At 36.0% G+C, this 57,569-nt stretch overlaps 4 protein-coding genes across 4 annotated transcripts; all 4 read right to left on the bottom strand.

The window, feature by feature from the left end:
* Nucleotides 1-411: 411 nt before the first annotated feature.
* LOC118730095 (olfactory receptor 6C2-like) lies at nt 412-1,359 on the bottom strand. Its single transcript, XM_036457804.1, has one exon. The coding sequence runs from the start codon at nt 1,357-1,359 to the stop codon at nt 412-414; it is 948 nt and encodes a 315-aa protein (XP_036313697.1).
* Nucleotides 1,360-15,182: 13,823 nt separating this feature from the next.
* LOC118729340 (olfactory receptor 6C2-like) lies at nt 15,183-16,130 on the bottom strand. The gene has a single exon (XM_036456792.1). The coding sequence runs from the start codon at nt 16,128-16,130 to the stop codon at nt 15,183-15,185; it is 948 nt and encodes a 315-aa protein (XP_036312685.1).
* Nucleotides 16,131-28,552: 12,422 nt separating this feature from the next.
* LOC118729493 (olfactory receptor 6C2-like) lies at nt 28,553-29,536 on the bottom strand. The gene has a single exon (XM_036457026.1). The coding sequence runs from the start codon at nt 29,534-29,536 to the stop codon at nt 28,553-28,555; it is 984 nt and encodes a 327-aa protein (XP_036312919.1).
* Nucleotides 29,537-46,191: 16,655 nt separating this feature from the next.
* Nucleotides 46,192-47,175, bottom strand: LOC118729492 (olfactory receptor 6C2-like). Its single transcript, XM_036457025.1, has one exon. The coding sequence runs from the start codon at nt 47,173-47,175 to the stop codon at nt 46,192-46,194; it is 984 nt and encodes a 327-aa protein (XP_036312918.1).
* Nucleotides 47,176-57,569: the final 10,394 nt, after the last annotated feature.

Genomic DNA, 57,569 nt, shown 5'->3' with positions numbered 1-57,569 from the left:
CACTATAAATCTTTCACATGCATTTTAACTCATGACTTTTCATCTGTTTTATACATTATACAAAAATTACTCTTTTACATGTGTTTAGGTATCACTATTGTGTGCATTTTGAGTAGAGCAACAAAGCATTGTGCCTTATATTTTCCCAAGGAATGACTTTTAAATATATTAAAATAGTATTTGGAAGTTAATTTATTTTTAAAAATTTAAATAACCTGACATAGAAAAATTATAATATATTAGTTTGAAAAAAATGAAGATACAAAAATGGTTTGAACAGGGCTCAATGACAATTTGGTTGAAGAAGCATTGAAAAAATGAATTTAATTCATGTACATATTATTAAAAAACATAGGAGTTTATAAACTTCAAAAATACAATGTATCCTTGTTTGTGAGATGTCTGAAAATATTATTTCCTTTTATTAGAAAAGAGCAAAACAATTCTTTTGATGAAATCCTTGAAGGCTTTCTTAACTTGATTGTTTCTCAGTGTGTAAATAAATGGGTTTAACACAGGTGAAATAGAAGAAATGAGCAGTGAAACTACTTTATTAATGGTCACTTGCTCCTTTGCTGCAGGATTCATATAGATGAAAATGCATGTACCATAGGTGATGGAAACCACAATCATGTGGGAAGAACAGGTGGAGAAGGCCTTTTTGCTTTGCTGAGCAGAAGGGAATCTCAGAATTGTCTTGATAATAGAAGCATATGACAGAACAACACAAGTAAGAGTCATATTCAGGGTCAGGACAGCGAGGATTATGACTGTCTGTTCGATGAGCCATGTGTCTGAGCATGAGATTTTCATTAAAGGAACTACATCACAAGTAAAATGATCAATTATGTTAGAGTCACAAAATTTTAGAGTTAAAGCCAGATTAAATGGTAGCATTATGACACATAAACCAGACATCCAACAGCCAAGGATGAGAGTCTGGCAGACCTTGCTGCTCATGATGGTGGTATAATGCAGGGGCTTGCAGATGGCCACATAGCGGTCATAGGACATGGCGGCCAGAAGGAAAAATTCTGTCACTCCACAGAGGTCAGTGAAAAACACTTGGGTGAAACAATCATTGTAGGTAATGACCTTGTCACCTGAGGCAATACTATACATGAACCTGGGAATACAGGCAGATGTGAATGAGATCTCCAAAAAGGATAAATTCTTTAAGAAAAAGTACATAGGTGTTTTTAGGTGAGAATCCACAAACGTTAGTGTGATGATGGCCAGGTTTCCAGTTACACTCAGGGTGAAGGTGAGAAATAGAAAGATAAAAATCAGAACCTTCAGCTGAGGGTCCTCTGTCAGTCCCAGCAGAATGAATGTTGTCACTGTACCGTTTCTCATCATGGACTTGTGACTTCTTCCAATCTGTATGTGATATTCAGAGAAATGTCCCGATGGATTACAGCTTATTTTAACTGTTCTAAACTGAATTCTTATGACCAACCTTAAGCACTGTGGCTGGTCCCTACTCCCCATTACATTTCCCCCTTGAATATGTGCGTTACCTGATATGTGTGTTACCTTTGCTGCTGACATAAATGATGACTGTCTTCTCTTCCCTCCCTCATCTTCTAGTTGATGAATTATCTTCAGTGATACTACACCAAGAAGGAACTCAAATGTTCCTACTATTCAATCAATATGTCAAATGTTGATATTTTTCTGAATCCATTAATAAAAATCAGGTTCTCCTTGTGTATCTAGTTTATGAGAGTATCCCCTTGTTTATCTTGTCATATGAGAGTATCCACTTTATTGTTTAACTTATTGTCTTCTGTTCCTATTGATGTTGGGGCCGAATTATAGTGACCACCGAGTTCACAAAGTTTCTGATATAGAGAAAGATCACTTACTGAGGGTCATGGTTTACTTAAAAGTCAGAATTCTTTTAGGAAGTTTAGTTACTAAATTTCATATCAAATTGAAATTTTCAGGTTTTGACCATTATTCAATGCTGAAAATATATGTTTCCTCCATGATATTGCAATTTATTTTATAATAGGAGTCAATAAACAGAGTGACCAGAACATATAACTAACTGATTTCTATTTATTTTATCTTCCAAACAAATGTCCAAAATGAACACAGGAATCTATAATGAGATGCTGTGACTTCAGTGATTTTGTTATTCTTTTTGGGGTGGAAAGAGAAATGCAAAGGGCATGCTTGTATATTTCTATATAAAGATACTTCATTATTTTTAATTTATGGTTGAATAGTCTATACAAAGTTACCCTGATTGTTTCTCTCATTAAGCAAGATACAGTTTTGTTTATGCATTTTATGAATAAAAACCTCCCAGTCATTGACATTTATTCACACGAGGGAAATTCATTCTCAAAATGAATGTCATAAACATAACTTAAACACATTAAGAGTATATAAACTATCACAGAAATCCATTTTCTTGTCAGAAGAAATTATTATCTAGATCCTAAAAGGGAATTCTAATCAAAGAGACAAACTATCATACTTACTCTTCTGTTTGAAAGTCAGACTTCTCTTGGCTATTTAAATATAGCTATATTAAGACTACAGTAATATTTTCATAAAAATATTTGTGTCTTCACATTCACTGGGATGTCTGGGAATACAGAGTTCCTTTTGTTCTCCATTTCCGACAAACTGGACAGACTTGCTTATGATGGACTCAGTGCTACTATAATCCTCCAAAGATTTTCCTATTATCTCCATCATTAGGAAAAAAATTACTCTAAATGCTGAGAGCTCTCTCCACAGGTGGAAGAGATAATAATTTAAATAATCAGGACAGAGAAAAATGCTTTTATGATGTCAAATGTGATTTTTCTGTTTAATTTGCAGAAAATGCCAGGAGGTGAAAACAACAAATGGTCCTTGGTGATCTACAATCAAGAACTGTTAATTCATTTCTGAGTAATGAGTTTGGTAAACACATAAGGAAAACAGGTTTCAGTGGGACTGACTCCTTGGAGAAATTAGGATGTTTCAGTAGCATTTGAGATAGGTTATTTATTTTATTTTATTTTAATTTTTAAAAATTTATCTTGTTGAAATTATTGCAGATGTCTTCCCTTTCCCTCATTGTCCCCCTCCACCTTGCTCTGTCTTCTCCCCAGTCCTTCACTGCTCTATTTTCTGTGTCTATGGATTATGTACATATGCATATGTTTTTTAATTACTCACTTCCTGTAACCCTTCACCCTTCACCCTCCACTTCCCTCTGAGTTTCCTCAATCTGTTGCATGTCTATGGATCTATTTTGTTCATCAGTTTACTTTAGTCATAGATTCCACATATGAGTGAGAACATGTGATACTTGTTTTCCTCTGACTGGCTTATTTCACGTAGCATAATTCTCTCCAGTCTCTCCATGCTGTCTTAAAGGGCAAAAGTTGCTTCATTTTTACAGCTACATAGTATTTCGTGGTGTAAATTTACCAGTTTTTTTCCAATCCACTCATCTATAGATGGGCACTTGAGCTGTTTCCAGATCTTGTAAATAATGCTGCTATGAAATAGAGGTGAATACATTCTTTCTGATTGGTACTTCGGGATTCTTAGAATATATTCCCTAGAGATGGGATCACTGAGTCAAATAGCAGGACAATTATGTCATATAAATCACTTAGTTCATTTCCTAATTGATTTTTTTGTTTTCTTCCCCTCCCCTTCTCTCTCCTTCTTTGTTTCTTTCTCCCTCCCTCCCTCTTCTTTCTACCTCCCTTCCTCCCTTCCTCCCTTCTCTGTCTCTGTCTCTCTGTCTCTGTCTCTCTGTCTCTCTCTCTCTCTCTCTCTCTCTCTCTCTCTCTCTCTCTCTCTCTCTCGGAAAGGAGAGGGATAAAGAGATAGAAACATCAATGAGAGATACATGGGTGGACTGCTTCCTGCACTCCTCTTTACTGGGGATTGATCCCAAACCCTGGGCATGTGCTTAACTGGGAATGGAATAATGAACTCCTGGTTCATAGATTGACGCTCAATCACTGAGTCACACCAGCCAGGCATATTTTCCATATACAACTATAAACTTTTGCCCCTCCCTGTATAAGGCTAATGCTTACTTATAGATCTTATCCTTCCAGATTTTTCTTTCTCCAAATATACTGACTGCATTATTCATAAATGCATAAAAATTTACAACCATATATTATAATTGTAGACAAAACATACTTTTATAGTTTTCAAAATATAAATGTACTAAGTGCCACTGAGTTTTACTTAAAAATGGTCAAAATAGTAAATTCTGTGTTATGCATATTTTACTACAGTAAGAGACATACACATTTATGTATTTAAACATCTTATTTATCACATAATATAAATTTTACCTAAGTTGTCAGCTTATTATATGCACCTTATAATCCTTTATGTCTTTTTTAATATGTATAAAACCTGTAATTACATCTGTAGTCATGTCTTCATTCCTTATACACTTTACGGTTGAATAATGTTAGGATTAGGGAGTCTGAACCCCCCACACCTCACAGTCAAAATTCCACCTATAGCTGAAACCGGTTTGGCTCAGTGGTAGAGCATTGGTCTGCGGACTGAAAGGTCCCAGGATCGATTCCAGTCAAGGGCATGTATAATACCTTGGTTGCGGGCTCCTCCCCAGTAGGGGGGTGTGCAAGAGGCAGCTTGTCGATGTTTCTCTCTCATCGACGCTTCTAGCTCTCTATCTCTCTTCCTTCCTCTCTGCAAAAAATCAATAAAAATATATTAAAAAAAATTCCACCTATAATTTTAGACTCTCCCAAAATTTAACTACAGTTATCCTCAGTATTCACAGGGGATTGGTTTCAGAATTCCCAGGGATACCTAAATTTGTGGATGTTCAAATCCCTCAGAGAAAGTAAGGGACGCATACAGTTGATCCTTCTGTATTCAAGGACTCCCAGCCACAGACTTAAAATGACACAGGCATTGTTTTGAGAAACAGCAACAAACAAAAACCCAAAATCATATATAAATGTACTCATGCTGTTCAAGGGTCAATTCCACTTGCATTTTGTGGCTTCTTTCTTTTCTGATTTTCTTTTTTTTCTTTTTCTTTTTTTAAAATTTAATAAATCTTTATTGTTCAGATTATTACAATTATTTCTCCTCCCCCCCCCCCCCCCATAGCTCCCTTCCGCTTGGTTCCCACCCTTCCCTGTCCTTACCTCCCCCCCCTCACCCATTGTCCTCATCCATAGGTGTATGATTTTAATCCAGTCTCTTTCTGCACCCCCACACCCCTTTCCCCCTGATAATTACCAGTCCACTCCCTTTCTTTGCCCCTGATTCTATTATATTCACCAGTTTATTCTGTTCCTCAGATTTTTAGTTCACTTGATTTTTAGATTCACTTGTTGATATATATGTATTTGTTGATCATAATTTTTATCTTTTTTCTTCTTCTTCCTCTTCTTTTTAAAAAAATATATATATTTCATTGATTTTGTACAGAGAAGAAGGGAGAGAGATAGAGAGTTAGAAACATCTATGAGAGAGTCATCGACAGCTGCCTCTTGCAACCCCCTACTGGGAATATGCCCGCAACCAAGGTACATGCCCTTGACTGGAATCGAACCTGGGACCTTTCAGTCCCCAAGCCAAAGCTCTATCCATTGAGCCAAACCGGTTTCAGCTTCTTCCTCTTCTTAAGAATACCTTTCAGCATTTCATATAATACTGGTTTGGTGGTTAACTCCTTTAGCTTTTTCTTATCTATGAAGCTATCGGGTCTAGTACTAATAAATGTCGTTTTTTAACATTCGTTTAAAATCTTGCTTGGTGTTGACTTGTATTGACATAACCTTCAAACACGTGGTATCTACAGAATGTGTGAAGTGCAATTAACAAGTTTTGCTTGAAAAAGTTTGTGTTTGGTTTGGTTTTTGTTGCAAAACTAGGGCTAAGAAGATGGCGGATGAAGAGCATATTCGGCACTGCATGCTTTACGAGTTCCAATTAGGAAGAAAAGCAAGTGAGGCTGCAAAAAACATCTGTAGTGCTCTTGGTCAAGATGCAGTTAGCTCCAGAAAATGCCAGCGTTGGTTGAGAAATTTCGCGAGGGAAATTTTTCGTTAGATGACAAGAGTGGTCGAGGCCGTGTGTCCAATTTTGATCAAGAAGCTCTTCAAGCTCTTTTGGTGCAAAATCCTCAAATTACCCAACAAGAGCTTGCGACAACTTTAAATTGTTCACAGAAAACAATTTCCAATCAATTGCGTGCACTTGGCAAAGTCTAAAAGTTTGGAAAATGGGTTCCTCATGAGTTGACGGACAACAACCGTAATCAAAGAGTCACAATTTGCAGTTTGCTCCTCTCTCGTCAAAACCGTTTGCCGTTTTTAGAGCAAATTGTTACCGGAGATGAAAAATGGGTACTGTATGTTAATTTGAAAAGGCAGCCTCAATGGTTGGACAAAAATGAGGCTCCGCAGCCCACGCCAAAACCTGACTTGCATGCGAAAAAAGTAATGTTGTGTGTTTGGTGGAATTTTAAAGGAATTCTTCATTATGAACTTTTACCATCTAACCAAACCATTACAAGTGCAGTGTATAGTGCCCAATTGGAAAGGTTAGCCCAAGCTTTAAGAGAAAAAGAACCCGCGCTGATTAATCGGAAGGGCGTAATTCTTCACCATGATAACGCACGACCGCATATTGCAAGAATCACTGCTGAAAAATTGTGCCAGTTGGAATGGGAAGTTCTCCCTCAACCTGCATATTCTCCTGATATTGCCCCTTCCGATCTTTGCAAAACTTTCTTCTTGGAAAAAAATTTAATAATGAAGAATGCCTCAAAAATGCATTGACCGAATTTTTTGCATCAAAATCACAAGAATTTTACAACAGAGGGATTAAAATGCTTCCTGAGCGTTGGGCACAAGTAGTAGAAAACAACGGCAACTATATTGTTGATTAAATTTTGTTGTATTGTTTAAATAAATTCGATTTAAAAAAAGTATTAAAAAACGACATTAATTATTACTATTCCTAATATTTATCTGCCCTTTAATTCTGAATGATAAAACTATGCTGGGTGAAGTGATCTTGGCTGTAAGTTCTCGCTATTCATCACTTTGAATATTTCTTGGCACTCCCGTCTGGCATAGCTTCTGTTGAGAAATCAGCTGATAATCATATGGGTGCTCCCTTATAGGTAACTAACTGTTTTTCTCTTGCTGCTTGTAAGATTCTCTCTTTGTCTTTTGCCTTTGGCATTTTAATTATGATGTGTCTTGTTGTAGTCCTCTTTGGATTCCTTTTGTTTGGGGTTCTGTGCTCTTTCTGTACTTGTAAGCTTATTTCTTTCACCAGGTGGGGCAAGTTTTCTGACATTATTTCTTCAAATAGATTTTCAGTCTCTCTTCTTCTGGCACCCCATAATTCTGATGTTGGTACGCTTGAAGTTGTCCCAGAGGCTTCTTACAATATCTTCAACTTTCCGGATTCTCTTCTTTTCTTTCTTCCCCAGAGGAGTGTCCTTTGCCTCTTTGTATTCCAAACCTTTGACTTGATTCTTGCATTCCTCTAGTCTGCTGTTGGGTCTCCGTATAATATTTTTTTTTATTTCAGTCAGTGTATGTTTAATTTCTAATTGGTCCTTTTTCATATCCTTGAGGGTCTTGTTAAATTTATCGGCCTTTTCTAGGAAATTCTTGAAAAACCTTATAACTGTGGTTTTGAACTCTATATCCAGTCTTTTGTTCTCCTCCATTTCTTTTGTTGGAGATCTCTTTCCTTGTCTTGGCGTTTTCACTGCTTCCCTAAGTTGGTAGGGTGGCTTTGTGTGTTTGGTGTCCTATATGGGCTGGTGGGTCAGCCTCCCCAGTTACCTGAGGTAGACACTCTTGGTGCTCCCCTTTGAGGAATGCATATACAGCCTTGTTATAGTTAAGTCTTGATTGTTTTTGCTATCACTGGGAGAAATTGACCCCCAGGCCAATTGGGTGTGAGTATCAGCTGTGTCTACACTGGGATACCTTCTGTATTGGAGACAGTCTTATAGGATCAAACTTGCAAAAGCCTCTGTGCTCAGCTTGGATGGGGCAGGGTCTCACGGCTGAGCTTACAGTCTTGGTTTCCCGTCATCCCTGCCCTTGTGCACGTGTCTCAGACCTCTGCCTTTCGAGACTCCCCTGAGTTTCTGCATGACTGTTCAGATTCCCCCTGCAATAGTGTGGGTGCCCCAGGGGCTCGCCCGGAATTGTGTTGTGTCTCTGTATAATATTTTTAATACCAGTGCAGTCAGGGGCTTCCTACTCCTTCTGGTGTGGAGAGGCTGTGGCAACCTCCGAGGTCACACCTCTCTGTGCGCACTCAGTGCCTGCTGCAGCTCCCGGTCTCTGAGTCTCCGGGTGCCTTTCTCTACAGTCCAGACTCCACCTGCATGAACCTAGGTCCTTAAGGTTTCGGCCGGGGTTGGGGTTCAGTGCAGTCGAAACTGAGGTTCAGTGCGGTCGGGGGCTTCCTTTCCCCTCCCGTCAGCCAGGCACTCGGCTACCCTTCCTCTCTGTGCACATGTCTCCCTACCTCAGTGCTTTGCAGCTCCCCTGATCCTTTAGCTTCTCTCCTTCTTTCTACTTGTAGATTTTTCCACTCAGCCAGCTTTCCTGTGGTTTTGGATGATGTCCATTCTGTCTTTTAGTTGTTCTGACTTCTATGATGATTTTATTTTTTTTCTGTTTACTTAGATTTGGTTGATTTTTCCTTTTTTTTTTTTTTTTGCTAATTTTGTGGAAAGGTTAAAAATTTTTTTAGTCTTTTTTTTTAAAATAATTATTTTAGTGCTATAAATTTTGCTCTAAATAATGTTTAGCTTTATTCAACATATTTTGACATTTTGTGCTTTAATTATTACTTATTCAGCAACAGATAAAAGTTCTTTTCAAAATCGACAGTATAATTCTTCCAGTGACAATGTATGACTTTATGAGCAAAGTATGGCCAAGCAGGAAGCTCACCTGAGCCTTTACAACTAGGGGTTTCATTGGGGTCAGTCATGTAGGCATGCAGGACCCACGGGACTAGCCTTAACTACTCAACTACTTAGTCTCCAGTCCCCATAGGTCAACCTGATGTGGTATGGCCAGGACTTCAGGCATAAAACCCTGCTGTTGTCTGTGCCCATTGGTTAGACTTATATGCATGCATATAAGTACTTTGGTTGATTTCTCCCCCTTACTCCCACCCGCCCCTACCTTCTCTCTGAGGTTTGACTATCTGATTAGGCTTCTCTGTCTCTGGATCAGCATTATGCCAAGTGAAATAAGCCAGTCAGAGAAAGATAAATAGCACACGATCTCACTCCTTTATGGAATGACAACATACACTAATGAACAAAGGCCTCACTCTTATCTGGCAAGGTATTCCAAGAGTTCAGAGGTTATCTCCTAGCAGCTAAGCAAGGACCAGTCCTAAGAGGGGCCTTTGTGTAGAAAGTGCAGGGCTTGCACAGCATTAGCCCGCTGGATTAACCGTTTTTCTAGTACAATAAGATATCCCAGGCTCATCCTGTGCTTTCCTTGTTTCAACCCTTCCCGTAATGATTTTTCTAGAAACGTATATTTTTGTTTGTTTTGTTTTGCTTTTGTTTTTAGTATTTTTAAAATTTAGTTTCTCAAGCAAATATCATTCATTCTAAGAATGCTTTAAAACTTGATATGACTACATATATAAAACTTATTAAATATGTTTATAGGTACAATACATATATTTTACACACACATCTCTCTCTCTCTCTCTCTCTCTCTATATATATATATATATATATATATATACACACACACACACACACACACACACACACACACACACACATATATATATATATATATATATATATATATATATATATATATATATATGAATGTTTACTCATAATGAAGGATTTTGGCAAGGTTTCCAATACAAAAAAATCAATTATATTAGACATATTTTGTCACTATGTCTCTCTTTCCCCTAAAAAAAAAATCACAGGAATTACTCTAGAACAAATGTGTGACTCTAATGGATTTGTTTAATAACTTGATGACAATCAATCTATTGAGAATTTTTCATTTTGCATTGAATTTTTGGTCATCAGAAATGCTGTATTTCATATTGTGCCTTTTTATGCTATATATCCTTTTAAATGGTACTTACATTTTTGTGAGGTAAAGTTGCAGGTATGGAATTGCCATGTCAAAATATACGTATTTTTAAATTGTAGGTTTTCTGATTGCTCGTCAAAAGGCTTTAGCAACTTAAATTTTTACATGGGCTTTAGGAAAGTACCCTTTTGCCTGAGATCTAATTCAGCAACAGATAAAAGTTCTTTTCAAAATCGACAGTATAATTGGTATAAAGTTCTTCCACCATATAAATTTTTTGATATTAGACTGATTACTACAACAGTTGACAATCCTGTTTTTTTACTAAGTGGGAATTGATGTTCTCCAAATTGACCATGTCTATTTTTTGCTTATTTAGCTTTTTCATTTGTATTGTTCACGTATAAGAGCTATTTGTATACTTTAGAAATAATTATGTCTGTCAGCACTATATATTTAATTTCCACTTTTTTATTTGGCATGAAATTTTCAGTGGTATCTTTTGCCGGTCAAAGTGGTTAACACATATGTAATCCAATATGTGCCTTTTCTTTTGTCACTTTCTGCCTTTAAATTCTTAAGTAAAAACTTTTGACTCCTCTATATTATTGTGGCCTTATATATTTTTTAATAAGGTTTTTCTTGTTTATTTTTCTACTTAAAACTAAAAACATTTAGAATGTAACCTGTTAGTGTGAACTGAATTAAAAGTAAAATTTTTGCATTTGAGATTTTTGTGTGTGACTGAAACACTTATTAAATAAAACATGTTTTTCTTACTGAACTGAAAATTTCCCATTTTTGTATAAAAGTAACATAAATATTTATATAAAAATAAAGGCAACTTGTATACTTTCATAATCTTATCTGTTTACTGCATCATTTTATCTTCTCTCTTGAAGTTCCTATTCATTAATATTTATTTTCATTTATGTATTGTTGTACATTTATGAGATTTAATTATTAACTACCTATGAGATACCACATTAGAGATTAAGTTAATTTCATACTAACTTAGAGATTATTTGTGCAATGAGAAAAATTTAAAAGCTGATTCTAACTGAAGTTGTGCTAAATTTATATATTGAGTGCACAAATTGAAATTCATGGTATAATATGTTAACTCCGTAATAGAATTTATTCCTGGGTTTTGATTTGTAGAGGCTTATTGCTAGTGCAAATATTGTCAACTGACTTGTTTATATGTATCCTTTATTCATCCAAATTTCTAAATATTCTTATTAAGTACTTTAATTTCCTACTACTTTTAATGTTTACTAGGTCCATAATAGTGCTATTAGGAAGAAAATGCCTTATTTAATTGAGTTTGTTTGAGTGCATGTTATTATTTTGTGAAAAGTGTAATTAAAATATGCACAATATTAAGATGCCAGTCATTGTAAGACATACCTATCTTTCATAAATGTAAGAATTTGAAAAAAAATTGTAGGCATTTACAATTGCTAAATAGAGTATTTTTATAACTTCATTGTGATAATAATCTGAACTATTTTGTTATTTAACTTGTGGAATTTCTAAGATGGTAATGGAATGTTGAATATCAATGATAAAAGCGAGCACTTTTACTTAGTTCTTTATTTCAAGGTTGGCTAGCTCTTCCCCTCTAAGATGAGTACAGTTAAGATGAGTACAGGTGCTTTACTGTTTGATGTACTAATGTCAATTGTTTTTCTCCAGATATTTTAATAGTTTATCACATTTTAATTTTACTTTAAAAATTTTAAATGCAAATACTGTTTTTTATCCAGTGATAGTTTGATTTATTAATTAAAACCTATATAGAATCTTTTAAAAAAATGTTGTTATATACATATGTAAATATACATATGTAAAATATAGCCTGATTTTTTAAATATATATACATATATATATATATATATATATATATATATAATTCTATTTGGTCTACTTATTATCTATCTATCTACTATCTATCTATTTATCATCTATCATCATCATCATCTTTCTATCTTATCTATCTTGTATCTTCACCCTTCTGTAATTAAAATAAATATTGATAAATCATAGTATAATTTCATGTATTTTGTTGAATTCCATTTGAAATAGTCTACCTGTATTCATCAGTGAATTTAATTAATAGTTTGGTGTATGATGTCTTACTTAGATTTTGTCAAATTTCAAAAAATTCATTAGGGAGAGTTTTTTTGTTTAGATAATTGAAACTATAATGAGATTTTCTATTGCTTTACCATGTAAATTGTAACAAATCTGGGCCTTTGCCTCTTTCCTGGTAATTCTTATTTGTCTTCCCAAAATGTTATTTTATATTTTCTATACCTTGAATTAATTTTTAAAATCTTGTTTTGCTAAAACCTTGTTAATTAGCTCTGGTATTCACATTTTTGTTTTTGTTGTGGTATTCCAAAAGAACAAGTGACCAATAATAAAGTAGTTTCCTGTTCATTTCTTCTATTTCACCTATGTTAAACCCATTTATTTATACACTGAAAAATAAGCAAGTGAAGAAAGCCCTCAACATTTCCATAAAAATAATTGCATCATTCCTATGGAAGCAAGCTAACCTAGCACTCATAAATTTAAAATAAAAAATAAACCTGTCTGTTGAAGTTCATAATTTGCTTACCTTTTAATCTTCTAGATTTGGAAACTGCATAAGACCCATCAGTAGATGAATAGTTAAAAAAGCTGTGGGACATTTACACAATGGAATACTATGCAGCTGTAAAAAAAAGTGATTTCTTATCCATTGGGATAGCATGGATGGACCTGTAGACTGTTATGCTAAGTGAAATAAGCCAGAAAGAGAAATATCACATGTGGAATATAATGAACAAAATGAATTGGATCAACACAATAAAACCTGAAGCATGGAGGTATGGAATAGACTGACATACATCAATGTGGGGATGAGAAGAGATAAACCAAAGAACTTATATACTTAGATGCGTAACTCATGGCCACAGGCAAAGGGGCGGTGAAGACCTGGGGCGGGGTTGGGTAGGGCTGGGAGGAGAGGGTAAGGATAAGGGGTATGGAGGACATCTGTAATGCTATCAGCAATAAGAAATATATATACATTAAAAAATAAAACACCAAATAAAAACCGAAAGTCTGGCTTTATGTAGGTAATCCAAACAATGAAAAAAGAATGACAATGTTGCCAATTGAACTATACGAATAGTAGATGCCAAGTATGACAAATCTCCATTTCAGAAAAGCAAAATATGAATAAAATAAGACTTTAAAATCAATAAAATATGATAGTTTTATTCATCCTCTCCTATATGTATCTAATAATTTTCTTTTTATTACATGTATAAGATTTTCCAATAAAATATTCAGGATTTTTATTTATTTTTTATTTTTTATTTAAAAATATATTTTATTGATATTTTACAGAGAGGAAGGGAGAGAGCTAGAGAGCTAGAAACGTCGATGAGAGAGAAACATTGACCAGCTGCCTCTTGCACACCCCCTACCGGGGATGTGCCCGCAACCAAGGTACATGCCCTTGACTGGAATCGAACCCAGGACCTTTCAGTCCGCAGACCGACACTACCACTGAGCCAAAATGATTTCGGCAGGATTTTTATTTTTTATTTCTCATATTTATTGGGCTTTATCTGTGCTATTGGACTTCTCAAATAACTGGCTTTTGAATTTCTTTAACTTATATAATAAATTTCATTTTTTACCCATAATAAGTTACTTTTTCCATTTATATATTCATTTTTCATCTTTTCAAATTTATAAGGATAAGTTCCTCTCTTTTATCAAGTTTACTTTTTTATAATTAGTGAATAGATTTAGAATAACAGAATTCCTTTTGACTATGGCTTTTCAGTGCTCCAAATATGTGATGACATCTGCATTTCATTGTTTTCCAGATAGCAATTAGTTAATTTTAGGTAAACACCTTAATTTTTAAGAAACTATATTTGTGTAAAATTTTCAGTTATTTAAATATCATATTTTAAATTATTACAATAGATTTTGGACTATAAAAGCTTAATTTGTGTTAGAGGTAGGAACAATTATTAAATACACTGGAGAATATTTTTGCCTTGGCTCACAGCTTTATCAGTAGCAAAAAATACTTTTCACAAAAAAATGTGATCTTCTGTGAAAATGAGCATAGTTTTCTAGTTCAAACTTTCATTGTATATTCAACTATTGGGCCATTTCAAGTGCTGAACTAATACTGAGACTATTTATTTATTTATTTATTTATTTATATATTTATATTTTATTATAATAAAAGGAAGGGAGAGGAAGGGAGAGGGATAGAGTTAGAAACATTGATGGGAGAGAAGCATTGATCAGCTGCCTCCTGCATACCTCCCACTGGGAATGTGCCTGCAACCAAAGTACATGCCCTTGACCGGAATTGAATCTGGGATCCTTCAGTCCACAGGTCAACGCTCTGTCCACTGAGCCAAACCGATTAGGGCTAATCCTGAGACTTTAAACCTAAACCTTGTGATCCGTAATGCCATCTCCTATTCCCATCCCCAGTCTATAATCTTCTGAGCACCCACAAGTCATTTTACACATTATTGCTCTACCAATTCTGACATCTCCTATTTACAACTTTGCAATGAATCCAGCTATAAATTCAAATGAATATTTACTACATTTTAACCAGTATTTCTGTGTTCAAGGTAGTAATATTTTCTGGTGTTTTCCCAATATTAGAAGTGCTATAATTCTTTCACATGCACTTTAACTTGTGATTATTCATCATTTTTAGACATTATACATAAAATTACTCTTTTACATGTGTTTAGTTATCACTATTGTATGCATTTTGAGTAGAGCAACAAAGCATTTTACCTTACATTTTCCTGAGGAATTACTTTAATATATATTGAAATAGTATTCTGAAGTTAATCAGTTTTCAAAAATGTTTTAAAAATAAATTAACATGATATTGTTTTGAAAAAATAAGGATATAAAATGGCTTGAGTCAGGCTCACTGAAAGTTTGGTTGAAGAAATGTTGAGAAAATTAATTCAACTCATGTATATATTATTAAAAAACAAACAAGATTATAAACTTCAAAAATACAATGTATCCTTGTTTGTGAGATGTCTGAAAATATTATTTCCTTTTATTAGAAAAGAGCAAAACAATTCTTTTGATGAAATCCTTGAAGGCTTTCTTAACTTGATTGTTTCTCAGTGTGTAAATAAATGGGTTTAACACAGGTGAAATAGAAGAAATGAGCAGTGAAACTACTTTATTAATGGTCACTTGCTTCTTTGCTGCAGGATTCATATAGATGAAAATGTATGTACCATAGGTGATGGAGACCACAATCATGTGGGAAGAACAGGTGGAGAAGGCCTTTTTGCTTTGCTGAACTGAAGGAAATTTCAGAATTGTCTTGATAATAGAAGCATATGACAGAACAACACAAGTAAGAGTCATATTCAGGGTCAGGACAGCGAGGATTATGACTGTCTGTTCGATGAGCCATGTGTCTGAGCATGAGATTTTCATTAAAGGAACTACATCACAAGTAAAATGATCAATTATGTTAGAGTCACAAAACTTTAGAGTTAAAGCCAGATTAAATGGTGGCATTATGACACATAAACCAGACATCCAACAGCCAAGGATGAGAGTCTGGCAGACCTTGCTGCTCATGATGGCGGTGTAATGCAGGGGCTTGCAGATGGCCACATAGCGGTCATAGGACATGGCGGCCAGAAGGAAAAATTCTGTCACTCCACAGAGGTCAGTGAAAAGCACTTGGGTGAAACAATCATTGTAGGTAATGACCTTGTCACCTGAGGCAATACTATACATGAACCTGGGAATACAGGCAGATGTGAATGAGATCTCCAAAAAGGAGAAATTCTTTAAGAAAAAGTACATAGGTGTTTTTAGGTGAGAATCCACAAACGTTAGTGTGATGATGGCCAGGTTTCCAGTTACACTCAGGGTGAAGGTGAGAAATAGAAAGATAAAAATCAGAACCTTCAGCTGAGGGTCCCCTGTCAGTCCCAGCAGAATGAATGTTGTCACTGTACCGTTTCTCATCATGGACTTGCGACTTCTTCCAATCTGTATGTGATATTCAGAGAAATGTCCCGATGGATTATAGCTTATTTTAACTGTTCTAAAACTTAATTCTTTTTTCCCCCTCTATTTATTTATTTATTTATTTATTTATTTATTTATTTTTATTAAATTATTATCTGTGTACATATTTTAACATTGCCCCCCACCCATACATACCCTCCCTCCCCAGAGTTTTATGTCCATTGGTTGTACTTATATGCATGTATACAAGTCCTTTGGTTGATCTCTTATCTCCCCCAGATCTCCCTACTCTCCCCGCTGTAATTTTACAGTCTACTTGTTGCTTTACTGTCTCTATATCTATCTTTTGGTTTGTCAGTTTATAATGTTTTTTAATATCCATAGATGAGTGAGGCCATGTGGTATTTCTCTTTCAATGACAGGCTTATTTCACTCAGCATGATGTTCTCTAGTTTTATCCAGGTTGCTGCAAATGATGAGAATTCCTTCTTTTTTATGGCAGCATAGTATTCCATTGTGTAGATGTACCAAAGTTTTTTGATCCAATCATCTGCTGACCTGCACCTAGGCTGTTTCCAGATTCTAGCTATTGTAGATTGTGCTGCTATGAACATAGGGGTGCATATATCCTTTCTGATTGGTGTTTCTAGTTTCTTGGGATATATTCCTAGGAGTGGGATTACTGGGTCAAATGGAAGTTCCATTTTCAGTTTTTTGAGGAAACTCCACACTGTTCTCCACAGTGGTTGCTAAAACTTAATTCTTATGACCAACCTTAAGCACTGTGGCTGGTCCCTACTCCCTATTACATTTCCCCCTTGAATATGTGCGTTACCTGATATGTGTGTTACCTTTGCTGCTGACACAAATGATGACTGTCTTCTCTTCTCTCCCTCATCGTCCAGTTAATGAATTATTTTCAGTGATACTACACCAAGAAGGAACACAAATGTTCCTACTATTCAATCAATATGTCAAGTATTGACATTTTTCTGACATCCATTAATAAAAAATTGGTTCTCCTTGTGTATCTTGTTTTATGAAAATGCCCACTCTATTGTTTACCTTATTGCGTTCTGTTCTTGTAGATATTGGGGCAGAATTATAGTGATCATCCAGTTCACAAATCTTCCAGAATAAAAAAAAAATCTGTAACTGAGGACCATGGGTTACACAATAGTTACAATCCTTTTAGAAAATTTAGTCACTCATTCAACAACTATCAAGTACTTGTATCAAATTGAGATGTAGAAATTATATACATTTTTAATTTTTGCAGCTCTACCTTCCCTCTTTTCTCCTACACTCTCACATATGTGTGCCACTGTGAAATCTGATTTGTCCTTCAAACTTTGACCATTATTTAATGCTGAAAATGTATGTTCTCTTCATTATATTGCAATTTACTTTATAATAATAGTAAATAAACAGACTGACCAGAACATGTAACTAACTGATTTCTGTTTATTCTATCTTCCAAACAAATGTCCAAAATGTACACAGGAATCTGTAATGAGATGCTGTGACTTCAGTGATTTTGTTATTCTTTTTGGGGTGGAAAGAGGAATGCAAAGGGCATGCTTGTATATTTCTATATAAAGATGCTTTATTATTTTTAATTTGAGGTTGAATAGTCTATACCAAGTTATCCTGAATATTTCTCACATTAAGCAAGACACAGATTTGTTTATGTGTCTTATGCATAAACCCCCCAGATAATGATATTTTTTTCACATGAGGGAAATTCATTCTCAAAAAAAGAATTTAATAAAATATCTTAAACACATTAGGAGTATATAAACTACAACTATCACAGAAATCCATTTACTTGTCAGAGGAAATTATCATCTAGATCCTAAAATCAAAGTGACAAACTATCATACTTACTCATCTGTTAGTAAATCAGAACTTCTGCTGGCTATTTAAACATAGCAATATTCAGACTCTAGCCTCCATCATTGAAAAAAAAAATTACTCTAAATGCTGAGAGCTCTTTCCACTGGTGGAAGTGATGATAATTTAAATACTAAAGATAGAGAGAAATGCTTTTATGATGTCACATGTGACTTTTCTTTTTAATTTGCAGAAAAAGTCATTAAGTGAAAACAGCAAATGGTCCTTGGTGACCTACAAGTAAGAATTGTTAATTAGTTTTCTGAGAAATGAAGTTTGGTAAATACACAGTGAAACAGGTTTCAGTGGGACTGTCTCCTTGGAGATATGAAGATGTTGCAGGAGCATTTATTTTATTTTTGAGAAATGTATCTTTATTGTTGAAAGTATTACAGATGTTCCCTTTTCCCCCCCATTAACCTCCTCCACCTTGCTCCTGTCCCCTCCCTAGTTCTTCACTGAATATTGTCTGTCAATGGGTTATGCATATATATACATATAAGTTCGTTTGTTACTCACTTCCTGCCACCCTTCACCCCCCACTCTCCACTTTCCTCTGAGCTTTGTCATTCTGTTTTATGTTTCCATGTCTCTGGATCTATTTTGTTCCTCAGTGTATTTTGTTCATTAGATTTCACATATAAGTGAGATCATGTGACACTTGTCTTTCTCTGACTGGCTTATTTTGCTTAGCACGATACTCTCCAGGTCCCTCCATGCTGCCTCAAAGGGTAAGAGATCCTTATTTTTTACTGCTGCATAGTATTTCATGGTATAAAGGTCCCACAGCTTTTTTATCTGCTCACCTACTGATGAGCACTTGGGCTGTTTTCAGATCTTAGCTGCCCACTGGTCTTGATCCGGCATCTAGAAGGGCTCAGGAACCTGGAGAAGGTGCTGTGCATAAATTAATCAAGAGTCCAGAGATGAAACATAATTTTGAAAGGCATCAAATGGGGAGTCAGAGAAGACTTAGCTAAAGGCAACTAAGTTCTTCTCTCAGGACTCCTTGCTTTCTATTAGCACAATTTGCCCTAAGGCAAGGTGGAGATAGACACATCAAAGGGTAGGGTTTCCTACAGAATCCATTGTCAGATTGGGGAAATTTGCCTCTGGCTGTTCAGGTGTTTGGCCAATAGGAGGCAATAACTTGTAGATTAAGATGCCTTTAACTGTCCGGCAGCAAGCAATCATTTAATACACCTTTTTCAGGTTTAGGGAAATGCCCTCAGCAATTCCAGATGATTCAGCCCTGCTGACACGCCGGAATTGGCTTCCGCCACTTAGCTATTGCTATGAAAAATGGCAGGACAAGTGTGTCATTTAAATTACATAGTTCATTTCTTAACTGATTTTTTTTTTTTTTTTTTTTTTTTTTTTTTTTTTTTTTTTTTTTAGAGAGAGAGGAAAGGAGAGGGATAAAGAGATAGTAACATTGATACAAGATAAACATCGATTGACTACTCCTGCACCCCCCATGATGGGGATTGAGCCCAAAACTTGAGCATGTGCTTTGACTGGGAATTGAATTGTGGATTCCTGGTTCATAGGTCCATGATCAATCACTGAGTAACACTGGCCAGGTACATTTTCCATATAATCCCTGTATAAGGCTAATGATTACAGATAGATTCTATCCTTCCAGATTTTTCTTTCTCCAAATACACTGATTGCATTATTCACAAATGTATAAAATCTTCAACCATTATCTTAAAACTAGAGATAAAACATATTTTTATAGTTGCGCAACAATATACATATATTAAGTGCCACTGAATCTTACTTAAAAATGGTCAAAATAGATTCTGTGTTATGCATATTTTACTACAATAAGAAACATACACATTTATGTATTTAAACATCTTATTTATTACATAATATAAATTTTACCTTAGTTTTCAGCTTATGATATACACTTTTAATAACAAACCCTTATGCTTTTAACATGTATAAAATTATAGTTATATAGCCTCTCTCATTCCTTTTACATGCATGCGATTGGCACCAGCAAGAGCTATATATAAACTTGCTTCATTAGACCTGCTTTCTGATTTAGCTAAACTTTTTCGAGCCTAGTGAAGCATCCCAACTTCTCTTTCAGGTAACTGTCAGAAACACAGCAATAAATATCAACACGAAGCAGATTATTATTATAGATCGCAGAGGGAGAACAAAGGGTGAAATATTTAACTGCAGCTGTGTTGGGCTATATTCTAGGCAGTTAGAAAACCTAAAGTCATTTTCAAGGTGCACCAATTCTTCTCTTCAGTCATATCAAGTGTCTAAGCTTTCTGAATCTCCGTTTTCACATTGATGAACAGAAAATAAGATTCTACCGAGTCTGCTATCTACCCACTCCAGGACTTTTTTGAGACATGGGAAAATGCTTCACAGACATCTAGTTAAATTATGAAATGTTTGCACCTGGCTATAAAGCAAGTTGTGTTCCTGGGCTGAAGAAACTGCAAGGAGGCTCCTTGTTATTAGGGAGAGAAATCTGGGCATTGCTACCTAACATCATTACCCAATCCCCATAGCGACTGTTTTCAGGATGGACTGGGCTGTGGGCTGCATTTGTGCAATGGGGTCTCAGCAGCTTTGGCTGCAATTTGGTGGGCTCTCACTTCAGGGTGATGGTAGGGCCTGTACCGCCCTTAGGGGAAGCCCAGTGTTGCTTTGTTGGCACCAGGTCAGTGGTGCTGTTTCTTTGTAAATGGCCAGTGCACATCATCCTGCATTGAGCGTCCGCCCCCTGGTGATCAGTGCTTGTCATAGCGACTGGTCAGATGGTTGGAGGGATACTTATCCTATAAGTTTATTATATATATATATATATAGATAGGAATATAATTATTTTCATCAAATAAAACAAAATTATGTATTCAACTTTTATAATTAAAATATATATATATTATTGACTTCAGAGAGGAAGAATGAGAGATAGAAACATCAGTGATGAGAGATAATCATTGATCAGCTGCCCCTGCACACTCTCTCCTAGGGTTCAAACTCACAACACGGGCATGTACCCTTGACTGGAATCAAACCCAGGGCACTTCAGTCTGCAGGCTGATACTCTATCCACTTAGCCAACCAGTTAGGGTCATTTTTATAAGTTTTAAAGAAGATTCTCTATTATAGTTTTACTAAAAATATTTTTGTACTCTAGTTAACATATTCTAGGAGAGAACTTATTTTTCAGAAATACAATACCCGAAATGAAGAATTTACTGGATAATATTAATAGCCTTATAGATAATGCAAAATAAAAGAACTTTTACATACAGTAACTAAAATCTGATAAACTGACACAGAGAGGTGAAAATACTGAAAATATAAATAGATTTAAAGCCTGTAAGAAATATTAACTAATCTAATGCACATGTAATTGGAGTGAGAATAAAGAAAGACTACAGGGCAGGGGCAGGGATGACAAAAATATTTAAAGAAATAAAAGAAAATAAGTGAAACTGTACAAATTTGATAATAAAAAGTTTGATAAACATCAAGAAGGAGAAACACAAAAGAATCACACCAAGGATAATAAAAATAAAATTCCTAAGAACAGGAGATTAAAAAACCTTCAAAAAGCAGCTACTGGGACAGACATAAGAATGATCACAGATTCCTCACCAGAATAGATGCAAGCTAAAAGACAAGGAAAAAATCATCTTTAAAAATGAGATTCCCTGAAAGGGAAACATGCTCTAAGTTAATCCAGTTCTGAATTAGATGGGAGAATACTCTGGCATAGGATTATCCAGTTTAGGGAATAGTAATAATAATATCTAACATTCAACCACTGTTGCCAACTGCTAACACTGATAATATACTTCAGTGACTTAGGGATCACTTCCTTTGAAAAATTATCTTGAGCCACTTGTCTGGGTTAAGTGGCTCTCTTTTGCACCATATTGGAACACTGGTTATTACTGTTAGCATTCAGCAGGAAGAAGTACTTTGTTGAGATTTGGGACTATGATTTATGCAAATTATATCACAGTCTTAGCAAAATTCCACACTTACAATCAAATACTCAAAAAATTTTTACCCTACAATATGAGACTTGCATGTTTAACCTACTGACTTCCAAATCACCAGCTTTCTCCCTCAATGCAATTGGCACTATCTTTTAAAAATATTTTTTAACAAAAGTTTCCATGTCCTTGACTGAAGATGGCAGCTAATGATAAAGTTTTGCTTTGGTGGAGGAGTTATCGCTAAACCTTTAGCAATTATATTATGCAATGGCCCACTGGTGCTGAGAGCTCCTTCTGATGACCAAAGAGATAGCTCCCTTCCTCTTTCTAATTTTTTAGTTTTATCTCTTTTAAGATGCCATATATCTTCTCAAAACACCTCATTGAGATATTAAAGCAGAAGCCAAGGCTTTGCAATCCTGTTTTCACTACTAGGTGTTTCCTATTTGATCATAACATATAACTAATCACTCACTCTTGAATTCTCAAATATTCTATATCTGCAATTGGTATATCAAGGGTTGTAATTTTCCTAAATTGCTTATAATAAAGCATCTAGTGGAGGCCTTATAAATAGTTTCACTTAGTTCCTTTTATTTATTGTTACTTTTTAAAACCCTCAGCTGAGTATATTTTCCCATTGATTTTAGAGAAAGTGGAAGAGAGAGGGAGACAGAGAGAAACATTGACATTAGAGAAACACATCATTAGGTTGCCTCTTGAATGAGCCCTGACCAGGGTCCAGGCCAGGAAGAAACCTGCAACCAAGGTATGTGCCCTTGACTGGAACTGAACCTGGGACTCTTCCAAACTGAGTAGGGCATATTTTTATTTTTACCTACTAAAGTGAAGGCATGAATCCTCCCCCACTTAGTGCCCAGCTTCCACTATTCAGCCTCTAATATTTAAAACACATGTTGAGGAAACAGAACAAAGTTAATTCCTGAGAGCCAGTATTTTTTGAGAGGGAATCATCAGGCTGCCTCTCTGACATCCCACACTGGGGAGTGAGCCTGCAACCCAGGAATGTGTACTGACTGGGAATCCATGACCTCCTGATTTATAGGTCAACGTTCTGCTACTGAGCCATGCCAGCCGGGCCGAGAGGCAGTATTTTAAGACCACAGAGAAAAAGCAACCACAGTAACTCATACTGAGTTATAGAAATGAAATATATCTGAAGCCTGGTAACCTCTTCTCAGTTCATCTCTTCTTAACTCACTTTCCTCTATAGGCACACTGCCGAACAGCGTTCTTTATTGCAAAAATATTTTGTCTTTGAGCCATGTTTATTCCTTGCCTAGATACCAAGAGACCAACTTTGACAAACTCACTGATAGTCAAGTGTAAGGGCTCCATGTCTATCTCTCTTGCAGAGATGATTCTTGTTAAATTTACAAGTGAATAGGGGAAGAAACTGTTGGAACATTAACAACTACAGTATGTCCTTTTACTGAGGAAAGTGTATGTCTATGTTTGTGTACACACTTATATAAACACACCTACAATATATGTGTTTCTTTCTTTTGATATATGTTTTCAGGTATGAATAACATTTTGACACAGGTTGCTTCTGGATGTTAAACCATGCTACACTGAGATATCTTTACTTTTACTAATCTATAAGCAGGTGTCAATAAATTTTAATATATATATTTAATTACTTAAATATTACTTGCCAGCATGGTGTGGCTCACTGGTTAGAATGTTGGCCCACACTGAAGGGTCCCTGGTTCAATTCTTGGTCAAGGGCGCTTACCTGGATTTCAGGTTCACTCCCTATCCTTGATCAGGGTATGTGTGGGAGGCAACTAGTCTATATGCCTCTCTCTCTCATATTGATGTTTCTCTTTCTCCTAATTTCTTTCCTTCCCTCTCTTCTAATCTACTTATTTATTTATTTACTTATTATTTTCTTTATTGATTAATGTATTACATATGTGTTCTTTTCTCACTATTACCTCCCTTACCCCTGCTCATGCTCTCACTCCCCTAGCATCTGTATCCATTGGTTATGCTCATATGCATGCATACAAGTCCTTTGGTTGATCTGTACCCCTTAACCCCACCCTTCCTTGTCTTCTCTCTGAGGTTTGATGGTCTGATCCGTGCTTCTCTGTCTCTGGATCTATTTTTGTCCACCAGTTTATGTTGTTCATTATATTGCACAAATGAGTGAGATCACGTGATATTTATCTTTCTCCAACTAATTTATTTCACTTAGCATAATGCTCTCCAGGCCCAAATGGCAGGAGTTCCTTCCTTTTTATAGCAGCATAGTACTCCCTGGTATAGATGTACCACAGTTTTCTAATCTACTCATCTGCTTATGGGCACTTAGGCTGTTTCCAAAGCTATGGTAAATTGTGCCGCTATGAACATAGGGGTGCATATATCCTTTCTGATTGGTGTTTCTGAGTTCTTGGGATATATTCCTAGAAGTGGGTTACTGGGTCAAATGGGAGTTTCATTTTTAGTTTTTGAGGAAACTCCATACTGTTCTCCAAAACAATTACTTGTCTTAATTTATTAAGGAGTTTTAAACAAAATATCAGATCACCTTAGATTTCAGAGACAAAACATCATTGTATAGTTTATGTGGAGAATAAACATAATAAACCAGTCTTCATTCCCACCAGCAGCACATGTGGGTTCCTTTTTCTCCACATCCTCACCAGCACTTGTCATCTTATATAATATAGAGATAATATGCAAATTGACTGCCACACACTTGCGCAAGATGGCCATCCCATGTGGGCACAAGATGGCTGGTAGAGGAGGGCAGTTAGGGGCGACCAGGCCAGCAGGGGAGGGCAGTTAGAGGCAACCAGACCAGCAGGGGAGGGCAGTTGGGGGCGATTGGGCCAGCAAGGGAGCAGTTAGGCATCAATCAGGCTGGCAGGGAAGTGGTTAGGGGGTGATCAGAAGCAGTGAGGGGCAATCAGGCAGGCAGGGAGGTGAAGAGTTGGGAGCCAGCAGTCCCAGATTGTGAGAGGGATGTCGCAGATTGGAGAGGGTACAGGCTAGGCTGAGGGACACCCTCCCAGCCCCCCAAGTGCACTGGGAGTTTGCTCGCTGTGATGTGTGCAGCATAGAATGAAGGGAGGCCCCGGCCAGCAGCCAGCAACTGCTAGGGACCCTACCCATGCATGAATATCATGCACCTGGCCTCTACTTTGTTTATAATAGCCATTCTGAAAGGTGTGAGATGGTACTTCATTGTCGTTTTGATTTGCTTCTCTCAGATGATTAGTGACTTTGAGCATTTTTTCATATGTATCTTGGCCTTCTGTATGTGCTCCTTCTTATCTCTTTGAAAAACAATGTCCACAGGAGGGAATTAGCAACAATTACTTGTCTTAATTTATTAAGGAATTTTAAACAAAATATCACACCACCTTAGATTTCAGAGGCAAAACATTATTGTATAGTTTGTGTGGATAATAAACAACAAAGAAAATATATACTCTTCTGACAATCATAGTCTTAGCTAGTCACTTTATCCCCAAATTTCTCAGGCTGTACAAAATCTGACCAGAAATGTGTCAGTGGAGATAGGTAGGAGCACAGCCAGTTACATATTTTTTTGAAGCCTTACTGAACCTTACAGGCAGGATTTCTCTATTTCTAACATCTTTTAGAGACTTTATCAATAAGATCTTGATCTCATTTTTTAAAGCAATATTTTCTTGTACTCCCTTTAAGTAAAATGCTAAACAAACAAGCAAACAAATAATCCAATTATAAAATGGGCAGAGGACCTGACAGACACTTCTCCTAAGAAGACATACAAATGGCCAACAGATATATGAAAAGATGCTCAACTTCACTAATTATCAGGGAAATGCAAATGAGATACCAGCTCACATAATAGCCATCTGTTAGAATGGTTATCAACAAGGCAAGTAATAACAAGTGTTGGTGAGGTTGTGGAGGAAAAGGAACCTTTGCTCATTGCTGAATGTAAACTGGTATAGCCACAATGGAAAAACAGTATTTTTTCTCAAAAAATTATGGATAGAGTTACCATATGATCCAGAATGTCTTCTTCTGGATATCTACCTCAAACACTTGAAAGCATTTGTTTTCAAAGACATACCCACCCCCATGTTCTTTGCAGCATTATTCACGAGGCCAAGACATGGAAACTACCAAAGTGTTTTTTGACAGATGATTGGATAAAGATGATGTAGTACATATATACAATGGATTATTACTCAGACATAGGGAAAGATAAAATACTGCCATTTGTGACAACATAAATGGATCTTGAGAATTAAGCAAAATAAGCAAAATAAGCAAAATAAGTCAGACAGAGTCAAATACCAAAAGATTTCACTCATATGTGGGATATAAAACTGAGTGCAACAATTGAAGAAACCAGACAAACAAACAAAAACTCATAGACTCAGACAACAGTAAGGTGGTTGCCAGTGGAATGGAGGTAGTGGGGAGGGGTAATAAAGGGACAGATATATGGTGATGGAAGATGATTTGGTTTTGGGTAGTGGGCACACAATGCAGCATACAGATGACGTTTTATAGAAATGTACACTTGAAATCTGTACAATCTTATTAACCAATGTCATTTAATTAAAAAATGAGAAGAAAAAAGAGGGGGAAAAAGCTAGTGTGTGTAGGATGTCTTTTTGTTTTTCAGAGAAATTAAAGATATGATGTCCTTAGCACACTAGCACATTAAAAAAAATGTACTCAGTATATAAATAAGTAAATAAATACTCATATCCTTGGTGACTCTGATTCAAAAGTCACCAGTAAATCTAGTTTCTAAATAACTGTAGATGTAAGAAACGTCCTAAAGGCAGCAGGGGGACTGTGTTCTTGGGGACAGATGTAGACATGAGCATCAGAAACAGAAGATATGCAAACCACGCCAACATAGGTCTTTTAAAATTAATAGGGAGTGATTTTCCTCATTTATCAATTTTTATAAATAAATAGTTTTAGTTATAAAAAATAAATCTCATAATAAAAAATAAAATACATGTAAAAATCATACATAGTATAGCGATAGCTCTTGCTAGTATTTTGAATATGTACATCCACACATTTTGTATATCCATGAACATATTTATTAAGCATATTTAAAATCTAGGAGTGATTTATAAAAGTAAAAGATAAAATTCTATATTTTAGTTTTATAAACACAGCAAACTAGACATAAGTTTAGGCAGTGTGGCTAAGTGGTTGAGCATTAACCCATGAGCCAGGAGGTCAGAGTTTCATTCCTGGTCAGGGCACATGTCAGGATTATGAGCTCCATCCCTAGTGGGAGGTATGCAAGAGGTACCTGATCAATGATTCTCTCTCACCATTGAAATTTCTCTGTGTGCATCTCTTTTCCTATCTCTGAAAACATTATAATTAAAAAATAAAAATAAAAACTTATTAAAATGTTACTAGAATATTTTTCTAACAATACTTGAGGATGGGTCATAATTGTACTAGAACTAATTCTGAGAATTGCTTCCTTAGTAAGTGGCAAGGATATCTCTGTGACACTTTACCTGTCAAATCAAATGAAAACTGACTGGAGTGGAAGTAGAGGAGAAGCTTTTTCAGACTTGCTGTGATAGCCTATTTTTTGGGTGAAGACCACATCAGAGATGGAAGATCAAGCTCATTCATTATCAACATGAAGCTTCCACTGCCAGTGGTGGGGAAAAGGGTTGGTGGACCACCTATTGAACATTGGCATAGCATAGGTCTAGAAACAGTGCACATCGCTTCCACACCCATCCTGTCAGCTACAATACAGGCTTCATTGTCACATCTGACAATGTGCAGATATGGCAGAAAAATGTGTTCTACTGTGTTTTCAGGGATAGAAACCAAAATGTTTGGCAAAAAGAGAAATTTCTACCAGATAGTGTTGTGGCCGGCAAGACCCGGTTGAGGCAGGGCTCCAGGCCAGGAAAGGAACGAGCAACCAGACCCACAACAAAGAATGTAGCATAACTGTTAGCCATAAAATAGTTCTGTTACAAGGCTCAGCCCCCAGGCAGGCATGTCTTGTTTCCAGCAGCCGCAAGGCAGGACAAACAGACCAAACCAGGTCAAACAGAGACTGTTTAAGCTGAAAATAACCCCCCACCCCAGGTGTTGTATAAAATTTAAATGTTACTGTACTAGTGGAATTTTTCTATAACTTATAACTGACCTTTCTTTGTTAAAACTTTAGCCAATCATAATCTGCCAGAGGCATCCCTAAGACGGGGATAAAGGTAGCGTGCTTAGAGTGGGTTGGGGCTCTTGTTGTTTGCTGTTGTGTCAGTTGAGACGTGAGCCCGGATTCGAGTTCGTAATAAAGGCTTCCTAAATTCCAATTTGGCTGACTGGTGCTCGTCATTCGCAGGTCACCCACAACAATAGTTAGCGTAAATATTTTAGAATTTAGTTTTAATGGGAGTAAAAATTGAATAGCCAGTATTCACAGTAAACAAATCTAACAACAAAGTGAGAAGGCCATTTTGACTAGAGAATAAGTTGTGCAGAGACAAATATTATTAGAAGCTTCAGGTTTTCTGCCTATTGATCTCTCCTTTTAGTTGGATTCACTGACTCCTTTTTCCTCTGCATCTTTAAGAGGAATGCCATCTTTTTATTTAAGTCATGGAAAGCTTGTTTTACTTGCTTGTTTCTCAGTGTGTAAATAAAGGGGTTTATCATGGGTGAAATGGAAGTAATAAGGAGTGAAACACCTTTATTTATAGCTACCTCGTCCTTGGCTGAAGGTTTGACATAAATGAAGATGCAGCTTCCATAAGTAATGGAAACCACAACCATGTGGGAAGAACACGTGGAAAAGGCCTTTTTCCTTTGCTGGGCAGAGGGAAACCTTAGAATAGTCCTGATGATATAGATGTAGGAAAGAACCACACATATGAGGGTCATGATGAATATCAACACGGCACAGACGATAACCATCTGTTCTATCAACCAGGTGTCTGAGCAAGAGATCTTCAGGATAGGAGATGCATCACAGCAAAAATGGTCAATGATGTTTGAATCACAAAATTCTATGCCCAAACCCAGACTGACTGGTGGGAGAATGATGGTCAGTGCTGCTATCCAACAGGAGAAAATGATGTTCTTGCAGACTCTGCTGCTCATGATGGTGGTGTAATGCAGGGGTTTGCAGATGGCCACGTAGCGGTCATAGGACATGGCAGCCAGAAGAAAAAATTCCGTTACTCCAAAGAGGTCTATAAACAAGAGCTGACAGACACAAGCATTATAGGAAATGGACTTGTCCCCAAATAACAGGCTATATAGGAATCTGGGAACACAGGCAGTTGTGAAAAAAATTTCTAAGAAGGAGAAATTTTGAAGGAACAGATACATAGGTGTTTTTAGGTGGGAATCAATCAGAGTGAGGGTGATGATGGTTAGGTTTCCAGATATACTCAACATGTAGGAAAGAAACAGAAAGATAGAAAGCAATATTTTCAGTAGAGTGTCATCAGTCAGTCCCAGCAAGATGAAGGTTGTTACTGTAGTTTTGTTTTTCATCCTTGATCATTTTGCCCATTCTGCTTCAAATAATAAGACTTTGTATGAGGAAGTCCAGAGTCCTGGTCATCTTCTAACCTCAAGAGAAGTAGAGTAGATTAGTGGGGAAGTAAGCATATCATACATGCCAATGTTTGATTTCCTCTTTGTGTCACATAAACTGACTGTTCATATTTAAATCAGATACTTGATCTATGGCTTGCAATTACAATTTAACTGTAATTGGTGTTGTTTTGACATATTATATTATAAACATCAATGAATGCAATTCCTAAATATGGCTTTTTGATTACTATTCTTACTTCTTTGTACTTCCTAAAAGTTGTTTTGGATGTATTATTCTGACTTTCTCCTACTTCTTAACTCCAGAAATGCTTCTAGTAGTAATGTCAGTAAAAAAAACTATGACGTATGTTAAGAAAATCCTTGCATTAAAATGCGTTGTTAGTTTCATTGCTATTGTATATTAGCAATGAAACTAACAATGATTGCTTATCACATAGCTTATTCTGTTTCAATTTATCCAGTGGAGTGTCTCTGAGGTGTGCTTAAAATATTTTTATTGGATACATGCTCTTCAAGATTCAGTAAAGTATTTTACAATCCAATCATTTTGAGGTTTTCCTCACAGAAAATTTATTTTAAATATATGCATTTTATATCATTAACATTACCCATGACATTTTACTTCTGCTCTTAGAATACCTTTGTGATACATTTTTATGCTTTTTAGAATATCCTAGTGCTACAAAGAAATTTTGCCCAGCTTACAAGCAGACATCTGGCACTGTACAGTCTGGTTAATCAATTTCCTTTAACGTAGAGGAGAAGGAGATCTCCTTTGACAAGTGAAAACTGGAATGCCTTTTAACTATCTGCTTTATTTCCTAAAAAAATGAAAAATGGAACTCACATTTGACCCAGTTATCTCACTTCAAGGAATATATCCCAAGAAATCTGAGGCACAATTAGAAAGAATATATGCACCCCTATGTTTATAGCAGCAGGACTTACAATAGCTAAGATTTGAAAATAGCCTACCTGCCCATCAGCAGATGAGAGGATTTAAAACTGTGGTACATCTATAGCTTCTTTTTTCTCTAGATTTTGAGGGCCCTTTTCCTATCAAAGCATTATAATGAAGACCAGCGCTTTAATACTGAAATTTTTCTTATTTATATTTTCCCATTGTTTCTTTCTAAAGACATTCGACAATAACATATTTTCACTTCTCATTGTATATATCTACTTCAAAATTTGTGACAGACAAGTAAGGAAATATTGATGTATATTCATAGAACTGAAGAGCAATATCTTGATTTTTTTAATGTTTTGGTTCAGCTTACTTCAGCAGGAAATACACACTACCACCCATTTTAAATATCATTTAGCAATATCAGGTTTAACAAGATTTAGCAATTTCTCAATCATACTTCAACTTTCTCTTTTAAACTTTACCTACTTGGTAATTGTTTTCTCTGTCTTATTAACCACTCATACATCAAGTCATGAAATCCTTGTATCATTTAAACTATTCTAGTCAACATCACCACTAGCCTCCCTCTTGATTCAATCGTTAAATAAACTTTAGACTTGATTTAATTTAAGTTCTCTTCTGCATAAAGACTGTGAACTTATGAAAGTCTTTACGGCCTAATTTCTACCATCTCACATTATCCTGAATTTCTCCCTATCATTTTGTGTATTTTTCTCCATTCTCCTTCATAGGTCCTTTTCCTTTTCTAATTTGTTGTTGCACCTGAACTATTTTTTCTAGGCAATATCTCATTTACTCTGCCCTCTCTCTAGGAAGCTCTAATAAATGAGGTGATTTCAAGTAGGCTGATGATCCCTGCATTTACATCTGCAGGAAAATGTTACAGTATTCTGACTTCAACTTATTTTTAGACATCTAGATCAGAATTAGATGGTTTGATCTTACACTTTTCCTTAATTCTCTCAGAGAGTCCTAGAGCAATTTGATTAATTTCTTTATCTTGTGTCTTTAAAAAAATACTTTATTGATTTTTTACAGAGAGTAATGGAGAGGGATAGAGAGTCAGAAACATCAATGAGAGAGAAACATCAATCAGCTGCCTACTGCACACCCACACTGGGGATGTGCCCACAACCAAGATACATGCCCTTGACTGGAATCAAACTTGGAACCCTTCAGTCTGCATTCCAACACTCTATTTATTGAGCCAAACTGGTTAGGGCTATCTTGTGTTTTTTATTTGTGTGTGCATGTGTGCAAACTTCAGATAAAATAATATGTACATCTTCATGTTACAATGAATAATTTAGATGATATTGATATAATATATTCAACTGCATCTAAAATTAGGTGATCATTCATTAATATTCAGTACTGGGTGTTCTTATTAATTATTTTATGATTTCCAATTGAGAGTCCTCTAGATGTGCATATTTTAAGATTTTTCATGTGGCATTCATGACTGTGTTCCCTTCTCTGTCAACAATAAATCTCATTTAGAAACATTGTTTAGCCGGGACCGGTTTGGCTCAGTGGATAGAGCGTTGGCCTGTGGACTGAAAGGTCCCGGGTTGGTTCGATTCCGGGCAAGGGCATGTACCTTGGCTGTGGGCACATCCCCAGTGCGGGGTGTGCAAGAGGCAGCTGATCGATGATTCTCTCTCATCGATGTTTCTAGCTCTCTATCCCTCTCTCTTCCTCTCTGTGAAAAATCAATAAAATATATTAAAAAAAATTAGAAACATTGTTTATTGTTCTTTTTTTTTAAACTCCCATTTTCAGTTATTGGCATGTCTTGCCATTTCTGTTTGCTTTTTATTTGTTCCTTTTATTCTCTCCCTCACAACACTACTTTTACTCTCGGTATGTTTATCTCCTAGCTGAAATATTGCAGAAACTTGTTAAAATACGGTTAACGTATATCTTTGCTTTTTCCATTCAGCATTTTAAAATAAATGCAATCAGAATCATTTTTCTAAGCCCAAATATGATTAACTTTCCCTTTTGCCTTTTGGATGATATTTTTGAATTGACATTTACCCAATACTATGTATTTCTTTGAAAGTCTTGATCTACCTCTCAGTTAAATGGAAGTTAATTAATTTGGCTTTAGGTAAGAGTTGAGAAGAGGAGAAGGAGGAATGCATTAATGGGTTTGAGTTTCAAATGCATCAAGCATTTAGGTTAATGAGATATTTAAGGTAATAACTATTTCATTCAGAGTAATGAGGAAGAACAAAATTTCTCACCCTTAGAGAATTTATAAAATTTCTTTATCAGTGGATAAGAGAGTTGAGGAATAGGTTAGAGGATTTAGTAGTTCTGAATAAGATCTCTATGTTTGGGTACCTTTACTCTCTTCCACTAACAAGGAGTGGGAATGGCAGAAAGAGAAAAATGAGATAGATCTCTACAATTTCTTCTCTGTGTTGATATATAAGGGGAACAATAGTTAGGTTGCTCCTTGAACTCAGGCAAAAAAGCCTTAGAAAGTCGCATACTGCCCAACCGGCTGGGCTCAGTGGATAGAGCGTCAGCCTGTGGACAGAGGGGACCCAGGTTCTATTCCAGCAAAGGGCACATGCATGGGTTTCCGGCTTGATCCCCAGTGAGGGGGGTGGGGGCTGCAGGAGGCAACCTATCAATGATTCTTTCTCCTGATTGATATTTCTCTCTCTCTCCCTTCCTCTCTGGAATCAATAAAGAAATATGTGTGTGTGTGTTTTTTTTTTAAAGTCATACAGTCTTCCCATTCTAATGATTGGTATAGAATTATCAAAAGGGTGTTGTCCTTTCTAGTGTGACGTGAAACTAAAGACAAACCTTAGATTCCTGACAAATTTCCTGCACTGCAATTTGCCACAGTAATACCATAGGTGCCTTATAACTTATACAGAGAACTGCTAGATCTTAAGAGTAATATGGGCAAGGGAAAGAAAAGATCCCAGGCTGTGATGCACATGAATAGATGTTTGGGGACCAGAACAGAGGATGGATACTGACACCTTTACTTCTTATCACATTGAAATGATGTACAAATTGTTCCAGAACCAAGCTGAACCTGGGTTGAGGGAGGCATGAAGATGATTCCCTACAGTGAGGTGGTGGAGTTTGGTAGGAGGGGAAGACTGATGTTATGTTAATAAAAATATTTATTTTTTAAGAGTGAAATGGAGTTTTGTAACTAAAACATTAATTTTAATTCTTTCAGTCACTCTTTTTGGCCCTCATTTTAAAACTTAAGCTTCTTAGTTAGCATATGGAGAGCTTTCTAATATTTCTGCTATCAGTCCACAAAATTTCCCTAATTTCTTGTTTTTCACTGCTAGGGTACTTGCATTGGCTTATACCATATACCAGGAAGAGACAGAATATCATAGTGATTAAGAGTATGACCTATAGGGTCTGGCTGCTGATGTCATCTCTTCTGATTCAATTTGCTTCCCTAGACTTATCTACTAGTGGTTTCCATTAAAGGTGATGCTTAAAATTACCTGTGGAGATTCTCAGATGCTGGTCCTTGTGTTTTTAAAGATCTCTACACTTGTGGTCTCTAAGTGCTCAATCCTTATTTTAAGTTTTAGTTTAGGCATTAATTCCACCAGAAATCTATAACTATTTAAGATAGATGTATCTTTTCTTCCTACTCTTCCCATTGTAGCTTATAATTATTATTTATTATTCTCTGATGACTAAATTGTCAAACTGTATAAACAAATTTTATTTTGACATCGTTTTGTCCCAAGCAGCCAGCTTATCTCCAGGGGCAAAGAAAGAGTTCCTTAAAAACTTGTGGAAATGAAGCAAGAATGACTATCCTATGTGCTTATTTTTTTTAAAAAAAAAAGTATTTTAAAGTATTTTAGTTTCTGGAATAAGGCTGTGTAGTTCACATTTCCTTTTCCTCCTCAGGTTCATTTTCCTCCATAATATTTAGTTCATGGAATCCTTGTGATTGTTGATTGCTTTAGTCCAGGCAAAGTCCCTGGCTGATAGTAAGTGAAAGTTTCCTTTCTTTTCACTTCCTCCTGTTCTCCGCTCCAGCTCCTCCCCACCATAACCTGCTGTAATACTTGTGGTAATGTGTGAGGGCACTCAACAGTGACCACTACACTATTGTTTTTTCTGCATCCTCTTGTTTGTTTGTTAATCCTCACCATAGACTATTTTTCCATTGATTTGTAGAGAGAGTGGAAGTGAGGGAGAGGTGGGAAGTGAGTGAGAGAGACACATGCATTGGTTGCCTCTGGCATGTGCCCTGTCTCAGGCCTGGGATTAACCTGCAACCCTGATACCACCCTTCACCAGGAATCAAACCCCAGACCCTTCACCCTAACCGCTGAGCAACAATGACTAGGACAGTTCCTGCATTCTTTATAAGCTTGTGAATTTTTGTGCCTCTTCTAACCTGTTTAATGTCCTGTGAAGAAATACTAAAGGCAGAGCTTAGAGCCTGCAATTTTGAACATGAGGCAATAGGTCCTTCACAATTCTTTCGCAACCCCCATTAACACTTAATCACATGGGCAGCTATTTCCATTTGTAAACAACTGTAAAGAGTCTATGTCTATTGTTTTCTCTGCATTTCAAGGAGAAAAGAATTTTCCTTGAGAAATTTGATTAGTTTGGTGTATTAATGGCTACACTTATTTGTAGCAATCTCTACCCCATAAGAAAGCTACATGTGTGTGTGTTTTTTTAGTATTTATTTATTTATTTATTTTTACATATTTTATTGATTTTTTTTGCCCTCCTCCCTCCTTCCCTCCCACACATCCCCTCCATCCCCAGAGTTTTATGTCCATTGGTTGTACTTATATGCATGTATACAAGTCCTTCGGTTGATCTATTATCTCCCCCAGATCTTCCTCCCCTCCCCACTGTAATTTGACAGTCTGTCTGTTGCTTTACTTTCCCTACATGACCTCACTCATTGGTGGATGATAAAGATCATTATAAACTGATGAACCAAGAGACAGATATAGAGAAAGTACATGTGTGTTTTTTTGAGGCAGGTGAATGAGGCAAGTTATTTCAATCAAGGCCGTAAAAACAGCATAAGATTGCTGGAGGCAAAGAATTACCTAGGACAGTGGTCGGCAAACTCATTAGACAACTGAGCCAAATATCAACAGTACAAAGATTGAAATTTCTTTTGTGAGCCAAATTTTTTAAACTTAAACTTCTTTTAATGCCACTTCTTCAAGATAGACTTTCCCAGGCCGAGGTATTTTGTGGAAGAGCCACACTCAACAGGCCAAAGAGCCACATGTGGCTCAAGAGGTACAGTTTGCTGACCAGGGCCCTAGGGTTTACAGGCACCTCTGCAGAAAAGGAGCACTCACTAATCTAGGCTGAGGTTTAGAAATAATTAGCTGTTAATCAGGTGCCTTTTAGATAGGGTCATATAGGAATTGACCTTTTGAACCAAACTGAGAAAATTCTTCAGCTCTCAATCCTTCACTGTGGCATTTTAACTCAGAGCACTGTCCACATTCTTAAACTCTCCTCCCTTTCCACTCACCAATACTTACCTCATGTGGTACCAATATTTAAGTGAATATTCTAGTATACTACTTTCATTCAGGTGAATTTTCTATTTATTATATTTAAAGGAATATTTTAAAATATGATGAAATCTTTAATCTCTAATAAAAACATTTTTGATAATAATGTGTATAATGTTTTTATGAATACTCATGCATTCATTCAGAAGGTATTTATTGAGAATCTATGATATGACAGGTAGTGCTACGGATATTAAAAATAAAGAGTGAGCAGGTACTGACCTCTCTCTATTGATGCATGTAATATATATTTCAAATGTGTATAATCCCTTCAGATTTATTTTTTATAATACAAATTAACATTAGAAATAACTATTTTATCTTTCAGAGATACCCAATATTGCCATCTGTGATTTTTAAGCAGATTCGTCCTATTTTCCAGGACTAAGAAACTAGAACTTTGAGTGACCAAAGAAACTGAATTGTCAAACAAGAACATACTTACTCTTACGGAAGGCAATCCTGGCTTCAGTTGACTGTGTAATCCTGGTTGTCCTGAAGGTGAAACTGAAAGTACAAGTGGGGTCAGTTAATGGTACCAAATACTCCTCTCATGAAGACACACACATTCACTGATAATTATTTTCTAGTAGAAAGTGTCAAAAGACTCTCACTAAAGATTCTATTTCATTTTCAGCCCAGAGAACAATTTCTTATATAGAAAGCTGAAACAAAAAGTCATGTATTTTGAGTGTCTGAGAAATATAAAGTAATTTTTAAAGAAGATTTGAAAGAGATGATTTCTGGTTTCTCTGGGAAAGAGTTTTACACAGAAGGAAGATTAAGATCACTTTTATAACCTCAGACACTTATGGATGTACAGGGGCCCTTTGTGACCATGGTCAAACTTGACTAGTGATTTTAATATGCACTGAATTTTGGCAAAATATCTAGAAGGAGCAATGGGAATAGTGTCCTTGGAGATAATAAGTTGCAACAATTTTAAGAGACACATTCCAAGTGCAGAACAATAACTGTATGATGAAAAGATTTCTGACTATTCTTTGTTAACCTATAACTAACAAAGTTTTAACAAAAAAATAACAAAATTGCTTTGTCTGTCTTTTTCTATATAAAAAAATCTTGAAAGTAAAATAGACACAATTTCTAATCTGACAACTCTACGTACTTTCTCAGGATAAAAATATGTGTTTATTTCATCATTTTCTATAATATATTCTTTTTATGTGTAAGCCATTATCTAATAAAGCTTCCCAAATTTCATTAACAAATTTATATATTAAAAATTTTATTTTTAATGAACATAATATTTTTCTGTTTAAATCATCTCAAGAAGAATTCTGATGTAAAACCCACTTATATATTAGAATTTTGAAGTGCATTGCTACATTTTGCTTCCAATTTATAATTCTGCATGATATACACACCATGTTTGTGTCTCTCTCTCTGTCACTATTGGCATTCTGGGATCTGAAGGAATTTCACACTTATTCCTTGCTTGAGTTTTGAGTCAATAAGAGAGCAAAAAGTAGACAAGTAAATGGAGATTAAAATACCAATTTTATTATAGATAGAAATATTTAAAACTTGTCATTGAACATCCTCATAAGAACCTCCCAAGTTAGCCATATCTCTCAGATAGACAGTTCTAGAAACCAAACTTTACCCCACCACTTGGGGCAGACCCTCTTGTTTCCTGAATTTGAACAGTCAGACATCTATCTGTCTGTAGAAAAAAAGAGAATATAAAACAGGAGAGGGAATATTGTAGTTCACAATCCACCTGTTAGGTAATTCGGTTTTCAACCCCAAGGGAAAGATAGTAGGAGCGTGGCCAGGAGGGTACACAAATAAATTATTGATAAAAGCCTTCCAAGTTTTAGAAATAAATCAGAAGAGTACTTAATGAGTATAACATTTGTAGTAAATAGCTGTAAATACATTATTTAATTATGCAGGAAAATGCAGAGGCATTTGACTTGGTTTTGTACTTTTGCCTAAACTCCAGACACTGTGAATTGAAACTGTAGCTGTAGGTTTGTGTTCAGTAGAAAACATATCCTAAAGATCATAGTTTGAGGGCACTATTGAATCTTAGCCAGTTCAATAACTATCAGATACTGTACAGCAGTCTTCTATTTAAAATTTTTATCTTTATTATTGGAAGTATTATCCATGTTCTACTCTTTTTAACATTGACCCCCACTTCCTAGCCCTGTCCACCCTTCAGGCCTTCATCACACTATTGACTGTGCTCATAATATGCACATATGCATATAAGTTCTTTGGTTTATCACTCTTCCCCTCCCGCTATCATCCCCTACCTTCTCTCTGAGAATCATCACTCTGTTCTTTGTCTCTGGATCTGTATGGTTCATCAGTTTATTGTGTTCATTAGATTCCACATATCAGTGAGATCATGTGACACTTGTGTTTCTCTGAATGGCTTATTTCACTTAGCCCAATAGACTCCAGGTCCCTTCATGCTGTTTTAAAGTGTAAGAGATCTTTTTTTTTCAGCTGCATAATATTCCATGGTGTAAATGTGCACCATTTTTAATCCACTTATCTACTAATGGTCAAATGGGCTGTTTCTAGATCTCAACTATTATAAGTTGTACTGCTATGAAGATAGGGGTGCATATATTCTTTCTGAATGGTGTTTTGGGTTTATTCGGACATATTTCTAGAAGTGGGATCACTGGCTCAAATGGCAATTCCTTTTTTAATTTTTTGAGGAAACTCCATATTGTTTTCCATAATGGCTACACCAGTCTGCATTCCCACAAGCAGTGTACTAGGGTTTGCTTTTCCTATAACCTTGGCAGCACTTGTTATTTATTGTTTTGTTGATGGTAGCCATTTGGACAGGTGTGAGGTGATACCTGCTTGTTGTTTTGATTTGTATCTATTTGATGATTAGTGACTTTGAACATTTTTTACATGTTTCCTTGCCATCTGTATATTTATTTTGGGGAAGTGTCTATTTATGTCCTTTGCCCATTTTTAAGTTGGAATGTTTGTCTTTCTGATGTCAAGTTGTATGAGTTCCTTATATATTTTGGAAATTAATATCATATATTATGGGCAAATATGTTCTCCCTTATCAGATATATCATTGGCAAATATGTTCTTGCATACAATGGGCTTTCTTGTTTTATTGATGGTTTCTTTTGCTGTGCAAAAGCTTTTATTTTGCTGTACTCCCCTCTGTTTATTTTCTATTTAGTTTCCATTGCCCTAGGAGCAGTATCAGTGAAGAAGTTCCTTCACTCTGTGTCTGAGATTTCACTGCCTGTGGATTCCTCTAGTATTTTTATGGTTTCCCGACTTATGTTTAAGTCCTTGATCCATTTTGAGTTTATTTTTGTGTATGGTGTAAGTTGGTGGTCTAATTTCATTTTTTTTTTTTTTTTGCATTTATCTGTCCAATTTTCCCAACACCATTTATTGAAGAGGTTGTCTTGACTCCATTATATGTTCATACTTCCTTTGTCAAATATTAATTGAGCATAGTGGTTTGGGTCAATTTCTGGGTTCTCTGTTCGGTTCCATTGGCTTATATGTCTGTACTTGTGCCAGTTCCAGGCTGTTTTGAGAACAGTGGCTTTGGAATACAGCTTGAAATCTGGTATTGAGATCCCTCCTACTTTACTCTTCTTTCTCAGGATTGTTGTAGCTATTTGGGGTCTTTTTTTATTCCAGATGAATTTTTTGGAAAATTCATTATAGGTCTGTGAAATAGGCCATTGATACCTTAATGGGGATTGCATTGAATCTATAGATTACTTTGGGTAGTATGGACATTTTGATGATGTTTATTCTACCAATCCATGAACACGGTATGTTCTTCCATCTATTTATGCATTCCTCTACCTCTCTTTTTTGCAGTGTCCTATAGTTTTGCGCATATAGGTCTTTTACCTCCTTAGTATTTCTGGGTATCTTAATTTTTTTGGGTGCGATTGTAAATTGGATTTCTTTTTTAGTCTCTCTTTCTATAAATTCACTATTGGTGTAAATAAATGCTATAGATTTCTTGGCATTAATTTAGTATCCTGCTACATTGCCAAATTCATTTATTAAGTCTAATAATTTTTTTGATGGAGTTTTTAGGGTTTTCTATGTACAGTATCATGTCATCTGTGATTAAGGGCAGTTTTACTTATTCTTTTCCAACTTGGATACCCTTTATTTCTTCTTCTTGTTTGATCGCAATGGTTAGTACTTCCAGTACTATGTCAAACAGGAGTGGTGAGAGTGGACATCCCTGTCTTTGTTGTTGTTCTTAGGGGAAATGGTCTTAGTTTTTGTCCATTGAATATGATGTTGGTTGTGGGTTTTTCACATATTGCTTGTATTATGTTGAGGTCTGATCCTTCTGTTCCCATCTTGCTGAGAGTTTTTTTTTTTTTTTTAATCAACAAAGGGTGTTGGATTTTATCAAATGCTTTTCTGCATCAATTGATATTACTATGTGATTTTTATTGTTCAATTTGTTTATGTGATGTATCGCATTTATTGATTTGTGAACATTGTACCATGCTTGCATAATTTAGGATAAATCCTTCATGTCATTTGTGAATGTCCTTATTCACAGATGACATGAAGAATTTATCCCAATCTTTCTTGATCATACCAAGTGATCTTTCTGATATTCTGCTGGATCCGATTTGTTAGAATTTTGTTGAGGATTTTGGCATCCATGTTCATGAGAAATATTGGCCTATAATTCTCTTTCATTGTGTTGTATTTATCTGGTTTTGGTATAAGGGTAAATGTGGCTTCACAGAATGAGTTTTGAAGTGTTCCTTCCTCTTGAATGTTTTGGAATAGTCTTCGGAGGATGGATTTTAGTTCTTCCTTGAGTGCTTGTTATAACTTCCCTGTGAAGCCGTCTGGCCCTGGTCTTTAGTTTGCTGGAAATTTTTGATGACTGCTTCAATTTCTTCTTTATTTATTGGCCTATTGAGATGTTTAGGATCTTCCTGATTGAGTTTTGGAAGGTTGTATTTTTCTAGGAATATGTCCATTTCCTCCAGATTATCTAGTTTGTTGGAGTAGAGTTTGTCATAGTATTTTTTTAAACAATCCTTTGTATTTGTGGGGTCTGTTGTTATTTTGCCTCTCTCATTTCAGATTTTATTCATTTGAGTCCTCTCTCTTTGCTTCTTGGTAAGCCTGGCTAGTGGTTCATCAATCTTGTTTTTTTCTTTTCAAGAGCCAGCTCTTGGTTTCATTGACCTTTGGTGTGTGTGTATATATATATATATATATATATATATATATATATATATATATACATATACATATATATATACATATATATATATACATATATATATATATTTTAATCTCTATGTCATTTATTTCTGCTCTGATCTTTATTATCTCCTCCCTTCTGCTAACTCTGAGCTTTTCTTGTTGCTCTCTTTCTAATTCTTTGAGTTGTAGAGTTAGGTGATATACAACCTTTATTTATTTATTTATTTATTTATTTATTTATTTATTTATTTATTTTTGAGGTAGACCTGTAGAACTATAAACTTCCCCTCCTTCCTTCTTAGGACTGCTTTCATTGTGTCCCATAGGTTTTGGATTGATGTGTTTTTATTGTCATTAGCTTCCAGGATGTTTTTAATTTCTCCTTTGATATCATTTGTAACTCAATTATTATTTCATAGTGTGCTATTCAGCTTCCAAGTGTTTGAGTTTTCTGGGTTGTTTTCATTGTAGTTTATTTCTAATATTATGCCATTGTGGTCTAAGATGCTTGGTATGATTTCAATCTTCTTGAATTTGGGTAGACTTTGCTTGTGACCCAATATGTGGTCTATTTTTGAAAATGTCCCACATGCACTTGAGAAGAATGTATATTCTGTGGCTTTGGGTAAAATGTTCTGAAGTTGTTAGTTAATTCCATCTGATCTAGTGAGTCATTTAGGATTGCTGTATCTTTGCTGATTTTTTTTATCTAGAGTAGGGGTGTCGAACTCAATCAGAGAAGGGGCCAAAATCTAAAATCCAGCCTAAATCGCGGGCCGAATGGTTTACTGAACAGTCATAAACTGTCATTGTGATGGAAACGCAGTGGAGTGCAGTGATGACAGCGCGGTGCGGGCCACATTGCAAGGCCTGGCGGGACGGATTTGGCCCGCGGGCCTTGTGTTTGACACATGTGATCTAGAGGATTTATCCAGTGATGTAAGTGGTGTATTAAAGTCCCCTACTATGATTGTATTGTTGTCGATCTCTCCCTTGATAACTTCCAGGAGTTTTTTTTTTTTTTTTTTTTTTTTTCTTTAATGTATTTGGGCACTCCTGCATTTGGGGGTTATATACTGTTGTTGTATCGAACCTTTTAATATTATGAAGTGGCCTTCATTATCTCTTGTTATGGCCTTCACTTTGAGGTGTATTTTGTCAGATATAAGTATTGCTATCCCAGCTTTTTTTTTTTTTCATTTCCATTTGCCTGAAAGATATTTTTCCATCCCTTCACTTTCAGTCTGTATGAGTCCCTTGTTTTGAGGTGTGTCTCTTGTAGACAGTATATATATGGGTCATGTTTTTCATTTTTTTTTTAAAATCCATTCAGCCATTTGATGTCTTTGGATTGGAACATTAATCTGTTTATGTTTAAAGTTATTACTGAAGGTACTTTTGTTTGTAGTTTCTATTTTTGTGCCTGTGTTCTTACCTTTTCATTTATTCTTTTTATAGCACTACCTTTAGCATTTCTTGCATTGTTGATTTGGTGGTGATAAACTCCCTTAACCTTTTTTGTCTATGAAACTCCTGATTTTTTCTTCAATTTTGATTGATAGTCATGCTGGATAGAGTATTCTTGGATTCAGTCCTTTGCTTTGCAACACTCTGTATACCTCCTTCCATTCCCTTTTAGCTTAATGTGTTTCTGTTGAGAAATCATTTGATAATCTGATAGGGGATCCTTTGTAGGTAACTCTCTGTCTATCTCTTGTAGCCTTTAAGATTCTTTGTTTGTTGTTAATATTTGCCATTGAAATTATTACGTGTCTTGGTGTGGATCTTTTGGGATTGATCTTGCTTGGGACGCCCTGGGTAACGTTTTTCTTCCCCATATCTGGGCAGTTTTCTGTCATTATTTTTTCACATAGATTTTCTAATCCTTTCTGCTCATCTTGTCCTTATGTCAGCCCTGTTATTCATATGTTACTTTGTTTCATGTTGTCCTAAAGCTCCCTTAGGCTTTCCTCCTGCTTTTTAATTTTTTTGTCCAGTTGCTGTTCAGATTGAGCTTATTTCTCTTCCTTATCTTCTAACTCACTAATTCAGTCCTCTGCTTTTAGTCTACTGTTGAAATTTTCTATGGTGTTTTTTTTTTATCATAGCTATATCACTTTTTATTTCTTCCTGAGTCTTGCATAGGTTGTTAATTTTCTCATCATCCAATGTATGATTGCACAACCATTACTCTGAATTCTATTTTGGTCATGTTCCTTACTTGGTGACTCCTCATTTTCTTTCCTCTCCCCATTCTATCACCAGAAGGTTCAAACATCGAGTTGCGTGGACCTGGCCATGTGCAGTTGGAGCTTCGCACCACCCAGGTGTTACTGAAGTGTTCTGACACTAAGATGTGTGGCTGCTGTGGGTTGGTGGGAACCAGACTTGCCAGGGTCAGTGTTACCAGTGCTCAGTGTGGTCTAGTGTGAACACCTAGAATCAGGGACCCCAACTGCACCGCTCTGAAACAGAGACCCTGTTGGTGTGTGCTGAAAATCAGAATCCCCATGTGTGCATGGGGAGTCAGAGTTCCCCAGTGTCTGCATCAAGAATCCAGTATCAAAGTCTCTATTGAGTCCTACAGCATCTCGTTGAAAATCAGGGTCCTTGTGTGTGCATGCACCAAGAGTTTGAGTCACTGTCTTTTAGTGTGAATGCACTGGGAATCAGGGATTCCAGGCACATGAGATAAGCAACAGAGTCAAGTCAGTGGTGTTCAGTGCTGTCTTACCCCCAGCCCGCCAGAGAATCGGGGTTCTGGTCAGCTTGGGGGCCTGGGTTGCACAGTAGCACTGTGTTGGAAGGAGGTCTGTTCCTGTACTGCAGAAAACAGACTTCCATGTATCAAAGTCAGAATCAAAGTCAGATGGCACTGCCTCTCTGTGTGGGCTTAGGGTTTGGTCGCCCTTTGCATTGCAAAGAACAGATTTTCAGTGTCGGTGCTCCCAGGTTCAAATTCCTGTAGTGGCACTCTGACCCGTGCTAGGGGCGGGTCTATCAGTTACTATGGTGCTGCCTATGAGCCTGCGGTGAGGGTGATAGGCTCCTTACCTCACAGAAATCTGCAGCTAGGAGGTCTGGATTCTTGTTGTCTGTTGGTTTGCATCTGTGGCCACAGGTCTCTTTGCCCAGTGGCCTTAGGGTGGCAGCTTGCATCTGAGACCAGACTGGGCAGTGCTGAGGCCAGGATCCTAGTCTCAAGCAGCTCTGTTTCTCAAGATGGCGTGATCTCTGTGTCTGCACTGGCCACCTAGAAATGTCATTGTTCCATACTAAGCTTGGCCATCTAAGGCTGCCTGATTTGGCAGCCCCTTGTAAGACCTGCAGAATCTAACTGTCCCTAGCTCATACACACACACACCACACACATCCACACACTCCTCTTTCGCTCCCTCAGTCTCTCACACTCTCCCCTCCCTACCTTCCTGCTTGTCTCCATCTTCCAACATTGGTTACTTTAAACAGTGATTGAAAAATATTGAATAGCTAACCCTAGCTTATTTGGCTCAGTGGATATAGCATTGGCCTGCTGACAGAAGAATTCCAGGTTTGAGTCTGCTCAAGGGCACTTGTTTGGTTTGGGCTTGATTCCCAGTAGGGAGAGTGTAGGAGGCAGTCAATCAATGATTCTTTTTCATCATTGATGTTTCTATCTCTGTCTCCCTCTCCCTTCCTCTCTGAAATCAATAAAAATATATTTAAGAAATATTAAGTAGCTAAAACTTTATTTAACTAATTTCTACCTCAGTGAATATGAGAGGAAGTAACAGAGGAACTTCCCTTGAAAGGTTATAAGACAGGAGATTGCAAGAAGGATAAGTTGTATTACAAACTTCTGTATATTATTTTTAATACTATTTTTCCTTAAATGATTTTTCTGGGCAAGGTTTGAATTTATGGCTGTCTGATTAGGACTATCCCAATAGTCAAGACGTAATATCTATGCCAAACAATTTAATAGTATATCCTGGGCAGTGTTGGTAAGTGGTTGAGCATTGACCCATGAGTCAACAGGTCAGAGTTTCATTCCTGGTCAAGGCACATGCCAGATTTATGGGCTCCCTCCCTCGTTGAGGGCGTGCAAGAGGCACCTGGTCAATAGTTCTCTCTCATCACTGATGTTTCTTTCTGTGTCTCCTTTCAGATCTCTGAAATCAATAATACTAAAAAATAAAAATAAAGACATATTAAAATTGTTAACAGAATGTATTTCTAACATAATTTGGGGTTGAGTCATAATTGTACTCATGTAGACAAATAGGAATTAATTCTGAGTATTGCTCCTTTAGTAAGTGGCAAGGATAGTTCTGTGATACTTTATGTGTCAAATCAGATGACAGCTGACTGGAGTTGCAGTAGAGGAGAAGCTTTATCAAACTTGCTGTGGTAGCCTGCCCTTTGTTTGAAGACTATACCAGAGATAGGAGATCAGGCTGATTCATTATCAACATGAATCTCACAAAGGTATTAAAATATGAAACATCTGGCCAGTAAGTGGGGAAAAGGATTGGTGGACCAACTATTGAATTTTGACATAGCGCAGGTCTAGAAACAGTGCACATCGCTTCCACACCCATCCTGTCAGCTATAATACAGGCTTCATAGTCACATCTGACAATGTATAGATATGGCAGAAAAATGTGTTCTACTATGTTTCTAGGGATAGCAGCCAAAATGTTTGACAAAAAAAGGAAATTTCTGCAAGATAGTAAGTATAAATACCTTAGAATTTAGTTTTAATGAGAGTAAAAATTTGAATAGTCAGGATTCACAGTAAACAAGTCTAACAACAAAGTGAGAATGCTGATATGACTAGAGAATGCCATGCAGAGACAAATAATAGAAGCTTCAGGTTTTTCTGCCTATTGATCTCTCCTTTTAGTTGGATTCACTGACTCCTTTTGCCTCTGCATCTTTAAGAGGAATGCCATCTTTTTCTTTAAGTCATGGAAAGCTTGTTTTACTTGCTTGTTTCTCAGTGTGTAAATAAAGGGGTTTATCATGGGTGAAATGGAAGTAATAAGGAGTGAAACACCTTTATTTATAGCTACCTCGTCCTTGGCTGAAGGTTTGACATAAATGAAGATGCAGCTTCCATAAGTAATGGAAACCACAACCATGTGGGAAGAACACGTGGAAAAGGCCTTTTTCCTTTGCTGGGCAGAGGGAAACCTTAGAATAGTCCTGATGATATAGATGTAGGAAAGAACCACACATATGAGGGTCATGATGAATGTCAACACGGCACACACGATAACCATCTGTTCTATCAACCAGGTGTCTGAGCAAGAGATCTTCAGCATAGGAGATGCATCACAGCAAAAATGATTAATGACATTTGAATCACAGAATTCCAGGCCCAAACCCAGACTGATTGGTGGTAAAATGATGGTCAGTGCTGCTACCCAACAGGAGAAAATGATGTTCTTGCAGACTGTGCTGTTCATGATGGTGGTGTAATGCAGGGGTTTGCAGATGGCCACGTAGCGATCATAGGACATGGCAGCAAGGAGGAAAAATTCCGTTACTGCAAAGAGGTCTATAAACAAGAGCTGACAGACACAAGCATTATAGGAAATGGACTTGTCCCCAAATAACAGGCTATATAGGAATCTGGGAACACAGGCAGTTGTGAAAAAAATTTCTAAGAAGGAGAAATTTTGAAGGAACAGATACATAGGTGTTTTAAGGTGGAAATCAATCAGAGTGAGGGTGATGATGGTTAGGTTTCCAGATATACTCAACATGTAGGAAAGAAATAGAAAGATAAAAAGTAATATATTCAGTAGAGTGTCATCGGATAATCCCAGCAAGATGAAGGTTGTTACTGCAGTTTGGTTTTTCATCCTTGATTATTTTGCCCTTTCTGCTTCAAAATATAAGACTTTGCATGAGGAACTGCAGAGTCCAGGTCATCTTCTAACCTCCAGAGAAGTAGATCAGTGGGGAAGTAAACATATTATACATGCCGATGTTTGATTACCTCTTTGTGTCACATAAACTGACTGTTCATATTTAAATCACATACTTGCACTGTGGCTTGTAATTACAATTTAACTGAAATTGTTGTTGATTTGACATATTTTATTATAAACATCAATGAAAGCAAGTCTTAAAAATGGCTTTTTGATTACTATTCCTACGTCCACCTACTTCCTAGAAGTTATTTTGGATCTACTATTCTGACTTTCTCTTACTTCCTAATTCCAGAAATGCTTCTAGCAGAAAAGTTCCTAAAAAAAAATCTAACAATGGCCTTTGCTAAGAAAATTTTTGAATTGAAATTTACATGTGTATTAGCAATTAAACTAACAATGAATGCTTATCACAAAGCTTATTCTGTTACAACTTATTCAGTGGAGTTTCTCTGAGATGTGTTTAAAATACTTTTATTGGATACATGCTCTTCAAGATTCAGTAAAATATTTTATAATCCAATCTTTTTGAGGTTTTCCTCACAGGAAATGTATTTCAAATATATGTATTTTATATCATTAGCATTACCCATGCCTATTTTACTTCTGCTGTTAGAATACCTTTGTGATACATTTTAATCCTTTTTAGGATATCCTAGTGCTACAAAGAAATTTTGTCCATCTTACAAGCAGACATCTGGAACTGTATACTCTGGTTAATCAATTTCCTTTAACGTAGAGGAGAAGAAGATCTCCTGTGACAGTGAAAACTGTAATGCCTTTTAACTATCTGCTTTGTTTCCTCAAAAAATTAAATATGGAACTCCCATGTGACCCAGTAATCCCACTTCTAGGAATATATCGCAAGAAATCTGAAGCACCAATAAGAAAGAATATATGCACCCCTACATTCATAGCAGCACGACTTACAATAGCTAAGATTCAGAAACAGCTTACCTGCACATCAGCAGATGAGAGGATTAAAAAACTGTGGTACATCTATAGTTTTATTTTTTTCCTACATTTTGAGAACTCTTTCCCAGCAAAGCATTATAATTAAGAACGGAGCTTTGATATTGAATTTTTTCTTATTTATGTTTTTCATTATTTCTTTCTAAAGGCATTTGACAATGACATATTTTCACTTCTCACTGAATATATTTACTTCAAATTTTGTGACTGACAAATAAAGGGGCATTTGAAGTATATTTATAGAGCTGAAGAGCAATATCTTGATTTTTTAATGTTTTGCGTCAGCCTATTTCAGCTTGAAGTACACACTACCACCGATTTTAAATGTCATTTAGCAATATCAGGTTTAACAAGATCTAGCAATTTCTCAAACATACTTCAACGTTTTCTCTTAAACTTTACCTACTTGGTAATTATTTTCTCTGTCTTATTAACCACTTATACATCAAGTCATGAGGTCTTTGCATCATTTAAACTGCTCTAGCCAACATCACCACTAGCCTCCCTCTTGATTCAATCATTAAACAAACTTTATTTAGACTTGATTTAATTGAAGTTCTCTTCTGCATATAAACCATGAACTTATGAAAGTCTTTACAGCTTAATTTCTACCATCTCACATTATCCTAAATTTCTTCCTATCATTTTGTCTATTTTTTTCTATCCCCCTTCATAACTCCTTTTCCTTTTTTAATTTGTTGGTGCACATGAACTATTTTTTTTCTAGGCAATATCTCATTTACTCAGCCCTCTCTCTAGGAAGCTCTAATAAATGAGGTGATTTCAAGTAGGCTGATGATCCCTGCATTTACATTTGCAGGAAAAAGTTACAGTATTCTGACTTCAACTAATTCTTAGACATCTAGATCAGACTTAGATGGTTTGATCTTACACTTTTCCTTAATTCTCTCTGAGAGTCCTTGAGCAATTGATTAATTTCTTTATCTTGTGTATTTATTTGTGTGTGTATATGTGCAAACTTCAGATAAAATAATAGGTACATCTTCATGTTATAATGAAAAATTTAGATAATATAAACACAATATATACAACTGCATCTGGAATTGACCATTAATTACTATTCAGTATTGGGCATTTATTTTATCTTATGATTTCCTATTGACAGTCCTCTAGATGTGCAGATTTCAAGATCTTTCATGTCACACTCATGACTGTGTTCCCTTCCCTGTCAACAATAAATCTCATTTAAAAACATTGCTTATTGTGTTTTTTTTTTTAATCCAATTTTCAATTGTTGTCATGTCTTTGCATTTCTGTTTTATTTTTAATTAGTTCCTTTTATCTTTTATTTACCACACTGCTTTTATTCTCGGTGTGTTTATCTCATAGCTGAAATATTGCAGAAACATGTTAACATATGATCAACATATATCTTTGCTTTTCCCATTCAGTATTTTAAAATCAATGCAATCAGAATCATTTTTCTAAGCCTAGATATGGTCAACTCTCCCCTACATGTTGTGGATGATATTTTTTAACTGACATTTTCCCCATACTATGTATTTCTTTGAAAATCTTGATATACCTCCCAGTTAAATGGAAGTTAATTAATTTGGCTTTAGGTAAGAGTTGAGAAGAGGAGAAAGGATTGCATTAATGGGTTTGAGTTTCAAATGCATCAAGCATTTAGGTTAATGAAATATTCTAGGCAATAAATATTTTATTCAGAGTAATGAGGAAGAACAAAATTTCTCACCCTTAGAGAATTTATAAAATTTCTTTATCAGTGGATGAGAGAGTTGAGGAATAGGTTAGATGATTTAGTGGTTCTGAATAGGATCTCTATGTTTGGGTACCTTTACTATCTTCCACTAACATGGAGTGGGAATAGCAGAAAGAAAGAAAATGCAATAGATTTCTCCAATTTCTTCTCCTTGTAGAGATCTAAGGGAACAATAATTAAGTTGCTCCTTGAACTCAGGCAAAAAAGGCTTAAAAGTCACATAGGCCTCCCATTCCAAAGGTTGGTATAGAATTATCAAAAGGGTATTCTCCTTTGTTCATGGAATCCTTGTGATTGTTGATTTCTGCAGTTCAGGCAAAGTCCCTGGCTGATAGTAAGTTAAAGTTTCCTCTCTTTTCACTTCCTCCTGCTCTATCCTCCAGCTCCCCATCACCATAACCTGCTGTAATACTTGTGGTAATGTGTGAGGGCACTCAACAGTGACCACTACACTATTGTTTTTTCTGCATCCTCTTGTTTGTTTGTTAATCCTCACCATATTTTTCAGTTGATTTGTAGAGAGAGTGGAAGTGAGGGAGAGGTGGGAAGTGAGTGAGAGAGACACATGCATTGGTTGCCTCTGGCATGTGCCCTGTCTCAGGCCTGGGATTAACCTGCAACCCTGATACCACCCTTCACCAGGAATCAAACCCCAGACCCTTCACTCTAACCGCTGAGCAAGAATGACTAGGACAGTTCCTGCATTCTTATAAGCTTGTGAATTTTGGTGCCTCTTCTAACCTGTTTACTGTCCTGTGAAGAAATACTAAAGGCAGAGCTTAGAGCCTGCAATTTTGAACATGAGGCAATAGGTCCTTCACAATTCTTTCTCAACCCCCATTAACACTTAATCACATGGGCAGCTATTTCCATTTGTAAACAACTGTAAAGAGTCTATGTCTATTGTTTTCTCTGCATTTCAAAGAGAAAAGAATTTTTCTTGAGAAATTTAATTAGTTTGGTATATTAATGGCTTCACTTATTTGTAGCAATCTCTACCCCATAAGAAAGCTACATGTGTATTTTTTTGAGGCAGGTGAATGAGGCAAGTTAATTCAATCAAGGCCGTAAAAACAGCATAAGATTGCTGGAGGCAAAGAATTACCTAGGACAGTGGTCAGCAAACTCATTAGTCAACTGAGCCAAATATCAACAGTACAAAGATTGAAATTTCTTTTGTGAGCCAATTTTTTTTAAACTTAAACTTCTTTTAATGCCACTTCTTCAAGATAGACTCTTCCAGGCCGAGGTATTTTGTGAAAGAGCCACACTCAACAGGCCAAAGAGCCACATGTGGCTGAAGAGCTGCAGTTTGCTGACAGGGCCCTAGGGTTTACAGGCATCTCTGCAGAAAAGGAGCACTCACTAATCTAGGCTGAGGTTTAGAAATAATTACCTGTTAATCAGGTGCCTTTTAGATAGGGTCATATAGGAATTGACCTTTTGAACCAAACTGAGAAAATTCTTCAGCTCTCAATCCTTCAGTGTAGCATTATAACACAGAGCACTGTCCACATTCCAAAATTCTCCTCTTTTTCCAGTCACCAATACTTATTTTATGTGATACCAATATTTAAGTGAATATTCTAGTAGACAACTTTCATTCAGTTGAATTTTCTATTTATTACATTTAAAGGAATATTTTCAAATATGATGAATTATTGATCTCTAATAGCAACATTTCTGATAATAATGTGTATAATGTTGCTATGAATACTCATGCATTCATTCAGAAGGTGTTTATTGAGAATCTATGATATGACAGGTAGTGCTACAGATATTAAAGATAAAGAGTGAGCAGGTACTGACCTCTTTCTAGTGATGCATGTAATAAATATTTCAAATATGTATAATCTCTTCAGATTTCTTTTTTATAATACAAATCAACATTAGAAATAACTTTTATTTTTCAGAGATACCCTATATTACCATCTTTGATTTCTCAGCAGATTCGTCCTATTTTCCAGGACTAAGGAACTGGAACTTTGAATGACGAAAGAAACTGAAATTGCCAAACAAGAACATACTTACTCTTACGGAAGGCAATCCTGGCTTCAGTTGACTGTGTAATCCTGGTTGTCCTGAAGGTGAAACTGAAAGTACAAGTGGGGTCAGTTAAGGTGCCCAAATTCTCCTCTCATGAAGACATACTCATTCATTGATAATTATTTTCTAGTAGAAAGTATCAAAAGATTCTCACTAAAGATTCTATTTCATTTTCAACCCAGAAAACAATTTCTTATATAGGAAAACTGAAACAAAAAGTCATGTATTTTAAATGTCTGAGAAATATAAGGTAATTTTTAAAGAAGATTTTGAAAGGGACGATTTCTGATTTCTCTGGGAAAGATTTTTACACAGTAAAGACAGATTAAGATGACTTTTATAATCTCAGACTCATGGATATACAGGGGCCCTCTGTGACCAAGTTCAAACATGACTAATGATTTTAATATGCACTGAATTTTGGCAAAATACCTAGGGGGAGCAGTGGGAATAGTGTCCTTGGAGACAATAAGATGCAACAATTTTAAGAGACACATTCCAAGTGCAGAACAATAATTGTATGATGAAAAGATTTCTGGCTAGTCTTCAACCCATAGATAACAAAGTGTTAACAAAAGACAACAGAATTACTTTGTCTGCTTTTCTATTAAAAAAATATTGAAAGTAATATAGACCCACCTTCTAATCTGACAACTGTACGTACTTTATCAGGGTAAAAATATACGTTTATTTCATAGTTTTTCTGTATTGAAATCTTTTTATATGTATGCCATTATCTTTTAAAGCTTCCTAAATTTCATTATTAAATTTGTATTATTAAAAATCTCATCCTTAATGAATATAATTTTTTTCTTTTTAAAGATCACAAGGGGAATTTCTAATGTAAAACCCACTTTATATTAGAATTTTGAAGTGTATTCCCACATTTTGCTTTAAATGTATTATTCTGCATGATATACACACAATTTTGGGGTCTCTCTCTGTCACTATTGGCACTGTGGGATCTGAAGGAATTTCACGCTTATTTCTTGCTTGAGTTTTGAGTCAATAAGAGAGCAAAAAGTAGACAAGTAAATGGAGATTAAAATACCAATTTTATTATAGATAGAAATATTTAAAACGTGGCTTTGAACATCCTCATAGGAACCTCCCGAGTTAGCCATTTCTCTCAGATAGACAGTTCTAGAAACCAAACTTTACCCCACCACTTGGGGCAGACCCTCTTGTTTCCTGAATTTGAACAGTCAGACATCTATCTGTCTGTAGAGAAAAAACCCCCAATATAAAACAGGAGACAAATACTGTAGTTCACAATCCACCTTTCAGATAAGCCTATTTTCAACCCCAGGCAGAAGATAGTAGGGGCGTGGCCAGGAGGGTACACAAATAAATTATTGATAAAAGCCTTCCAAGTTTTAGAAATAAATCAGAGGAGTACTTAATGAGTATAACATTTGTAGTAAATAGCTATAAATACATTATTTAATTATGCAGGAAAATGCACAGGCATCTGACTTGGTTTTGTACTTTTGCCTAAACTCCAGACACTGTGAATTGAAACTGTAGCTGTAGGTTTGTGTTCAGTAGAAAACATATCCTAAAGATCATAGTTTGAGGGCACTATTGAATCTTAGCCAGTTCAATAACTATCAGATACTGTCCAGCAGTCTTCTATTTAAAATTTTAATCTTTATTATTGAAAGTATTATCCATGTTCTACTCTTTTTAACATTGACCCCCACTACCTAGCCCTGTCCACCCGTCAGGCCTTCATCACACTATTGACTGTGCCCATGATATGCACATATGCATATAAGTTCTTTGGTTTATCACTCCTCCCCCGCCCCCCATTTCCTTCCCCCTATCATCCCCTATCTTCTCTATGAGAATCATCTCTCTGTTATATTCTTCTATGTCTCTGGATCTGTATGGTTCATCAGTTTATTGTGTTCATTAGATTCCACGTATAAGTGAGATCAGGTAACACTTGTGTTTCTCTGAATGGCTTATTTCACTTAGCATAATAGTCTCTGGGTCCCTTCATGCTGTCTTAATGTGTAAGAGATTATTTTTATTTAAAACTGCATAATATAAATGGTATAAATGTACACAATAGTATAAATGTACACCATTTTTATTTTTTTGTTTTATTTTTAAATTTTTATATTAAATTATTATCTGTGTACATATCTTACCATTGCCTCCCCCAATCACATACTTGCCCTCCCCTCCCAGAGTTTTGTGTCCACTGGTTGTACTTATATGCATGTATACAAGTCCTTCGGTTGATCTCTTATCTCCCCCAGATCTCTCTCCCCTCCCCACTGTAATTTGACAGTCTGCTTGTTGCTTTACTGTCTCTATATCTATCTTTTGGTTCATCAGTTTATAATGTTCTTTATCGTCCATAAATGAGTGAGGTCATGTGGTGTTTCTCTTTTATTGACTGGCTTATTTCACTCAGCATGATGTTCTCCAGTTCCATCCAGGTTGCTGCAAACAATGAGAATTTTTTCTTTTTTATGGCTGCGTAATATTCCATTGTGTAAATGTACCACAGTTTTTGGATCCAATCATCTGCTGATAGGCACCTACGCTGTTTCCAAATCCTAGCTATTGTAGTTTGTGCTGCTATGAACATAGGGGTGCATATATCCTTTCTGATTGGTATTTCTAGTTTCTTGGGATATATTCCTAGGAGTGGGATTACTGGGTCAAATGGGAGTTCCATTTTCAGGTTTTTGAGGAAACTCCACACTTCTCCACAGTGGTTGCACCAGTCTGCATCCCCACCAGCAGTGCACAAGGGTTCCTTTTTCTCCTCCACCTTGCCAACACTTGTCGTTTGTTGATTTGTTGATGTTGGCCATTCTGACAGGTGTGAGATGGTACTGCATTGCTGTTTTGATTTGCATCTCTCGGATAATTAGTGACTTTGAGCATGTTTTCATGTGCCTCTTGAACTTCCTTCTGTCTTTTTCTGAGAAGATTCTATTTAGGTCCATTGCCCATTTTTTAATTGGCTCATTTATCTTCCTTTTATTAAATTGTATAAGCTGTCTGTAGATGTTGGAGATTAAACCTTTATCAGTGATAACAATTGCAAATATGTTCTCCCATACAGTGGGTTTTCTTGTTGTTTTGCTGATGGTTTCTGTTACTGTAAAAAAGCTTTTTATTTTGATGTAGTCCCAAATGTTTATTTTCTCTTTAGCTTCCATTGCCCTAGGGGCAGTATCAATGAAGAAGTTCTTTTGGCATACGACTTTTAAAACAAAAAAAAAAAGTCAACCGAAAATCGGGGGCAAAAGACCAAAATTGCACAAAAATTACCTGCAGATCTTGAAGGCAAAGTAAATCTTTTCTTTGAAGTGGGGGATAGTCTTATACAGCGAATATAGGCCTAAACCTATGTTTTAACTGTAAAATTAGGGGGTCATCTTATACGCCGGAAAATATGGTATGTCTGAGATTTTGCTGCCTGTGGATGCCTCTAGTATTTTCATGGTTTCCCGTCTTAAGTATAAGTCCTGTATCCATTTTGACTTAGTTTTGTGTATGGTGTAAGTTGGTGATCTAGTTTCATTCTTTTGCATGTATCTGTCCAATTTTCCCAACACCATTTATTGAAGAGACTGTCTTGACTCCATTGTATATTTGTGCCTCCTTTGTCAAATATTAATTGAGCATAGTGACTTGGGTTGATATCTGGGTTCTCGATTCTATTCCATTGATCTATATGTCTGTTTTTTTGTCAGTATCAGGTTGTTTTGAGAACAGTGGCTTTATAATATAGCTTGAAATCTGGTATTGAGATCCCTCCTACTTTACTCTTCTTTCTCAAGATTGCTGTGGCTATGTGGGGTCTTTTATTGTTCCAAATGAATTTTTGGAGAGTTATTTCTAGGTCAGTGAACTTTGCTGTTGGTATTTTAACGGGGAGTGCATTGAACCTATAAATTGCTTTGGGAAGTATGGACATTTTGATGATGTTGATTCTACCAATCCATGAATATGGTATGTTCTTCCATCTTTTATATCTTCCTCTATCTCTTTTTTCAGTGTCGTTTACTTTTCCACTTATAGGTCTTTTACCTTAGTTAAGTGTATTCCTAGGTATCTTAATTTTTTTGGTGCGATGGTAAATGGAATTGCTTTTTTAGTCTCTGTTTCTGTAAGTTCACTGTTAGTGTATAGAAATGCCATAGACTTCTGGGCATTATTTTTGTATCCTGCTACACTGCCAAATTTATTTATTAAGTCTATTAGTTTTTTGATGGAGTCTTTTAGGTTTTTTATGTACAGTATCATGTCATCTGCAAATAAGGATAACTTTACTTCTTTTCCAATTTGGATGCCTTTTTTTCCTCTTCTTGTGTAATTGCAATGGCTAGTACTTCCAGTACTATGTCAAATAGGAGTGGCAATAGTGGGCATCCCTGTCTTGTTCCTGTTCTTAGAGGGAATGGTTTTAGTTTTTGCCCATTGAGTATAATGTTGGCTGTGGGTTTATCATATATAGCTTTTATTATTATTATGTTGAGGTATGGTCCTTGTACTCCCACCTTGTTGAGAGTTTTTATCAGGAAAGGGTGTTGGATTTTGTCAAATGCTTTTTCTGCATCAATTGATATGACTATATGATTTTTATCTTTCAATTTGTTTATGTGATGTATCACGTTTATTGATTTACGGACATTGTACCATCCTTGCATTCTCGGAAAAAATCCTACTTGGTCATGATGTATGATCTTTCTGATGTTCTTCTGGACCCATTTGCTAGAATTTTGTTGAAGATTTTGGCATCTATGTTCATGAGGGATATTGGCCTGTAATTCTCTTTTATTGTGTTGTCTTTATCTGGTTTTGGTATTAAGGTGATGCTGGCTTCATAGAAGGAGTTTGGAAATATTCCTTCCTCTTGAATTTTTTTGGAATAGTCTGAGGAGGATAGGTTTTAGTTCTTCCTTGGAATGTTTGGTAAAACTCTTCTGTGAAGCCATCTGGTCCTGGATTTTTGTTTGCTGGAAGCTTTTTGATGACTGCTTCAATTTCTTCCCAAGTCATTGGTCTATTGAGATTTTTAGATTCTTCCTGATTGAGTTTTGGAAGGTTGCATTTTCTAGGAATATGTCCATTTCATCCAGGTTGTCCAGTTTGTTGGAACAGAGTTGTTTGTAGTATTTTGTAACAATCCTTTGTATTTTGGTGGGGTCTGTTGTTATTTCAACTCTTTCATTTCTGATTTTGTTTATTTGGGTCTTCTCTCTTTGTTTCTTGGTTAGCCTGGCTAGAGGTTCATCAATCTTGTTTATTCTTTCAAAGAATCAGCTCTTGGTTTTGTTGATCTTATGTATTGTTTCTTTGGTCTCTGTCGTTTATCCGATTTTTATTATTTTATTATTTTTATTATTTTCTTCTTTCTGCTTATACTGTGGTTTTCTTTTTGCTCTTTTTCTAACTCTTTGAGTTGTGTAGTTAGATAATTTGTTACCATTTTTTCTTTTTTTTTTTGCAATAGGCTTGTAGGGATATGAACTTCCCCCTCAAAACTGCTTTTGCTGTATCCCATAGATTTTGGATTGTTGTGTTTTCATTGTCA

The sequence above is a fragment of the Pipistrellus kuhlii genome, unplaced genomic scaffold (genome assembly GCF_014108245.1).
Source record: "Pipistrellus kuhlii isolate mPipKuh1 unplaced genomic scaffold, mPipKuh1.p scaffold_m20_p_3, whole genome shotgun sequence".
NCBI classification, from domain to species: Eukaryota; Metazoa; Chordata; class Mammalia; order Chiroptera; family Vespertilionidae; genus Pipistrellus; species Pipistrellus kuhlii.
This window is presented reverse-complemented; position numbering and strand designations above follow the sequence as displayed.

Excerpts from the sequence above, each read along its gene's own strand:
- LOC118729340 (XM_036456792.1), bottom strand. The coding sequence starts at position 16,130 with ATGATGAGAAACGGTACAGTGACAACATTCATTCTGCTGGGACTGACA.
- LOC118729492 (XM_036457025.1), bottom strand. The coding sequence starts at position 47,175 with ATGAAAAACCAAACTGCAGTAACAACCTTCATCTTGCTGGGATTATCC.
- LOC118729493 (XM_036457026.1), bottom strand. The coding sequence starts at position 29,536 with ATGAAAAACAAAACTACAGTAACAACCTTCATCTTGCTGGGACTGACT.
- LOC118730095 (XM_036457804.1), bottom strand. The coding sequence starts at position 1,359 with ATGATGAGAAACGGTACAGTGACAACATTCATTCTGCTGGGACTGACA.